Source organism: Cotesia glomerata, linkage group LG3 (genome assembly GCF_020080835.1).
Source record: "Cotesia glomerata isolate CgM1 linkage group LG3, MPM_Cglom_v2.3, whole genome shotgun sequence".
NCBI classification, from domain to species: domain Eukaryota; kingdom Metazoa; phylum Arthropoda; class Insecta; order Hymenoptera; family Braconidae; genus Cotesia; species Cotesia glomerata.
This window is the reverse complement of record NC_058160.1, coordinates 7,521,230-7,582,177: the sequence shown is the minus strand read 5'-3', so window position 1 is coordinate 7,582,177 and position 60,948 is coordinate 7,521,230. Positions and strand designations below refer to the sequence as shown.

The 60,948-nt window shown below is 28.5% G+C and overlaps 2 protein-coding genes and 1 long non-coding RNA gene across 4 annotated transcripts; 2 read left to right on the top strand and 1 right to left on the bottom strand.

The window, feature by feature from the left end:
* The first annotated feature begins 601 nt into the window (after positions 1 to 601).
* On the top strand, positions 602 to 6,420 carry LOC123261033. The gene is made up of 5 exons (XM_044722506.1): positions 602 to 747; positions 4,060 to 4,228; positions 5,731 to 5,891; positions 5,971 to 6,078; positions 6,159 to 6,420. Exons 1-5 carry the CDS (start codon positions 728 to 730, stop codon positions 6,322 to 6,324), a joined length of 624 nt encoding a protein of 207 aa, XP_044578441.1. The 5' UTR covers positions 602 to 727; the 3' UTR covers positions 6,325 to 6,420.
* A 20,427-nt stretch (positions 6,421 to 26,847) lies between these two features.
* LOC123261004 (mucin-5AC-like) lies at positions 26,848 to 42,423 on the top strand. 2 transcript variants are annotated; one of them, XM_044722438.1, is made up of 8 exons: positions 26,848 to 27,270; positions 34,526 to 34,879; positions 34,961 to 35,153; positions 37,667 to 37,974; positions 38,053 to 38,353; positions 38,444 to 38,970; positions 40,195 to 40,795; positions 41,777 to 42,423. In XM_044722438.1, the coding sequence occupies exons 1-8, from the start codon at positions 27,248 to 27,250 to the stop codon at positions 42,149 to 42,151; spliced, it is 2,682 nt and encodes an 893-aa protein (XP_044578373.1). In that variant the 5' UTR covers positions 26,848 to 27,247; the 3' UTR covers positions 42,152 to 42,423. The 2 variants fall into 2 exon arrangements, with proteins under 2 accessions (XP_044578373.1, XP_044578372.1); XM_044722437.1 differs by having other exon boundaries at positions 40,192 to 40,795; positions 41,777 to 42,420.
* Positions 42,424 to 52,731: 10,308 nt separating this feature from the next.
* LOC123261044 lies at positions 52,732 to 53,291 on the bottom strand. The gene is made up of 2 exons (XR_006508594.1): positions 53,101 to 53,291; positions 52,732 to 52,819 (listed from the first exon to the last, which is right to left on the bottom strand). It is a non-coding gene; the product is annotated as an uncharacterized LOC123261044 (long non-coding RNA).
* Positions 53,292 to 60,948: the final 7,657 nt, after the last annotated feature.

Below are 60,948 nucleotides of genomic sequence, written 5' to 3'. Positions count from 1 at the left end.
GGTATCAATTTTATTGCAAGTTTGGTGAAAAAGAATTAAATTTTTTATACATGAAAATCTGTCTGTCTAATCATCGAATCCAACGTTATTTACAGTAGCGCTCAAAAGTATTTTGACATTGTTGAAAAAAACTAACGCATAATGTTGATAAAATACTTTTGAGCGCTACTGTAATACCAATTTGTGAGTTTCTGCAGTTTTTCTGACTTCCATAATAGTAAACTCTGTTCAAAAAGTCCTTCGAAAAAAATTTCGATTAATAAACTTCAGAAATTACTTAAATAATCTTATGTAGATAGGAGAATTGAAAACTGAAAAAATTCTAGATTTAATTCAACAGTAATTAAAATGCTTTTTTAACAATCGAAAGCATACTCTCTCGTTGACATAATAAATGACACAGAATAGATAGTAAGTTCTAACTTCTATGTCATCATGGATTATTTTTACAAATTGTTTAAATTTTTATGTAAATTTATTCTATAAAATTCGACGAAGTATTGAGTATTAAATATTATAAATATGGTTATGACAAATGTGTAACAACGAAAATCGTAACAGGAGAGGGAGATTTGACTCGGCGCTTGAAAGTACACAACCTCCACATTGCAGTGGTGTGATCGGTTCTTTCTCTTTTTTCTATTCACCATTCCTCCACCTCCTCGTCAACAACTCACGAGCATCCTCGAAGAAACATTTCTAACCCAGCCGAGATCACAGGAGTACCATGAGGCCTACAATCTTCCTGTAAGTAAACAAATTTTGCTTTATTATATTTAAAATTTTAGAACTAACTTATAAATTTAACTTTTTTTATTTTTTGCATCAGTTTTCACACACATATGCTTAGATATTTAGGTAACAGCGCGTATGACAATCATAATAATTGCAAATTATTTAATAAATCTTCGCAACGCGTTTCAATTTTAGTTGTTCTATATTCTTTTTATTTTGCATAATTTAATACATTCTCTGAAATTTTGTGAATTTAAAAAAAAATATGTGATCAAAAACATATGGTCTCAGAGTATAATAATGTAAAAAACGATATTCATCAAAAGTAACAAAACATTCAATGACATTAAATTTACATTTGACAAATAGTTAAGTATTTTTATTGAATGATAGATAAAAAAAAAAAATTTTTACATTGTAAGTCGACAATGTACTCGTTGAGAAAAATTACAATATTCATCAATACGATTTAGAGATTTTCTTTTTATTTGATAAAATTTTCCATTATTTTGGAAAATAATTTGATAATTGTTAAAAAATTAAAATAGAAAATATGATTTCAATACATAAATAATAATATTTTCTAATCAAGTATCATGTACTGTATAATTTACACAAATAAAAGTGTAGACAGGAGTGTCATGCTCTATTCGATTAGTATACTTTCGCTATGCCTTATGCATAAAAAGCATCTCATTATAAATTATTTTTACGTATCATGTATTCAGTCGATAGTACACCAAATCGCACAAAAAACATTTCAGTAAAATCAAATGTTATTGAAATCATTTAATTTTTACGTAATTGCAAGAAACCGATTTTTCGTCGATGATATTCATAATTCTAGTGTATCGCAACTCAATATAGGTCAGCAATTTCGATGTATCAATGCCAAATCATTTAGTATCTTCGCATTCACTTTTATTATGAAATCTTAGTTCAGAATTTCACTAATTCAAATTAGTAAATTTTTACATTGACAAAATCAAAATCAATAGATTGATTTTTTATTTTTATCAAATTTGCAAACACACATAGATCTAATAACGAAACTTTAATTCCGTTTAAAACTTGAATAAAAACATTTAGCAAGATACTACTACTAAACAAGTGGATAATAATCTTGTTTATTTCGAATGTAAATTTCGCGATATTTATATTTAAATACTTCACGAATTCAGATTCCTAATTACTGATTGGTGTAACTGGTGTGATTATTGTCACGTGAGAAACATTCCAAGGCCGACTTCTTTACTTTTGATTTAATCCCTTTAGTTGCAAAAATTTCCGTGTTCAGAAATCAAGTTTTCATTTGTTAGTTTTTCTCGATAGTTTTCTGTCAATTAATTTTGAATTATTAAGGTAAAGAACGGCTGCTAATGCGGAAACGCATTAATATTTATTAAGTTCTTTTTCATTATTATAAGTGATTAAATGGGTAATGAATAACTTTTATTCTCATTATTTATTTTGCTAATAAATTAAAATAATAGTTTTTAATAGAAACCTATGCCATTTATTACATTACACTCTATTATAAATTAATTCTAATAAAATAACCATACTGACGAAAGGCATATTAATAAAACAAATATTGTTTCATAACTTTATTATGAGAAGTATATTTTACGTTAAATATTATAAAACATTAGTAAGAATAATAAATATTAATTTTATTAATGCATTCATTGTTTTATAGCGAGCTGATTGATCAAATTTCCAAATAAAGAATTTAAATTTTATTAATAATATTTCAATTGATTTATGATTTGTCACGATATAACCGGTTGTGTCTTCGATTGTCTACTTTCACTGCTCCACTGGCTAAACTTAAGCATTTTCATCGGCTTACGTGAAAGCAATGAAGTACAAATACTTGTATTGAGCTAAAATTAACAATTACATAAATTCATTTTTAAAGATAATTTAATTCATTCTATATATGATTGAGCTTATGAAATAACTTTTTGAATATTTTATTTTTATTTAAATGTGTAGATATAATATAAATTGAATCAAATTGCAATCTTAATACTTTTAGTTTTAGTATGTTTACGAATGAATCCATAAGAGTATTTTAAAGCATTAAATGTATTACTATATACTATATAATCACATGCCATGATCAAAAGGCCAGAGAAAGTGAGACTCCGGATACTTTAATGTCACAGGTTAAATACGAACGTTGGTAGCCGTTTGAAAGATATTGATATTAAATTCATAAGTTAAACTTGTCAGCTTGATAATTAAAAACACCGATTGTAGAAATCAGTTGAGAAAATTTTCTTATCAAAACTAAACTAAAAAAAATGGTTTTATGTTCAAGTATAATGATCAAAAAATTTTGATAAATAGTATGAAGATAATAGTATGTTTTTTTATACTAAAAGCTATATTTTGTTGATTTAATTAATGTAGGCAAATTTAATTGCAATACAGTAAGCTAGAAAAGTTGATAAATTGCACTCGAAAAAAATTGTTACCAAAAACAGTTATTTTTAATTAAAAAATCATTTATTTAAATTGTGTTGGAAGTACACTGAGAAAAAAAATACTTTGATTAAGAAAATTTTCTTGATACAAGAATTTATGTTCATGAAAATTTTTAAGAATTTATATTCTTAGCTCAAGAAATTGTTAAATTGATTGAAATAATTTTTACTTAATTTAAATAAAGCTATTCTTTTGTTTATCTATTATCCAAAGATAAATATTGATGTTCTTCTCTTCAGAAATTAATAATTAATAATAATAGAATATTTGATCGTCAGCGAGTTTCTTGAGCCAAAAAATTATTAATTGAGCAAAAGTATTTTTTTTCTCAATGTATATAGAAAATTCTTTTAAACTAAAAATTATTTGTTGAGTTGATAACCATAATTGAATAATTTTAATCACAAAAATTTTTTTTCTATGAAAAAAGTAATTTTCGTCTTTGCATAGATAGCAGGAGTACTTACTGCGACCTAAAAAAATAAATTAATTTTTAAGGAACAGTTTAATTATGGGGTTCCATGAAAGAAGCAATTTATTTTTATCTTGAGTCAGTTTAATTAAAAAAAAAAAAAGATCATAATATTTCGATTCCAAATTTTTTTCTATTATTAAATTCTCAAACTTTTAAACCTATAGAGATACTTATTTTTAGTTACATAAGTTTAAAATTTTTTAATAGAATAATTTGAGATTATAATAGATGAGATCCGTGCAATAATATTTTTTTTTATAAAAACTAAATTATAAAGTATTATTAACGGGTGTATTTTATTTATTAACGAAGATATTGATGAGCAAAAAGATGTTGAAATTTGTTTTTCTTTCAAGATTATTGGCATTTTACCTGATCAGCTGCACATTAGCTGAGGACGAATACGAGTATGAAGATGAACCAGCAGCTCCAGTAGTTACTCAAGCACCTGCAAAACCTGCAAGCAGACTAGGAAGCTTATTATCTCCGCGGGGAAGAGCTCCAATTGGTCGTAAAACTTCCTCAGTAAGGTTCTTATTATTTTATTCGAAAAAGCCAAAATAAATGTTTCTTTATAGTGTCCGCTAAATATTTTTATTATTCACTATTGATAAGTGCTATTAGTTATTAATTTTCTTTAGTTTTAGTTATTAGCAAAATTTAATCATTTATCAATTTATTATTCAGTTATTTTTTTATCAGTTCAGTAAATTATCTTAAAGAAGTTTTCCTTCTATAAGCGATAGATACGATTAAAACATTCAGTCTTTCAACATAAAACAAATTTTTCATAAATAATTTCTTTATTAGGATGATTAATTTCAGAAAAAAGTTTTTTTTTCTCAAGTCCTTAAAAACAAAATATCAATCTGCAAATAAAAAAAAAATTCTCACCAAAAGTAAGTGGGAGGGATTTGGCTCAAAGAATCTTTCTTGAAAAGAATTAAATTTCTTTCAAAAATATATATACTCTTAAATAAATAAATATACCCTTCTATATTTTGACGATTCGCAAAAAAAAAAAATGAAAAAATAATAATTTATTTAAAAAATTAAGTTGACAACTTATACAAGCGAATCAGCGTAAGTGATATCAGAAGACCCAAGAGAAATTTTATAGAACGTAAAATCCGTTACAGGATGCAACAAATTGTACCAATATATTGAAAAGCGGCTGAATGTTAAAAATTTGAACAAAAAAAAGTTATTAACATATATTTTAAATGATAAATAATCAAAATGAAATATTAAGCACAATATTAGAATTAAGGGCTCGTTTGTAGCTAAAATTTTTTGAGCTTGAGAATTTGAAAAAAAAACAAAACTTTCGTCAGAAAGGAACCCTATTCTTTACTAATCATTTTAGTAACATGCCTACATAATATTTCATTTTACATTTTGAATATAGTTAATTTATAATTTCTGACCATAGCGGTTATTGATTATTTTTAATTAGTTTTCAGTTTTTGATGAATATATGTATTTTTATTTACACTGTCAGCAGATTTTATTTTTATTAAGAAAAATTTTATCACAAAAAAACTTAATTAGATATTTCTTTTCTAATACAAGCTAAATCTATACTAAAGCAAAAATTTTAAACTAAAAATGACTAATCAAATCCGATACTTTTGTTCGGTTTGAAAAATTTTTCTTCCCAGTTCTATAAAAGTGTATTACTTTAACTCATCAAATAAGCTATAATTATTTTGAACTTTATTCTTTTTAAAAATGTAATGAAGAATGCATTATTTACATTTGTATTTTATATTATCATTATTATAACTTGTTGCTCGTAAATCATTTATTTTTTGAGATAAAAGAATTCTATTGTGCCCACGTGAGTTGAATCCCGAAAGTTATACATGGTAAGAATCTTTTGATAGTAGCAAGCTAAATTTAGGATCAGAATTTAGACTTAATAACCTCTCAAGGTTATCCACATTGTTAACTTGTTGTTATTTTTTCTTTCGAGTTTATATTCTGCAAAAGTATAACATAAATTCAAACTGTTTATTATTTTAAAGACAACAACCACCACATCTAAACCAGTTGAACAAGCTGTAGAAGAAGAGACAGAACTCGATGATGAAGTGGATGATGAAAATGCTGAGCAAGAAGATATCCCAACTACTACAACAGAGGCATCAAAAAAACTCCGAGCTGGAGGTATCATGAGATCATTCAGGTATTAATACATTTTTACTATCATTATCTTATCCATAACAATTTTTATTATAAATTATAAATAACTTTTATTTTTGCAGAACCAATGAAGATCTTTTGGCTGCTTTGAAAAGACGACGAGCTCAAGCCGGTACTCACAGAGAAACCTCCACACATTCATCCGTTGAAGCTTCTACTCCAAAATCAAAGTAAAAGTCACAAAATATAGTTTGTTTTTTTTCTTCATATATCAATTCCAATGTTTATATACAATTTATTTATTTGGTAGATCATTGAGCGGAAGAAATAAAAGTAATTCTAATAGTGAGTCCTCTACCAGACCAGGAACTCGCGGAAGATTTGGAAGTAATAGTAGAGGTAAAGTTCAAGAGCAAACCGAAGAAACACAGCAAGATGAGGTTCAAGTAAAAAGTAAACCTTACCACAGAGGATGATTATTAATGGTATCGAAATATTAATTATAAAAAAATTTAATTTTTTAATATTAGATTATTTAAATATTTTTTTATACCATACATTCATCATTTAAAGTAAAATGCTTGGTACTATAATGGCAATTATCTTTCTCATACTTCTAGAGCAATTTATTGTTTCTTTATTAGAAATTTAAACATGTGATATGCTCTTTTAAAAAAATAGCAAATGTTAATACTCATTTTTTCCATTAAATGGAGTATACTCAAATTTTTCATTATAATAAATTTAACATCTCCGATATTTTTTGTAATGTATAAATGTAAATTAATAATAAAACAAAATGAGTCGAAAATTTTTTAAGAAAATTAATTGTATATTTAAAAGTCGAATTATGACACTATTTTTCATTTCTGAATGATTCAATTATTTTCAACTATAAAAAATTGAATCATCAAAAAAATCAAATTTTTTTTTCTTAAAAATGCAATAATTTGACACTAAAAATTTTTAAATTAAAATTTTTCTTTTTAAAAAAAAAAGTTTTCAATGAAGAATCGTAAAGTTATTTTTACAGATTATTTTATTCTTGATAGTCTTTAAGAAAAAAAAATATCTTGAGCGAAAATCATTATCAATTCAATCAGCTCCTAAAAATTTTGGTAATCACAATCATAAATTACAAAAAAACTAAAAATCATTTTTTAGTCAATAAATCTGTTCATGAAAGTTAGAGCTTTTAATAAAAAGTTGTTGGTATTTTTGAATCATAACATAGATCTTATGCATAGAAAGATAAAAATTTATTATTTCTATTTTCCCATAGCTATCATTTCTAAGTTGATAGTGGAAGAATTCTTATGCTAATTAGGATATATTAATATATGAGTTATTCTAATGTTGGTCGAGGAAAACTTCTTGTAAAAATAACTATGTTCTATAGGAATAACTCCTATGGTATCATAAGTATCATACTTATGCTTATTAAAGCAAATCTGTTTTATGATTCTCAATTAAATTGATCACTGATGGATTTTTAATAGCATAATTGTAATTTCTATATCAACATATCATTTAATCTTATAATAAAACATAAATTTTACCCTTGTTTCGTATGGGAATAATTCTTAGGTATCATTGGAAATTTTCCTATGGTAACATAGGGACAGTTTTAATCAAAAGATAGGTATTTGTCCTATGTTACATTGGTATTTTAATCATACTACAATGAAAAATTTGCTATATGAAACATAATAATAATTACTATGTTCAACAGCAATTCTTACCATGTTTTATAGGAATTATTCTTATTCTAGCGTCGTAAATTTTCTCATTCTAATATTGGAAAAATAGCCATGCAATTACAGAAAAAATGCCTATTTGTTTCTCTTCTTACAGTTTTATTATTCTTTTAATTTCATTCAATCTCTAAAAAATTATTCTGAAACCATTGTCGTATACAAATGCAATGAGAGATCGCATTTAATTAAGTTTAACTTGTGAATAAAATATTATTTTACCATAAAGTTTTTCAAACTGTAATTGAAATTTTTTCTATGAATGTATAATCCGTATAAATTTATATAAAATCAAGATATACAAGGGTGGTAAAATAAAAATCATTTTCATTAGAATTTATACCAAATTAAAAGAATTTATTCTTTTCCTTATATTAATAATTTCAAATAAATTACATACTCAAAAATTAAAGATAAGTTTGTGAATCAATAACAATAATACAACGGCTAAGTTCCACCCTTATGCACTCTTGCCGTTCAGTTATCTGTGTATATTTATAAATCATCTTAACAATTGGTGCAATAAATTATTTTAAGACAGGTATTTGAAAGTGTTATTGTAAACTTTAAAGTAAAAATTTTTTGTGGCCGTATCTTTATGGGCCTTTGTTCATGTATTAGATATAGAGTAAAAGGTCAAAATAAGAAGTCATTAATTTAAGGAGTAATATCCATATCCTATGGGTGTGTAGATAATTAATAGAACCTGCCGAGCTTTAAATAAAATGTTATACAAAAATACGCAGTTTGTCGAGGTGAACGCGTTGATTTTAAAAAATGTTGATTGAGAAAAAATTTAAAAAATTCGGAAGGTTGGGTTGAAGGAGAATATCGCTGAATTTGAAAAGAAAAAGAATTAAACTCAACCAACCTTGAAGGAAGAACAAGAACCATTGCATTCATAAAAGTTATTATCGTTAAAATGTAACTCGAAAAAACTCGAGGACGTTGTTGGAAAACGTTATATAATTATGCCGGTAAAATGATAGCTTACAGTTAAAATGTTAATGTATTTTTTTTTAAATAATATATTGTGATTGTCTGCACTTTCATCAATTATAAATTCATAAAGGTGCATATTGTTTACAGCTTTTAGAATTCGTGGATTAATAATAGAAGAATAAACCAAAACTGTAGTAAAAAATACTTGAATTCATCAGACTGTTGAACTTATTGAAAATGTCACAAACGGTAAGGTCAATAATGATTATGTGCAAGTATTTAGAATAGTAAATATCAAAAGTAAATTGCATCCTCAGTTGCATAATCAACGGCGCCAATCTCAAGACGACGAATACCGCTGATACAAAAGTCACTGGTGAGTGAATCGACGAGAAACGTCGCATAAGTTTCTCTGACCTTTTATTAATGTCAGTAGGAATGGAACATTCTCGTTCAATATTCAATTGCAGTTTTGTTTAGACCTTAGGCTTCTTTTTTTTTTTTTATTTTAACAGGAAAAAGAAATAATCAAACTTATTTAATGCTATTGTATTTAGAAATGAAAAAAGCCATTTATAAATAGTTAATTTTAAAGGTTAAGTTTAAACCGATCTGATACTGATTTTTGAGGTAACATTATTTTTGATTAATTAGAAGAGAGATCATATGCTTTGAACTATTTAGTTTGTGGTAAAACTAAAAATCATCAAATATATTTGAGGTATTATTGATTTTTAAATTGTTAAAATTGGTCGCAAAAAATAACCACAGCGAAGATGATATAACAAAAGTAGTTTTGGTTAAATTAACATATACTTTATTTAATAAATCAACATATACTTATATCAACAGACTCGATAGAGTCTGGCGCCAAGTTTCGTTCTCAAGCCAGACTACCGAGTGTGTATATACCGTAATCAGAACAGTTTTTTGAGGTTACACTTTTTTTTTCAAATTTACTTTGATTTTTTTTTATATGATATTTTATAATAGTAGTTCATTTTTTTTATCACGCGTATTACTTGATTATTATCAATTATCTTCATAATTTCTATTTAAAATTATTAAAAATAATCAGCACAAACTATAGCGACCCAGATTTTTAGATTTTAACTATTTTCTTATGTAAAAAGCGGACGGCCAGAGACTAAATAATATAAAGATGCATGCTAATCTTATAATAGATGGGAAACTACAGTGAAAAAAAGATATTTGACAGCTTGCAATTACACACGCCAGGCGGTGCAAGAATAACTTTTACATGAACTATAGCTTAAAGGGGATAGTTTGCCACCGGAAATGTATTAACTTAAAATTGTCAATTTTTATTATAATTACAAAAAATACTGAAATCCGAACAAAAACAGTTTCACTGTAAAAAAATCACGTCAAGTCCACGTTCATAAGACTATTAAGAAAAAAAAATTTTATTTCTTTACAAAAAGATATAAAATAAAAAATTAAAAAATCCAAGTAACCTATTCTTTCCCGCTTCACATTATTATTTATATTTGTAAAAATGCTTGCCGTAAGATGGACGGTGTGGCTTAATGTATATAGAATAATCGAAAGGAAATTTAGTATAGACCGGATAGCTCAAATGGTAGAGTAGCCGACATGTCTTCGGAAGGTTCTGGGTTCGAATCCCAGTCCGAACTATCTAATAATCCGAACAAAAACAGTTTCACTGTAAAAAATCGCGCCAAGTCCACGTTCATAAGACTTTTAAGAAAAAAAATTTTTTTTTTCTTTACAAAAAGGTATAAAATCAAAATATTAAAAAATCCAAGTAACCGATATGATTGTATATAATTTTCGGAAATTAAAAAACATTTTGTTGTAAATTTAAAAATTAAAGAAATAATTTTGGAACGTATTTAATGTGCGTGGTTGCAAAATATTTTACTTTTTATAAAATTCGTAAAATCTATCTACTAAGACTGAAAAAAAATTTGACATACACAATGACGCACACCAAGTACGTTCCAAAATTATTTCTTTAATTTTTAAATTTACAACAAAATGTTTTTTAATTTCCGAAAATTATATACAATCATATCGGTTACTTGGATTTTTTAATATTTTGATTTTATATCTTTTTGTAAAGAAAAAAAAATTTTTTTTTCTTAAAAGTCTTATGAACGTGGACTTGGCGCGATTTTTTTACAGTGAAACTGTTTTTGTTCGGATTTTAGTATTTTTTGTAATTATAATAAAAATTGACAATTGGTATCAACTTAAATCTCGCGTTAGCTGAATTTTTTTTATAACAAACTATCCTCTTGAAGCTACAGTTTATGTAGAAATAATTCCAGCGCACCCTGGCGGGTGTAGGTTCAAGCTGTGAAATATTTTTTTCTAACTGTAGTTTCCTATCTATAGAAGGATTACCATGGATTCTCGAATTATTTAGTCTGTGGCATGTCACTTTCTCCATAAGAAAAAAGTCAGGATCTAAAAATCTGGGTCGCTATAGTTTGTGCCAGTGAATTTAATTAATTTTAAATAGAATTTATTATTTTCAAAGACCATTATTAATTAATATTGATAATATAACATATAACGTATTATTATAGAGTATCATTGAAGAAAAAAAAGGTCTGTAGAATGAATAAAATTTTGCAACCTGAAAATATCGTTCTGCTTATGGTAAACATACTCGGTAGTCTGGCGCTCCGTTTACAACGGATTTGAACGGAACTTGGCGCCAGATTCTACCGAATCTGTGGATTTTTTTCTCGCATATTCTATAAACTCACATTAAGATGATCCTCTCCACATTCCTTTCTCAATCCTTTCCTACCAATATCCTGTTACGTGAATGTGGAACGCTTCACGTAATAATTACCGTAACTCCTATTCTTTCCCGCTTCACAGCATTATTTATATTTGTAAAAATGTGGAACGCTTCACGATTTTGCGTGTCATGTATGGTTGTATTCTTCACATTGTGTACTTCAATTTTTTTTAAAAGTCCTAGTAAATAGATTTTAGGAATTTCATAAAAAGTGAAATTTTTCGTAACCACGCACTCTAAATACGTTCCAAAATTGTTTCTTTTAATTTTTAAATTTACAACAAAATTTTTTTTAATTTCCGACAATCATATACAACCATATCGGTTACTTGGATTTTTTAATTTTTTATTTTATATCTTTTTGTAAAGAAATAAAATTTTTTTTTCTTAATAGTCTTATGAACGTGGACTTGGCGTGATTTTTTTACAGTGAAACTGTTTTTGTTCGGATTTAATTAACTCAAAATCTGAAAAATAGTTACGAGCGTAACATAAAATTTTTATTCAACAAAAAATTAGTTCTATTTCTAAATTGTAGACGGATTCAATGTTCATGCGTCCTCCGTAAGAGATTTTGAACACTACTTTTGGTCAAAAAAATATATACTTAGGCATATATGATCAAATTAGGTCTGATGTAGGCATATCAACTCATACCAGAAACTATAAAGCCAGATAAGTTTATATACGTCCATATACGTCCATATACATCCAATTTCAATATTAGGCCATTTATAAGCATTTCAGGACAGATAAAAAATTATAAGTGGACATATCAGATAATACCTTGTCATATATGGACACATAAAATTTTTTGATGGCAAAAAAATTTTCTACGGGTAGTATTATGTTTGTTGCGATTAATTATCCATCAAATGTTTTTCTGCTTCAAACAGACATAAACTAAATAAACAGATACTAACCAAGTATCACATAATAAACGCTGGTACTTCCTTCGTTTTATTTCGAATAAAACTTAATGAATTTCTGTAATTTTTTCAAAATCTCATGGTCAATTTGTTCTAAAATTATTGAGAATGTACATAGATGCGAGATATTAAATTTTTATGGTTTTAACTTTGTCAAAAATCAAATTAAATTAAATTAAACTAAATAAATAAATATTCTAGTTTTTCTGGTCACACTATTTACTTGACAGTATGTTCAAAATTTAAAAGGAGTACGTTCTGTTATTTTGAATATTATTCAGGAATTTGCCTGTAATTCGTGAAGAGGAGTTGCGAAAAAGAAAGACGGAAATAATTATTGAAAACATGTTTGAGTTCTAGATAATGATATTATTCCATTTTATGTGTTACTCACTAATACAAGCCAAACTCATGTACTCGGTTATTTTTTGTAAATGTTCATATGATGTCCTTAATTGTTAAATTACCGTTTCACAACTCTTATGTCCTTCATTGCTCATGCTCACACTTTACAAAACTAAATTACAAGTATAATTGTGTAGGAAATTAATATTTTTTATTTTTTTTATGTCGAAGTTTCCTAGTCCTTCTTTTCCTATTTTCATCCAATATTGCTAATAAAAGTTCAAAAACTTAAATTTAAAAAAATTCTTAATTTTAAAAATTTTCACTGTACTTAAATTACACCTGAGTTAAAAAAATAAAAACAAATGTATTTCTCTTACATAATGTTTTACTTAGTTCTAATATTTATTCACATTGTCCTGGATCTTCTTAAATAATATCAATACTTTATCAAACATAAAAAATTAAGTTTCATTTTCGAAGTGAAATAAATGTATTCATGACAACTAATTCCGAAAAATGTGGCTATAAATAAAAATGTATAATACAATGCGGAGGTGCACAGGACTTTCTCCAGATCGTTGATCCTTATTTTGCTTTCCCTGATACATATGTATATCAGAAATGCACATCCGACACACTCGACCTAATAGCTATGCACTGAGATTGATATCGATTGCAGACACGTCTAGAAATAGTAAAAATCATACATTTTTATATTATTACAAAATAATATAATTTGTTGTATTAATATAATAATATAATATATTATTGTTTGTATAACTTTCCTATTACAAAACTTATGTTTTTATTAGACAACATTTTTTTATATAAAAAAAAAAATAATTTCCTTTCTATTAAGACTATTTGTTGCCAAAAAAATTCCAAGAATGCCATAATATCATTATATTTTTAAACAAGTTTCAATTAAACATGATGTTGAGAATGCTTGTAATGTTAAGGTCGCTATCTCCGTCGCCAGAAGGAGTAGGTCAAATTTGTTCATTTTTCTCTACTCAGGACCGAGATTAACAAAATTCATGTTTGTATATTATAATTAGTAACAGTTATTTTTTCATTTTTACTGATCCAATCATAACAGCAATAAATGCAATTAATGTAAATGTATATCTACTACAATAATTTACTCGTAACATAAGCAGATGAAGAAATTTGAATAAATTATTTCGTAAATGTTTTATTAAAGTGACATTTCAATTATAGTGAAATTGATATTTAAAATATTTCGTCCACATTTTTTATGGATCATGTCATCGATAAATATTCAGTCATACGTTTTATAAAGTATTAATATACGAGGATGTAATGTGATAGATATGTATCTTCTATTATAACTCTAATATTCACCAATATGAATTATATAGAAGGTCTTAACTTAATATACATATATATTCCGGAGAAAGCGATCGATGGATAGAAAAATGAGAAGTAAAAAGTAAAAAAAAAAAAAAGATGAAAACAAATGTGTACGTGTTAAGTGATACCAGCAGCGATGTTTGATTGGACAGTCGTGAGCAAGTTTCTTTCTCTCATTTTGGTTCGCTCAGTGTATTTTAATTCCATTCAGGACCATACCAACAAGTATTTTATTGTGACACTTTTACTCTTATTGATATTAATATAAATAATTTTTGGATTGGGATTAAATTCCGCTCAATTGTTCAACTTAATTTTATCGACATCGAATTATTTATTACTCTCGTCTATTTTGATGGTCACATTTTACTCACACCCTATTATTACTCTTCTCTTCAAGTTTAAAATTTTAGAATCCATGAGGTCCGTTGACGATTTTCATGTATTTTTATCTTAGTAATGCCAATAATAAAGATTTTGCATTAATAAAATCTTAAAAAAAAGGTGACCCCGCAAGTCAACCCTAAAGCTTTCTGATATATTCAAGCTCAAAGCAGTTGAAAATTTACCTGGTAGATGATGTTTGAGTCTACATTTTTAGTGAAAATTCTTGAGAATATAATAAAACTCAAGAAAAAAATTTCCAATACGACAGTGAACGAAAAATCTTAAATTTCATAATTTTGAAATCGGAACGTATGAAAAAATTTTTCGATATTTATTTAAAATGAACACCAATCGGCAATATACATCGTTTTGAATTTATTGGTACATATATAATTAAAAACTCTGCATCAACAAAAACAAGACGCATTTACACGTCCGTCCTCCAGCAGCAATTGATATGACCTGATTTGTCCTTGTGTAATTTTTTTTGTATCCGGATATGGTGATGTATGTCCATATATGTATAATTTTTCAATCAAAGGTAGTGTGGAAAATTCCCGACGGAGAGCGCATGATCGCTAAATTTTTTATTCTCTTAAGAAAATTATCCGCATTGGTTTTTAGTTTTATTAACTACTAAACAAATTTTTAACTTCCTGCTATGAAAATCAATGGTTTACTAAGTCTGAAGTAATATAAGAATTTGACTTTTGCATTTTTAATGAATGAAAATTTGTAAAAAATAGTTAATTTTTATTGAAACACATTAATAAATAACATAAATTGCATAAATAATAAACCGTCACACTTTGTCACCATATAGTTAGCTCTTTATAAATGATGAGATGTGCACCAACTTATCGGTTATATGGCGTAGGGGTTAGTTATATTCTCCCCAGTGACGCAATTGGTTAGCGCAATTGGTTAACCTGACATTCGCGCGGCTTAGGCAAGGTCAACTTTTTTTCAAATTTTTATTGAATACGACGTAAAATCAGATCAAACGAAAAATTAAAATTGGCAGTATCAGAAAATTTTTTTATGGTGAGAAAAGAACTGTTTTCCCGTAGTTTTTGCAGATGTAAATGCCTAAAGAAGGGTTGACTCTGCAGTCAGCCCTAAAACTTCCGATATTTTCAAGTTCGAAGCGCTTGAAATTATAATTTTTTTCTTCTATAAAAAAATTTATTCTTGAGTGATTGATGTATGTAGGTTATTAATTTTTTGAAAATTTAATTCTATTAGTTTTTTTTTAAAGACGTGAAATCCATTATAATAAAATTAAAACACATTAAAAATAAGTATTTAATTTTAGGTAAGGGTAAAAAAATCTTAACATTACACCTACCAAGAGTCTCATTATTGTTTTTCATACTAGAAAATATTCATCATTCGTAATATTACTTTTATTTAAGATAAACAATTTTATCGATTGTGACCCGATATTGGAAATGGTTCGAGTACGTGCTCAGTCTTCTTGAAATTACAGAAAATAGCAAGCATGCACAAATAAAAGAATTAAATTCAAATTATTAACATTCTAAGTGCGATTTTGTGTTCTCCGGCGAAAGTGTAATTACGGTTTTATATCTGGAAGAACTTTCGGGGTTTGAATTTTAATATTTTTGTGTTTGAATAATACTTACAATTTCACGAAATAGTTTATTTGAATAACTCACTTCACAGAAATCAATTTCATCCGTGATAAATGACTTGAAACAGCGTAGCCTTCTTCTTTCAATCTAACGAATATTATTTATAATTATTCATGTGAAATAATAATCATGCAATAATCGTTATTATCAGTATTTGCATTTAAATCGATGTATTCCATTTAATATCATGAACATCAACGGATGTTTACATTTACCGATCTTTGGATGTGATTGCCGGCTTTGAATAACCTAAATACTCAGAGCATTATCTACTTTCTATACGTTGAAGGCTAGCGCCTATTTTTCAGTAATATAAAAAAATCTACAGTCCACACGCAGAAAACATAATTGACCGCAAACATTAAATAGTCAGCGATTCAATTGAGCTAATTCTAGTAATTGGTATGAAATGATCATCAGAGTCATAATTTGAACAAACTATTGAAATTATTAACCAAAAAGATCGTATCAAAGATTACATAATGGAGGTGGCCTGTAGAATCTCTTTAAATATTAAGGTAGAACAGTCTGATAGGTGTATAAATTTGTTTACCTATAAAGAGAAAACGAGAATGACCAATACATGGATCAAAACATCCTGTTTTACTCCATGAAATGTATATATTTTTTGTACTATGACTATTTCAATAGATTAACTGATATAATTAATCGGTATATTGTAAGTGCGATACTTACTCATTGGAACTTAGGCCGTATCCGTGGAATAAACTTTGATTGACATATAAAACTATTACAATTGTCTTATAAAAATAAAAAGAAAAAAAAAATGGAAAATCCGAATTTCATGAATTTTTTTTAATGTCGTAAATGAAAATTTCAGAACATAGAGAAGGAGAGGGAGCAAAATGAGGTACCCCAAAATTTTCACAAAAAAAATTTTTCTCTTCTAAAAGCTCTCGAAATATTCAGAAATATAGTTTCACGCCATTTTTCGTTATTGAAGAGGGGAAAAAAATTTTTAACTTCCCGCAAAAAAAAATTGAAAATTTTAAAAAATCGGGAAGTTATTGGTTTTACCCCGTTTTTCGAAAATCGAGTTCTCATCATATCTTGACGTTTTGAGATCATAGGAAGCTTCCCCGAATGTTTCTGCGATGATGTCCGTATGTCTGTATGTGTGTGTGTGTGTGTGTGTGTGTGTGTGTGTGTGTGTGTGTGTGTGTGTGTGTGTAAACCTCTCATAACTTTTGAACCGCTTGACCGATTTGATCGTGGTTGGTGCCATTCAAAAGGGCTTGACTAAACTTAGATTTTCAGTATACTTTGGAACGATTCGGACCGGTAGATTTTAAGAAATCACAAAAAAACTACAAAAAAAAATTTTTTTAAATGGGGTTTTTTTGGAATAACTTTTAAACGGCTTTACCGATCAATTCCAAAAACTAATCAGCTTTTAACATCAAAAGACCACGTCGATCACTGTCAGTCCGGTCAAAATCGGTTGATTCGTTCGTGAGTTATCGTTGACGAAAGAAAACCAAAAAAAGTGTTTTTTCGCAATTACTCCGAAATTGTTCGTTCTATCAATTTAAACTTGAAAATTCTTCATGAAGCTTAAAAAACTGCGTCGAATGCCACCAACCGCGTGAAAATCGGTTTATTCATTCAAAAGTTATTTTGATTTGAAAATTCAAAAAATAGTGTTTTATCAAACGTCTATCACACTTTTGAGCTCGAAGAGCTCAAAAGCATACAAAATCTATTTTTTGAGCTCGGAGAGCTCAAAATAACACACAAATTGTATTTATGAGCTCAAATAGCTCAAAAACGTCACAAGTGCAATTTCAAGCGTTTAGGTATAGAATTGGCGGGAAGTTGCAGGGATGGCCTTCAGGGTCAACCGTTTTCCTAATTTTTTTTTTTTAATCCAGTGAAAGTAAATACAAAGTTATGAATATATAAATGAGAAAACTGTATATGATATATGCGAGAAGAAATTAGATGCATATGTGAAACGGTGAAGCTTAAAAAAACTTGAAGAGAAAATTTTCTCCTTTGACTTGGAGATAAATTTGCAAATGAGTAACTTATTACAGCCTTAAAAATATTTTATCGATAGAACACTAAATTTTTTAAGATAAAATACTTGAATAATTCACATAATAGGTCAGAATAAATATACAATTAAAAAAACTCATAAAATGATGTATATGTTGAAAATATTTATGAAAATATAAAAATTATAAAAATTTATATAATGATGTATGAGTCGAAAATATGTATTGAATATTTATTAATATATAAAAAGTAAACTGAAGAGCGTAATATAATGACTCATCAAAATTAGAAATATATTTTTAAGAAGTACATAAGATGTTTATATAGTATATTATATTAGAATAATCATTATTTTGTCAACAGATATCCATATTTAGCTTTCAAAGCAACATAAAACTTTTCTGCTGCAACGGATATGTTATAACACTCCTTGAATATTAATATGTTTAAGAAATTATTTATTCTGTATGATTGCAAGCGCAATAAAAATTGTAAGTTGTACAATAATAAACTCTTCTCCAAAATCTACGCCTGATGATATTGTCAAGTTGTGAGTGGGAAATGATTTTTCAATTAGATGTCAATGAAATAATAGTTGAGAATTGTTTTATTTTATTATACATTATAAACTTGACTAAGTAGTTTTTCTTTATACCTCGGTCAAAAGTACGCATCTTTTGCACCTATTTCGCGGCAGAAAGTTAAAGATTCGTGCATTGATTAAGCTACACATTCGCCTTCTATAACAGCAGGAGCAAATGCTTTCGCTACCGCGACTGACATTAGTCATTTGTTACTAACTATGTTTTGTTTACGCTGATCATTTACGATTGATGGTACAATACAACTTGGTTATATTTCTTTCTTTCTTCTACTTACATGAAATATTTCATATATAGATAGAGATATAGATAAAAATATAACTGTCATAAGAGTGAGTAGATCATCCGATGTAACTTTATAACTAGGTTGTACTGTACTGAGATTGAGTTTGACAGTGACGTGTGTAAAATGGATCAACTTTATTTAATTAATGAATCATTTAGAAAAATGTACGCAGTAACAACAATTTAATTTGATTTTTATTAATTATTGTTAATTTTCAGATAATATGCTCGTTTTTTCTATTTTTAACCGAGAATAATCTTTATTATGTTTGTTGAATTCAAGAAATTTCAGTTTTATTTAATCTAAAAATTAAAAACAAAAATGTTTTTTAATTATTTTTTATTTGATTGCACATTAACTTTTTTTTATTTGATGCCTGCCACCCCCCCTCCCCCCGACCAGCAGCACTCGCTTCGCTCGTGCCGCAAATGTCGGGGGCAGGCATCAATTTTTTTTCGATACAGTACATGAAATATTTTACGTACTTTCGACCGGCTATAAAGAAAAATAGTATACACTACACAGGCAGAAATTTGAGAGCTTTGAACTGCGTGCCGTGATTCTTTCGGCTACGCCTCGGGGATCATGGCGCGCAGTGCAGAAATCTCAAACTTTCTGCCCTAATAGTGTAATATACTATTCTCTCTAAGCATTATAAGAATCTTTTCCCAACAACATTTTATAAGTAGCATAATTATTCATTTTTTATCGCTGAGTAAATATATTACAACAACAATAGATCTTTAATATGAAATTTCCTTAAAAAATGACTTGTCACTGTTTTCAGGAAATTATTATTCATTTCGTTAAAAAAAGTTTAAATTTTGTTTTAATTTTTTTTTTTTTTTTTTTTTTTATTTATAATATCGAAACTGGGATTTTATAAAATTTACATGACTTTAGTTTTACACTTTAGAAGACTGGCGAAAACCTTGCAAGGTCAGGTACGGGTAAACTGGTTTTTATATCACTGATTCTGAAAAACAAAACTGGTTTTCATTAAAGTACTAAAATAATTTGATTGTTCAATTTAGTGACTGCGTTTTTTTTTGTTATTATTAGATATATAGATTACAGTTGACAGAAATAGAATAACTCTTCTTGAAATTCCTGTTTGTAAGAACGGTCTTGCAATCTTCCAAATAATAGTTATTATCAATTTAAGTTTAATTTTCGTGGTGCGTTGAATGTAACTTATTCCATGATGTGTGAAAGAGGGACTGGGAATGTTTAATTTTATTTTACTTTAACAAGAGCACAAAATTTCAACTTTTGGTTACAAATATGATGAAAAATAGTATACGCATCAACGATAGCAGTAGGATATCCTAATACGCGTGTTTATCACCATCGCCTTTGGGTTCGGAGGACAATTTTACACGCTGGTTGGAGTATCCCACTTTCCTCTCTTGGTGCGTAATATACTATTTCTGCATCCAAGAGTTTTTAACTTCCCGCTAAGAAAATCGAAGATTTTCAAAAATCGAGGTTATTGTTTTTACCTCGTTTTTCGAAAATCGATTCTCGACGTTTTGAGGTCCTAGGAAGCTTCCCAGACTATTCCCGCGATGGTGTCAGTATGTCTGTATGTATTTATGTGTATTAGGGTGTGTCATATTCAGGCGATATTTTTTTTTTTACTGCTATACCAGAAAATCTGGTAGTATATAGAAAATAAAAAATTATGCCGCTGTGCTAAAGGTTTTAAGTCCAATAGCGGCTTAGCTCATCAAAAAATTCGATTTCTCATTTAAATAACACAGGAAAAATTTTTTTTTTGTTTCAAGTGGACTTTTCGTTATTAAAAAAATTTTTTTTCGAAAAACCTTGTTATGGCTTTTGTAGGAAGTTAAATTTTCTACAAAAATATCTCTTTGAACGAAGACTGTAGAACTACTATTTTCGAAGTTATAGTTCGTTAAACGGTAACATTTAAAAAAATACACATTAAATTCCATTTAATTTTCAATTTATTACTCTTACATGAATAATTTAATTTTATTGTACATTTTTGAGCATTAAAATTTTTAATTAAAGTATTGACTCGTTTCAATATAACAATCTAAGTCAAATTATTATTAATTAATCGTTATAATTACAAAAAATTTCATTTTTTTATTTATCTAAAAATGGTAACATTAACGTCTGCTTGTTAGCATTTGGAAATTTTTTCCTGTGCATAGCTACAACTTGCAATAAGTACTGTTTCTGCTCTTCATCAGCAGTTAAGCTTTTATTGTAGGCTTCCATCAATTGGACCGCCCGTTCCGCAGTATCATTAACGTGTAAATTTTTTAAAATTTTGAGGCACGTATTGTAACTTTTGTCAGATATCCACTGATCAGGATGTAAATTTAAAAAATCAGTTGGGAGTTCCAACCTTTTCAAAATAATCATCGACTCTTCTGATGCAAATTCATACAATTCTTTGTTTAGTAAGGAATTAATATTAACATTTTTTACATTAAATCGTTTAAAGTTTTTAATTTGACTTTTTTTTTCTGAATCGATTCAATTAATTTTAATTTGATTTCTGCACTAACATTATTATCAAATAATGACAAACAAATAAGTTGTTCCGATAAATACCACAAGTGATTGCTGAATTTTTTTGACGCTACTTCTGAAATATTTTTATTTATTTTTTTATAATTCAGTAAATCTTTCATAAATTCTAAATCCTGTCGAGGAGCTTAGATTGCTGAAGGCGCACAATACCATGCTTTTATGTATACTTATACAATGAAAATACAAATGTGGCAGAGTCCCGAAGCCTCTGTCCGGCTGAATGAAAATTGTTCTTGAAACAGATAAATTTTTGAGGAATATATTGCTTTAAATAAGCGCGAAAATATGATTTCAATCCATAAGTGTTATTATTTCACAATAGTAATAACTATTTAATAATAATTTGACTTAGATTGTTATATTGAAACGAGTCAATACTTTAATTAAAAATTTTAATGCTCAAAAATGTACAATAAAATTAAATTATTCATGTAAGAGTAATAAATTGAAAATTGAATGGAATTTAACGTGTATTTTTTTAAATGTTACCGTTTAACGGGCTATAACTTCGAAAATAGTGGTTCTACAGTCTTCGTTTAGAGAGATATTTTTGTAGAAAATTTAATTTTCTACAAAAACCATAAGAAGGTTTTTCGAAAAAAAATTTTTTTAATAACGAAAAGTCCACTTGAAACAAAAAAAAAAATTTTTCCTGTGTTATTTAAATGAGAAATCGAATTTTTTGATGAGCTAAGTCACTATTGGACTTAAAACCTTTAGCTCAGTGGTATAATTTTTTATTTTCTTTATACTACCAGATTTTCTGGTATAGCAGTAAAAAAAAAATATCGCCTAAAAATGACACACCCTAATGTGTGTGTGTGTGTGTGTGTGTGTGTGTGTATGTGTGTGTGTGTGTGTGTGTATGGATGTAGGGGAACCTGGGGTATGAAGGCCCCCCTGGGGCACGACGGCCCCCCTCAAAAATTTGGTAAAAATTTTTTTTTTCAATTTCTCTCAAGTTATGACTTCTATAATGTTTTTATGATATTTTGAGCCAATATGTGATATGTGGGGCATAATGGACCACTCGAGAAAAAAATTGTAACGAAAAAAAATTTTTTTTTTTTTAAATTGTGATAAATTTGTGGTAAAATGAATTAGAAAAAATTTAATTGAACTAAAAAATTTAACAAAAAATTAAATCATACAGGAGAGAGAGGTACACGACGGTTCGTAGCATGACGGCTCCTCTCATAAATTAGGTAAAAATTTTTTTTTTCCGTTTTCCGTCAAGTTATGGCATCGTTGATGTTTTTATGATATTTTGGGCCAATATGTGATATGTGGGGCATAATGGACCACTCGAAAAAAAATGACAAATTTAAAAAATTCATTATTTTAGGCCTTTTCAGGTCAATGAATCAGAATGAATTTAATTAAACTGAAAGATTTAATGAAAAATTGAATTATATAGCTTATAAAAAATTGAAAACAGTTTTTTTAAATTAAAACAGTAATAATTTTATTATTAATTATTGATCACGGTATCCTCTGCACCAAAGAGAAACCTAATCTCAAAGTTTTATTTGAATTCGTCCGAGGATGTCTTACTCTACGCAATTCATATTTCTTATTTTGACTTGATAAAAATATAAAAAAAAAGGTCTGGTTTAAGATATTACGTATTTAAAAAGCTCAATTTGAAAACTCAACCTGTAATTTCAATCAATGTAAACTAATGTTACCAATTCATTGCTAAATACCATCTCTGTATTTTTTCTTGTATACGTAGGTTTAAAACCTCTGAGTGCAATAAAAGAAATTAATTATATTTTTAATTATTATCTATTTAAAACTAATTAACAGCTTAATAATAAAATTTATAATAATTTTTTAAGACGTTAACAAAAATTACACTTTGAATAAACCATGAAATATAAATGTTCGATGATTAGGAAATCACATCGAGATACTTTAATGAATATACGATTATTTGTGATGATCACAAACATATTCGTCAGAATAATCTTCGCCAATTCCTGCGCAAGAATCATAAGACCATTTATTACAATTTTGACATTGAATCCATGACTCTGAGAACTCTGAGGAAAGTCCATTGCAATACAGACAATGGCAATCATCATTTTTATATTTAAAATTTTTTTTTTTTTCAAATATTTTGGTTTTGATTTTATTTATTTTTTTTTTTTTGTTTAATTGAAGTCTTTCTTTTTTTTGCTTTATGTTGATTTTTTTTTCTGTGAGTTCTCGGCGATACTCAAGACTCGTAAGAATCGTGGTTTTCCCTCGATGACGTTTTCTGGGAGGAGAATCTCTAAATTTTGGTGGTAATAGCTTTAGTAAAAAAAAATTAGGAAAACGGTTGACCCTAAAGGCCATCCCTGCAACTTCCCGCTAATTCCGTTAATACCTGGCCGCTTTTTTGAGCTCTTCGAGCTCAAAAGTACAATCTGTGTGTTGTTTTAAGCTCTCCGAGCTCAAAAAGATACCTTTTCTATGCTTTTGAGCTCTTTGAGCTCAAAAGTCTGATAGAAGTTTCATGGAACACTATTTTTTGAATGTTCATACCGCAATAACTTTTGAATGAATGAACCGATTTTTACGCGGTTGGCGGCATTCTACGTAGTTTTTAAGCCTTATAAATAATTTCTAAGTTTCAATTGGTCAAACTAGAAATTTCGGAGTAACTCTGAAAACACTTTTCGGTTTTCTTTCGTTCACGATATCTCTCGAACGAATCAACCGATTTTGACCAGCTTGGTGGCAATCGACGTGGTTTTATGATGTTAAGAGCTGATTAGTTTTTGGAATCGATCGGTAGAGCTGTTTGAAAGTTATTCCAAAAAATGTCGAAGTTATGTTGAAAAATCCTTATTTCCAAATATTTCGTCGAGGATATCTCTCGAACTAATCAACCGATTTCCACGTTTTCGGCGGCAATCGACGCGGTTTTTTAACTTCTGAAATTATTCTATATCATCAAAAACGATCCGAGAAGAAATGACGAAGTTATGTGAAAAAAACACTTTTTTCGGTTTTTTTCGGTTTTCTTTCGTTCACGCTATCTCTCGAACGAATCAACCGATTTTGATCGGGTTGACGCCGATCGGCGTGGTTTTTCAAGCTTAAGGGCGGATTAGTTTTTGAAGTTGATCGATAGAGCCGTTTAAAAGATATTCCAAAAAAACTACTTTCAAAAATGATTTTTTTCTTATTTTTTTTAAGATTTTTCAAGATTTCTTAAAATCTATCGGTCCGAATCGGTTCAAATTCTCAGGAAATCTAAGTTCAGCGTAGCCCTTTCGAATGGCACCAACCGCGATGAAATCGGTTCAACCGTTCAAAAGTTATAAGCGAGTCACATAGTCACACACACACACATACATACATACAGACATAGTGACAACATCGCGGGGGTAGTCAGGGAAGCTTCCTGTGACCTTCAAACGTCGAGATCTGATGAAAACTCGATTTTTGCCAAACGGGGTAAAAACAATAACTTCCCGATTTTTGAAAATCTGAGATTTTTAGCGGGAAGTTAAAAATTTTTTTTTATATGATTTTTTGGGGAGGGGGCCGTCGTGCCCCAGAAAAGAAAAAAAATTTTTTTTCGATTTTTTGCAAAATTTCGACTGATTCTTTCGAAATAGATGGCAAATGAATAAATTTTATGGTTGAAAGCCACAAATAGGAAAAATCGGCTTAAGGGGGCCGTCGTGCCCCAGGCTCCCCTATGTAAACCTCTCGTAACTTTTAAACGGCTTGACCGATTTGATCACGGTTGGTGCCATTCGAAAGGGCTTGACCAAACTTAGATTTTGTTCATACTTTAGAATGATTCGGACCAGTAGATTTTGAGAAATCGCAAAAAAACTACAAAAAAAAATTTTTTCAAAAGTGGTTTTTTTGGAATAACTTTTAAACGGCTTTACCGATCAATTCCAAAAACTAATCAGCTCTCAACATCAAAAAACCACATCGATCGCCGCCAGTCCGGTCAAAATAGGTTGATTCGTTCGTGAGTTATCGTTGACGAAAGAAAACCGAAAAAAGTGTTTTTTTGCAATTACTCCGAAATTTTTCGTTCTGTCAATTTAAACTTGAAGATTCTTCATGAAGCTTAAAAAACTTCGTTGAATGCCACCAACCGCGTGTAAATCGGTTCATTCATTCAAAAGTTATTGCGATTTGAAAATTCAAAAAATAGTGTTTTATCAAACTTCTATCAAACTTTTGAGCTCGAAGAGCTCAAAAGCATACAAAAATTATTTTTTTTTAGCACGAAGAGCTCAAAATAACACACAAATTGTATTTATGAGCTTGAAGAGCATAAAAACGTCATAAGTGCAATTTCAAGCGTTTAGGTATAGAATTGGCGGGAAGTTGCAGGGATGGCCTTCAGGGTCAACCGTTTTCCTAATTTTTAACTTCCCGCTAAGAAAATCTCAGATTTTCAAAAATCGGGAAGTTATTGGTTTTACTCCGTTTTACAAAAATCGAGTTTTTCATCAGATCTCGACGTTTGAGGGTCACAGGAAGCTTCCCTGACTATCCCCGCGAGGGTGTCACTATGTCTGTATGTATGTATGTGTGTGCGTGCGTGCGTGTGTGTGTGTGTGTGTGTGTGTGTGTGTGTGTGTGTGTGTGTGTGTGTGTGTGTGTGTGTGTGTGTATGTAAACCTCTCATAACTTTTGAATGACTCGACCGATACAATGAAGCATATATGAGGGGTACTCTACGCCAAATTGAATAGTTTCCAGAATTTTCATTTTTTACTTTCTCAATTTTTTGACATGTTTTAGTACCCGGAAGAAAAATTCTAAAGAAAGTCTGAAGTTGATTAAAATTAAATTGATATTACATTCATTAATATCATAGTTAACTAAAGTTAGATAAAGCTGAAGCATTGAATTAAAAGGACCGATAAACAAGATCCTGAAGCTATCTCTTACAATATACTTCACAACTCATTCCCAACCATTTCCCATACATATTTCAGCATCAACTTCTTGACTCGACGACCCTCAGATTAATGAATTGTTATTGAAGATTTATTAGTTTATTTTATCAGCAGAGGGTCATTGCAACAAGTTATTATAAAAAGTCCTTTCAAATGAATATCAAATTACAGGAATGATTGGAGTGTAGTAATGAAGGAGGAGGTTTTGGAGGAAAGATGAATTTTTGAAATCAATGATACCCACAGTGATATTATGTGTTTTGAATTATTAACTTAATAATAATTTAAAAATAATCAGAATATAATATGTCTGATCTCACATAATAGTCGAATGGCTGCAACCGTCACATTTCACATGTTGGTGGGGTACTTTCTCAGTAGCAATGGTGGGTGGTGTATAAGTAGAGGTCTACCTTCGTCGACATTCTCATACCCTCACCACGTCCTTCGTCTGCCTCTTACTTTTACTTTTTTATAAACTTATTTGTCTGGTCGGCTGAATTGTGTCGTGTTTTTAAAATTTGTGTACCCGGGACACACATAACATTTACTTTTATTTCACTTTCTCAGGGAGCTTATACCAAAGAGCTCTGCTCTTATGGTTTCAAGACGATCATTTTTGTGGATAATCATTTAAATTAATAATTGTGTTAGTGCTGAATGATAAAAAAAAAAAAAAAAACAATTAACCGTGCTTCTGAAATGAATCTTTTGAGGAATTTCTGAATATTAATTTATAAAATAACTGTAGACAAATAAACAGGATATTATACGGCTGAAAGTTTAAGCAAAAAATCAGTGTGCAGTGCCGATATGTTGCTGAAGAGTGCGTTTCTGTGAGTACATATTAAAAAAAAAAAAAAAAGTTTAAAAATTTCTTTAAAAAACAAATTTTTTTAATAATCTCAGTGTAGAATAGAAAAATAAAAATAATTACCAGATTTATAAACAGTAAAAAATTGCAAAATGGTTTTTAAAATTTCCGTCCATATTTTTTTCATATTTTTTTATATTACACATCGGAGAGTTACCTTTCTCCTTAGCTCTAATCATCTTCTCTTAATCGGCATCACCGCTCCCTAATACCACTCCTCTCTAGCACCTGGAGCGGCAACTTGAGCCACTTACGTATCACCCATGTGGTACTCGGTACTTTCGCCAGCAGCGCGAATACAATCTGGGAATTTCACGTTCAGACTTATTGCACCAGATACCAGATTATTTAAAATTTTTATGTGGCAAACATAAAAGTCATTAATTAAGAAAATCATGAAATATTCATTAATCATTAACTTGGAAATTAATGTCCTCAATGACAAAACTCTTTTTTGGAGAAAATCGGGGTTTTTTATAATTTGTTAGCACGTTGATTATTCAAGCGTGAATGTACCGCTACTGTATTACGAATCCAAGGTCAAACGAATTACTAATGATCAATCGCTGATTTTATCTACACTCACTTAGCAAACGGTTTATAAATATCAAAAAACTTGAACGAAATGATAGATTATAAAATTATAATATACACGCGGTAGAAATCTTATTAATTTTTCATCTTCAATTAATTAACATTAAAAATATTATAAATATCGGATTTTAACGATTATCTAACGTTTTCTCCTTTCTCTTTGAATTTCACTGACGTCATTCACTCATCGGCATCGACTATATATAGCTTCCGATTGATCAATTCCTTTCATTCGGATCCGATCAACTGATACAACTTATCATATCTTAATAATTATTTAATATTTTTATGTCTGTTATATCATTTAGGACTTTCTTATAATAGATCAATGTTTATGGTTAAGGAATTCATTGACCGTAAAAGTTAAATTGTCTCCAGTTGAGCTATTGTATTCATATATAAAGGGATTATTGTTTCATTACAGTCATTTTATTTACGATTACATATTTTGTGGACAGTAAAAATTCATAATGAATTTTCTTCAAGATTTTTTTCGATGAATATTCATCTCAGAGACGATTATAGGTTGCATGAATTTATGATTAACTTTTTGTCAGTAAAGTGAAATTTACATAACAAAGAATGTTATTTCTGCAGTATTCGTATAAGAAAAGTCAATGACTCCTTCAGTAAATTTGTTTTGATTATATCATCTAAATATTCGTACAGAATTTTTATATTGTTAATGCATTTATGTATATAAGGTCAAGCAATTTTCATTGCATTTAATAACTATAATTGTAATTGTTGTTCATATTTATCTTTTTGTGAATAATGGAAGCTCTCAGCTTTTTAAATACCATCAGCAATAACGTTTTTATTCTGACTACACTGAAAAAAAATTAACTTGAATCAAGAGAAAAATTCTTGAACCAAGAAAATAATTTTGAAAAGTTTCATTGACTTAAATCAAGACGAAAAATTCTTGAGTCAAATAAAATTTCTTATTGCACGCCTCATAGCGCGAAGCGCGTGAGGTCGTGCTTTATACTCGACTCGTCAAGATCAAGCAATTTTGTGATCTTTAAATGCCTCTATCACAACCATATTACACTTATTCAATAATATAAGTAGATGTACACCGAAAAACACTTAAATTAAACCATCTTTTACTTTCTAAAATCATTTCATGTTGCTATTTTGAAAAAAAAAAAACGTTTTGAAAAAAATTTTACGTGGACGTCCGGATGTCACCCCATTTTGGATGTACCAACGATTACTCCCAAACAAATTGATATTTCAAGACCGGACCTTTTTTATTAGTTTAAGAATTCGATGAACTGGGTCCGTATTTCATATCAGTGGCCTAGCTTATGTATTTTTTTTTTAAATTGAATTTTTATTAAAATTCACGGATACAACCGTACAAAGCCAAACGAACTTTTCTTATTTGTCACGTGAAAACTTTGGCGCCACTTGATCAAGCTAGATTTTTTTAGACTGCGTGCGCATATGACAAGAAAAAAGGGCGCCGATATTTAAAAAAAAAATAAAAAATACTCTGTAAGAAATTACTTAATTATAATTTTTTTTTTTAATTAATTATACAATTAATTTTTTTCTTAAAAAATGACTGAGCGTTATGAGACGTGCACTTTTGGATTTTCCAAACTTTTTTAAGAATTTTTATAAAATCAAGAAGATGAAATTCTTCAAAATTATTTACTTCATTCAAGTAAATTTTTTTTTTTCTGTATACCTAATTCAATTGGCAAACAAATCTACTATTTGTAGATGTGTATATTTTAAAATAAACTAAATATTCTATATTAAGATCCTCTACTCAGAGTATAATAACTATACTATTAACGAATTATAACAATTTTTATTCATTAAAAGTAAACTTCATCTTAAAAAAATATGGGAATCGGCACCTAGCTAGAAATCGAATCCGAATCTTCTTGATTACATATCAAGAGCTCTACCATCTACGCTGGCTTAACAGGCAGGTTTTGGCTCGATTCTTAGCTTCGTAATAATCTCCACATTCTTTAACTGCCACGTGGTTCAATCGGGATGACAGCCAACAAAGGAAAAAAAATCCCTATTGCACGCCTCATAGCGTGAAGCGCGTGTTTAAAGATTATCTTCACGTTCAATAAGTGAAAATTGTCATAATTTGTCATTATTATGATCGTCAAACTCTGAATAGTAGACCATGATAAAGAATTATTTAGTTTACTTTTATGTATGTATAGACAGGGTTATCTATTGAATTAAATAGTTAAATCAAAGTACTTGGATATTTACTTCAATTATAAAACTATTAAGTCTCAAATCGTGAATAATAAGTGAGACTTTGTATTACAACCCTATTCATGTCACACAATTCTCGATGGTTTGTAAGCGTTTCAAATTTTTATAACACAATGAAATGATAAAATAATATTCAAAAATTTGATTGCTAAAAATCGAAAGTATCAATTATATTGATAAAATAACTGGTTTTAGGTATGATCTAGTTTTAAATATTGAAATAGTGTTAATAAAATAATTTGTGGGGCTCAGAAAGCTAGTAGAGTAGTTAAAAGATAACAGTAAAGAAAACTGAAAAAAATAACAAAGATAAGGACCAACTAAAATAGATAACCAATAATAGGAAAAGAAGTAAAAACGGGAGTAAAAGTACAATATCATGACATTTTTTGTTTGAGAAAATACATCTAAAGAAATTTCTGTACTAAGCAATTGTAATGGGGAGAAATTATGGCTTGAAAGATTAATGCTGAGAAATTTTAACACAGGAAAATCTTAAATGAGAGAAAGAGACGGTCATCTATTTGCGGAATTTATAAAAATACTACGGTTTTTTTTGCATCAAAAAATACGTTGGCCTTAAAGAAATTTTTGTAAATTAGCAGAGAAATCGTGAACTTGCTAAAAATTTGTAAGTTTGTTAGGTAAGGATCTACAATTATTAAAAAAATATGCAACAATGATCATAACAAAATTCGAGAGTAAGTATTGCGGCTGATATTACGAATTATTCGCACATAGACACACGCAAACGGACGTGGGTAAATAGTCGGAGTACCTTCCTAGGACCTCAAAACATGGAAATTTAATAAAAACTTTACTTCTCAAAATCAGACCAAAATCAATAACTTCTTACTTTTGAAATTTATTAATTTTCAAAGCGGAAAATTAATTATGACATTATATGTCATAAGAATTTACTGATGTGGTTACAAAAAACTTTTAAAGTAAAATAATTTATATTTTCCTAGATAGAAAAATAACATACATATTTTCTGAATAATGAGTTTCATTGTATGAAATCGATACTTAAGATTGATCAGAACTTCGTCATATCCCAAAACGTCAAAGTTTGATGAAAATGATTTGATATTTTAATTCAATTTGGTAATTATAAATCATATTGAGTCCGCTAATATACTTTTATTCTAAAATTTTTTATAAAAAATCTAATTTTATCACTTACAATAATACTACGATAAACGCAACATTCAGAGCTTTATTTAATATAGTACTTTCCTTATTCAGAGATAATTACACTTATGAACATTCAAAGAAATTAACTATAATAACTAGTGCGTAGAAATATAAACAGTTATTATTTTCATATCTGTTGATTTATCAGTTTTGAAAAGCAATGTAATAAACATTATTTCGAAATTATTGCTGCATTTTTAATGCTAGTGTCTATAAATATAAAAATCAATAAATTATCATTAATTTAAAATTAATACTTCCTAATTGTCATAACAAAAATTTACAAAACACAATTGAATGGCCTATAAATAATTTTATTCAATTATAAAAATAATGGAAAATTAAAATAGTTTGAATGTGTATAATATTTTTTTATGAGCCATAAAATTGTAATTTATTAATAAAAATTATAAATTCGTTTCATTTTCTATGATTCGTGAGTTACGGCAATATCATGCGCGTGAAGAACTGTATACTGATTAATTATTTGTAATGATTATACATTTTTTTTTCTTTTCGAATAATTATAATTTAAAATGTAGATTTTTCCACCTACTGTCCTGATGGTATGATTTAAGTTAACAGCTGCTAAATTTTCAAATATTTTTATTAAGTTTTTTTTTATTATATATAAGTTATGAATATTTATTCATTGACATGAAATTTAATGAAAGTATTGAAATATTTTTTATTCTCTATCCTATAGGTAATATAAAATTGATGATGGAGTGAAATTAGTTTAGTATCGAAATTATATCGATACTAATCGAAAAAGTGGGCCGTGATTCCTTATAGGTTCAGAATTAGAGCGCAATTTGAATTTCTAGCATTATTTAAAATCACTTTTAACCGTCAGGGTCATTGTCGGCTATGGCGAATATGAGACGTGGAGAGTTGGAGACAGGAAATTTTTGTGGTCGATGGTCAGCAGACCCTCAGAGAATTAAAAACCAAGGTTATAAAATGCTGTGGAATGATATAAAGTTTCATGAAATTATTATTTTGATAATTTAATTTTTACAAAATTCAATCAAATAAAGAAAAAAAATTTTTTTTACGTAACTTTACTTGGTTCCATATTTTTTTTCTTAAGCTTTTAAGAACTTGTTCTTAAAGGGTTCTAATTTAAAATTATCATAATTTATAATTTGTTCCCTAAAACAATGCTAACTTTTACTGATTAAAATAATTTTTAGATTTTATTTTTAGTTACAAAATACCAAATTTATTCTTGTTCTTCTTCTGGTGAAAGTGAGCAATTTTGTCAACTTTTTAAGCTGATTATAAATTAATTGACAACAGCTCATTATGAGCAATTATTTACTGTGGAAGATTAGAAGATCGGGTAGTTGTATAGTGTAAGCAATCCAGAATTTTATATAAAATCTAATAATATACATGTTTTATGAAACGTGTGTGTTCAGAAATTTTTACAATTTTCATAGTCATTATACGTCGATTTTATTGTTTATATTAATAATAATAACGATAACAATTATAATAATAATTACATTTAAAAAAAAAATTAAGTTAATTCCAGTCCACCTACTTTTACAAATTTTTACCACCTAAAAATGCCATTGAATAATTTAACACGTTATCTGAAGAATCAGATAGAAATCGAAAGTTTTTAAGTTTTACTTTCAATTTACCAGCTTTCGAAATGTCAACAATTTGATTTAAAATGTAAAATCTTTGCATTATTATTTTCTCACCTCAACTTTTTGCTGACAATTAACTTTCTATAAATTTTTGACTAAAATTAGCTAAGAGTTATTGAGAAATAAATATTACGATTATTATCGAGGTTTGAGAAATTTTGATTATATAAAGATACAGAGTACAAAATTTTGTGTAAAATCAACACAATTTCTGTGTTAAATACGGTCGACACAAAATTTGTGTTGAAATTTAACACATTTTATGTTATTTTAACACAAAAAATTTTTAACACAGACCGGAATTTAACACAAATACACAATATTTTTTACTGGGTAAAAAATGTTTGTTCTTTGATTTTTATCAAGAATTCTTTTCATAACTTTCTGCCAAATCACAACAAATTAATAATAAATTCAACTAAATATTTTTCGAACTATTGACATTTTTAATTAGTATTGATCTAAATTTTTATTCATTTCATATTCAAAACTCTTTAAAATTAGTCGAAATATTTCAAGTGTAATAAATGTGTAGTAGTTTTATAAAAAGAATATCAGGAACGAAAATTTGAGTACCTGTCATAACTCTCATTATAATTCATACTGAATTTCAGAATATTTTTACTAATTACAGTTCCTTATAGCAATCGCACAAGCGTAACATCTCGAAAAATCCCACAATCATTAATGATTTTTTTTTACATGGCTAGTTAAGGCTATTAATTACTTTGCAGTAAATAATAAACAATTAAATTATAATGTCGAGATATTATTTTATTAAAAAACTTTTCGTGATTACTCTGCTTATATTAACGTTTTATAAATATTTTATAAAGAGACTGAGTATTGCTTCCGTTTGCTAGAAAACACCGATTAACATAATAGATAATAGACTGTGAGCATCGCAGAGTTTCACTCGACAACTGAACACTAGAAATTGAAAGACCGATAGTTAGAAAATAAGACTCCGATATTGTAAATAATTTCATGTATCTTATTTGTTTTTTATTTTAACAATTGAATTATTTCTCATCTTTTGTCTTCATAGTTGCTTGAAATGTTAATTATATAACATCGTTAATTGATTTTAATCAGTTCTAATAAGTTTAAAGCTATTCATGCAAGATTGAAGAGATAAAATCAATAATTTATTAGAAAATCACTCATACTAATAGAATAAAATGACTTAACTTTAACGATAAGTTATTTGGTCTACAGTCAACGCTCTCTATATTGGACCTCTCTGTATTTGACCACATTCTTCCTCTGTATTTGACGATTTTACACAGCTCTTATGGACAAGGACGAGTCAAATACAGAGAATGGTCCTGTACAGGCGAGTCAAATACAGAGAGCGTTGACTGTAGAGAATTACGGTCATTTGAAAATTTCTTTTCTCGTAATCAGAATTTCACTCCACTGACTTGCGTGTTAACAATATAAATTTCCATTATTGTTCTCGTTTATCGCTAAATTCTCAATTATAATGACTATAATGTTTCACTTTAGGATATGCTGCGCCATTGCCGCTGTATTAGGCAATAAAAATGTCAATTTGGAAAATGGAAGTTATGACAATCATGAAAAACACTCCAGAGTCAATGATTTTGCTCAAAGAATTCAGAAAACAGGATCCAAAGTTCAGGAAATTGGGGTTGTGAATCAGGACTTGGATCCTAATCACTCCTATAGCAATGATAATGACAATAAACAGTTCAATTTGAGTCCAAAAAGACAAGCACGAGTAGAGTTGGAAAACTTCAGTAATACTGGAGTGATTCAAGAGGATGCGAAAAAAAAAATTGATACTTTCAAAAATAAAAATGAAAAAACAGATATCAATATTGAAGGAGTTCAAGTGAGGTGAGTATATAATTTTACTTTTTATCAAAAAAAGGAAAAAAATTAATTGATTGAACGATAACAAAAAATTAAACTTTTCAGCTCCGAATATCCAACAACAATGAGGCCAATTTTAACTACCGAACGTTCGTATTCCCAGTCTTCGTATGATTTCGTTCCAGTTAATTTAATTCCAAAAGATTACAAGGAATCGTGGTCTCCATACTCAAATCGTAACTTTGATTATCTCAGTGACGTTAGTTTGGTCCCAGCTGGTTCAAATTCTCGAATTCAGGTAAAGTAATTTAATGAGATTCAAAATATAAATTTATTGTGAAGATGATGCTTAGTTTAATTTAATTTTTGAAAGTTATTATAACTTAACAAATGAACAAGAGCAATTAGAAACATTTAATTATTTTCATAAAATAACCGTGTATTGTGATAATTAACGGAGGGAACCCAAATAAATGAAGCTGACTTAATAGATATATTGCATACAAAAAAATTAAAAATTTTTCTTCTTAACGCACGAATGATTTTACACACGCACAACCTAGCTTACAATATGGCATTGCAAATTCATAACTGCACTCTTATCTGTAGAAGGTTAAAATCTCCTTCTCCTCAATAACTTTTACTTTACAACTTACAACTATTAATAGATAAAAGTTATAGCATACTCAATCTGCCATTTGAATTCTAATTGCGTTGAACTTATCATTTATTTGAACTTCAAAGAATGTTTTACCTTGACTTTTTTCTCCTGTTTTTTTTTTTTTTTTTTTGTAGAACGGAAAACTTTATTTAATATAATTTATCATGACTATCTCCGTGTTAATTTTTTTAAGTTTATTTTTCTAAGAATTAAACTGTGAAAATTTGTTGAAGAATAATTTTAAATGTAAGAAAATAATTCATTAAATTATTTTATTTACTAAAATTAGATCAACGCACGTATGTTAAAATGAAAATTTAAACAATTAAAATAATAACTTCTCTTATTAGGTAAGATTATTATTTCAATTATATGACATTAAATGACATTCACTTTCTATGCGCTGTGAAAAAAGCGTAGCTAGAATTATTACAATTTAAAGTTTAACCAAGTTTATTTCACATACCAGGTGTTAACTGGGAAGGAACTGTACGGCTCATTGAGAATGCATTGTTATTCTGTTGATTTATTAAACTGATGACAAGTTTATGCATCACTTGTTAATAATTTAATGAAACATATTTTCCACTATGATAGACATATTATGGAAGTCCATTTATTAAATCACAATATTTTCTTAGTTCGATTGAATACCCACATGGAATATGAAATAGATTTCTTTTACTGTTAGCTACCAAATCATCAATGAAATTAAATTGTTAATATTTACTTGAAAATTGTTTAAACATTTTTGCATATTTCAACTGTAATTATAATTAACAAATCTTGAATAATGTATTGTCATTTTTTTCTGAGAAGAAAAATTATTTTCAAAAACTTTATTTTTCTGATGTAAAAAAATTTTGTTTTAAGATTTCTATATTACACGGAAAAAAAAATATTGTTAAAATGACTATCCAACGTATCCTCAAATGACGTTTCCTTAAAATAACGATCCGGATTTCTGATTGAAGGATTCATTTGTTTGACTTAAAAACATACAGAGAATAGCTCTTGTAAATATATGTAGTTTCGTCAAAACAGGCAACTGTTTCGTTAACGTGAGGATCTGTATAGTTGAATTAACTAAATGTAACGCTAAAATAATGATATGGATCGTCATTTTGATGATCCGCTGTATAGCTGAAATGGCTATACAGCGTATATCTATAAAAAAAATGACTATACGGCGTATAGTCAGAATAACGATACGTATCCTTATTCTAACGATATTTTTTTCTCCGTGTATTTTAAAATTCAAAACTGTAAAGTTATTTATAAAAGAAAAAAGTTTTTACCCAGCAATGAATAAAAATAGTCAATATTAAAAAAGGCTGGCAATAGCCTGGTCGGCTCGGTGCTCGCTTCTCGAAAGAGTGAGGTTCGATCCCAGCACGCACCAATATTTTTCAGTGATTACAATTAAGAATATGTGCGTTACGTTGCCAGCCTCTGGAAGTGGCAGAGATAGCCGGGCAGCACACGTCTGACTTGGGTGATTAGACATTTAAGCAACAACTTGAATGGGTGACCACTCTAGTCGGCGTTGGCTAGCGCGAGGGATCTCTGCACACTAGGAGAGGGGCCTAATGCTCCAGTGGTCGATAAAGAAGAGTTTCTTATCAATCACTATAGGCTTAACCCAGCTCCGACTGTACTAACATAGGTTTTCTCTGTGGTTTTCCCATGTTACTGTTCCAATAGCCGAGTGGTGAGGATCAGGGTGAATACGGTACAGAAGGCACAAGTCGGTCCACAGCCGCAATAAAGAGTGGAGATATAGTTGATTCCCCAAAAAAGAGTGGGGATATCAGCCTTGTAAAAACCAGATAACGATATACAAGTAAAACTCAAAATAATAATAGTCAATATTATTTAATTTTAGCAATTATTTATGTTCTTTGTTAGATTTTTGTATACACCGACAAAAAAATACAATAGGTCTCAATTTAAAAAATTTTCTTAAAATTTGTAATTTAAATTCTTTTCGAAAATAGACCCTGAATTTTATTTTGATGTCTTTCCATATTAATGCTTTTCGATTTTTTCGACACGATGATTAAGCATAGCAACATTTTTTTCTATATTAATTTTTTCTATTTTCCACTGATTAAAAAAAAATAAATGTATAATTTTATCCTTATTTTTAGATAAAGAAAGGTCCTAATGGAAAAGATTACGAATATGAATACGTATATTATTATTATGATGAAGAAGATGAATCATCAAAAGGAAGCGCTTCGAATAATAAACAGGAAAGTATTAGAACAGCACCGCCATCAAGACGTGGAAGTAGTAATAGTAATAGAAGCAAATATAGTTCAGTTGAACGAACGTCGACAGCAGAACCAGTTGGTAATGAGATCATTCCTAAAAATGGTAATCGAGGAAGAAACCTCGCCGAGAATGAAGAAATCTCTGAAGAACGATTACCCACAAATACACGATTTCCCCCAAGGTAATGATTTATTTAAAAAATATACAAATCACTTAATCTTGTTGATCATAAAAATATTTTAATCCATTTTGAACCTAGGTCTAGATCTAATCACAATACGGGAACAACAGAGACCACTCGCAGCCGCGGAAACCGTCCAAGACCAAACTTAGACCTTGTAGATTCAAGCAGCTTCAGAACTCATCAAGAAGGTCCAGAATTCCCTCAAACGTTACCGAAAGGACCTGTAAGGTTTTTGGGTGTTACTCCAAATGAAAACAATGAAGCCAAATATGTTCCGACGCGGGAAAATTCTCAAAAAGCTCATGAACCAGCTCCCGTCGTTGAATCCATCAATGACACGCCATCTCACAGACGAAGACCTGTCAGTGAACCAGCGGTAATTATCACTTTTTGATTCTCAAAATAAAAATATTATGTTTTTTGATGAAAACCTAATATTTAATCATAATAAAATCTCAATTCATAGCTTGAAGCAGTATATAACAGTGAAAAACTCTCTCGACCACTTTCAAAAAGTGTTGAAGAGAAATCAGAATCATCATCATTGCCAGCTCCCAAAGATGAGAGATATAGTTACATTAACGGCCGATACAACTCGGAGCCACCATCAGAAATTACGACAACTGATGCTACAACAACAATGTATCCAACTGCAATGGACAAAGTGGCCCTCGATCTGTATGTGTTCCTTCAACAAGGTCAAAGCAACGCGATCGATGCTGCCACGGAAGATGCCAACGAAAGCACTACCGTCATTGATGAAGAATTTACTACAGATACACCTACCACCACGGAAAATGTTAATCCACCCACAACAACTGAAGTAGTAACTTCTACAACTACCGAAGCTACAACTACAACAACCACTACAACAACGACTACCACAACACCCGCACCTACAACAGAAGCTACGACAACAACGACCCAAGCACCAGCCGGAAAAGGAAAATTCAGAAGACCTGGCATTCTTGGGAGCACGGGGACTAGAAATCGGTAATTATTTGAGTTTACACTGATAGAAAAGCTATTTTGATTGAAAAGTATCAATTGGCTTCAGAAACCAATATCTTCAATCGAAAACTATTGGAACTTGAATTAAGAGTACACAGAAAAAAAATGTTCTTGGTTCAAGAATTTTCCTCTCGAATCAAGTTAATTTCTTTTTCAGTTTATATTATTTTGAATCAATATATCAAATTCTTCTTTAAATAATAACTAAAAATTTGAATAGCCTTGTAATATATGTAATAATACTAATTAATTGTTGTTCTTATATTAAGATACCTCACCCATATTCAAAGACATTTCAAGCCTTTATTTTAACCAATTTTGAATCGTATCCCCTTTTTTGCAAGTTTTGACCAATGACTAACTTCAAGTCTTTTATGTATTTTTATTTAGAGGATTCTTTTCAACTATACTGAGAAAAAAAAATACTACTCTTGAAAAAATTTTCTTGTCACAAGAATATATTTTCTTGTCTCAAGAATTGATCGAATTAATCGAATTATTTTTTGTTTAATTCAAGTGAACCTATTCGTTTGTTAATCTATCAAAATTAATGCCAACATTTTATTATCATGATAGATATTGATATTCTTTTATCAAAAAACCAAAATTTATTTTAAACGATTCTTAAGTCAAGAAATTTTTTTCTGGACAAAAAATTTTTTTTTTCTCAGTGTAACATTAATTTTGTTTTCTTTTAAGAACTTTATATTTTTGATTCAAAAACTAGTTTCATCATTTAAACTAGTAAACACAACTTTATAAAAACGAAATTTTTACTAAAACATATTCTAAAACGTATTCAGGAATTTTTTTTTGATGAAATAAAAGAAGCATAAATCCGATATTTTTTAGTTTTATCGGTAATTTTGAAATGAATTGATAGTAGATTGAACCAATATTTCCGTGTATCTGAATTTAAGAAAAATAAATTCTAGAATTAAGCATATGATCTTGCTTGAAAACAATAAAGTTCTTCGTTGAAGAGTAAAATTCTTAAATGTAGAACTTCTGCTCTTCGTCTAACAATTTTAATTTATTAATTGAAGCGTTAATTTTTTGAATAAAAAAAGCTGAATACTTTGAACCAAGAGTGAAATTTTTAAGAAAATATTTTTCTTGAATCAAGTATGTTTTTTCTTAGTGTATTCTTTTTACTAAATATGTTTTTTGTAAAACTTATCTAATGAAAAATATTTTTGACAGAAGCAAGAGCAATGGAGTTAGTAGTACACCAGCAACTGAGCCTTCTCTTGTAGAAACAACCCAAAAAACTCGAGGCCGCTTTGGATCCACAAATGGAGGAGGTAAAAGACCTAAGTCAGGTTCTAAGCAACAAGAAGAGAAAATTCAAAAAGATAACATCAATGCTGTAAATTCTGAAAAGGCACCACCTGGCCGTAACAGATTCCGCAGCACCGTTTCCAAACCTACTGCCTCTACGACATCCAGCCCCGTAACTACTTCGAGTTCGAGTGGTATTCCATCAGGTGTATCGCGTCCTTCCTTTAATAAAATAAATCTAAATCGTCGTCGTAGTAGACCAACTACTCCAACGTCTACGACAAACGAAGAAACTAAGAACAACTCTGAATCTCCGGCACCTGATGATACTCAAGAGTCAACCACACCTACAACAAAAGCGCCTTTGCGTCAAAAATTTCCAGGTCTTAATAACAGACCAGGAGGGTCTGCTCCTAGAGTTAATCTTAGACGGCCTGGACGACCCACTACCACTACAACAACAGAAGAACCTAAGGCTATTATTGAAGAACCTGCTGGCGAAGGAACTGAAGAAGAAACACAAGAGGTATTTATTTTGTATAAATTTTTCCTCGCTATCTTTCACAAAAATTACTACTCATCGAAGTGACTATACAGTACAGTGAAACTTTGATATAAATTAATTTACTCGATTTTACTTTAGTTATAAATAAAAAGTAACTTTCGTGATGTTCAATTAATAAATTAGTATTGAATATTGACCGAGTGTTAAATGACCTACTAATAGCACTTTTTCTTAGTTTTATTGAATATTAAGCACTAATATAGTAACAAAAATTAAAGAACAGAATAAAACACAATATTTTATAAAACTTACAGTGGTAAAAAAATTAACTTGATTGAAAAGAAGAAATTGTGAACCACCATAGTAATTTTGGAAAATATTGTTATCTTGAATCAAACAGGAAAATTATTGAACCAGAAATTTTATTTGTTTGGATAAATTTTACTTGGTTCAAAAAACTTCGCTGCTTAATTCAAGGCAAAGTATTTCTTCGAAATAATTTTCTTGATTTAAGATTTTTTCTCTTAACCAATTTCATTTTTTTATCATTATAAGATAATTTACAATTGCTTGAAACTACAAGATAATTTTCATTAAAAAATGATTAGCGTGCAAACACTTTCCATTTATGAAATTATAATCAATATAAGGTAAAAGTCCCAATAGATGATCACGTACCAGTATATGATCACTCCATGTATTTGTATATCTATATTCACAAATATAGGTATACAAATACATGGAGTGATCATATACTGGTACATGATCATCTATTGGGGCTTTTACCTTACGCACGATAGTTTTTGTGCAATAGAATAACATCTCAATAATTAAAAATTTCTTTGTCACTTTCTCATGTATCTTACACTATCTTTAATAACCAAGTTATCACATTGCTATTATCATTTATCAGTTTTTGTATTTTTAGGGTGACGTGTACTAGTCTCTAATATACTCAAGTTAATATAAAATAATAATAACAATAATAATAAATATTTCCAGACTCCTGCAGAAACCAGTCCACTTGCTCGTCTCACCACAGCCAATCCATTAAATAAATTGCGTTCAAAAAATCGACTCCAAGTACAACCAAAATCAACCACTCGTGCTCCAATAAATTCACCGAGACGATCTCCCCTTCTTCCCCGTCGTAAAATAACAGAAGCACCGATTGTTGAAACCAGCCAAGAAAACTTGATATTAACGAATAGCAGTGAACCAGCTATTGTTGATGCGGAGGTGACTGAACCGGTATTGATTGAAACTAGTACGGCGGCTAGCACAAAGCACGAAGAAACGAGAAGTTTTAATGGACTACTGGCACCACGACGTAGGCTAACACCTCGACGACCTGGCCAAATACTAAGTCGTGAATAAACAGCAAATTTATTGTTAATGCAATAGATAATATTATTTTTATTAATAATTAGAATTAATAATTGATATCAGAGACAATAACTGCATAAAAAAAAGATGAATAAAAAATTGCTTAAGCAGTAAGCTAGTCTTCATGTAAGTGCACTTCCGAGATATTTGAAAGTGCCATGTAGGGACATGACGTATGATAACATAAATAATCAAGTGATTTAATCCAATAATAAATTCATTGAACAATATAAATAGAAAATGAAGTAAAAGTTATCTATTTTAGTCATTTTCTCTGTAAAAACTAGAGAAAAATAAAAATACAAGTGGACAACTTTGTGTGATGAAAATAAAAATAAAATTATTCATAATAATTATTAAATAATATTTTATTTAGTTTTGTAACTATATCTTTAATAATAATATATATCTTTAAGTGAAATTTTTAGCTTTTAGTTTTTGTATCAATTAAAATTATAATTAGATGTAAATTAAATGTATATTTATGTACCGACTATCTAAAGTTCAGTTTATCTGTAAACATTCCTGTTTCTTATTATATAATTTATAACTTTCATTATTTTAGCTATTTTTTTTAATCGTTGTATATTACTGACATCGATATTAAAATATACTACTTATATCAAAAGCTCAAAATTTCACATTTATTACGTAAATATAAACTAATGATTAATGACATTTAAATATATTAGGTTGAAAATAAATAGAAATAATCTTTATTTTTAATGCTAATAAGGAAGACCCCCAAATTAATTGCTAAAAATATTCATTTCAATATTATATTATGAGATACAATATTCCTAAAATCGATTTATTTTAATCCAAGTACAGTCAAAACCGTTTTAATTAAAACGCCGAATGGGATATAACGATGAAACTTTCAGGCCCCGTCTCGATCCTATCAGAAATCTTCAAGTAGAAAACCATATGTAGCAACATCGCATGTAACAGCAATGATTAAAAAATATTTTCAGAAAAATGTATCGCCTATAACGTCCAAAAAATACTTTTATTTTTTTTATCAACAATTATATTTTAATCAAAATACAGAATTGAGGCAGAGTTGTGAGTGTTGAAAATTTATTAACGTTTAAAAATTAACTTAAATCACTTTTTGGTTGAAACACTGTAATTTTTAGTTTTGATGAAGGTATTTATGAGGCTCGTTAAAGTCCGGTCGTCCCTGTCATAAACCTTTTTTTCAAAGAAGTATCCCTCATTTTTTTGACCTGCAAACCGGCGTAACTGCATCGGTGTAGACATGGTAATTTTCATCTTTTAACAAATTTTGAAGAGCTGGGTTGGAACCATACCAATTCTTACAGTACATTGAGAACATGTATCAACAAAATTTTTAAATTTACTAGGAACGATTTTTCGATTAACTGACACATGGCGAAAAATTGGTAAATTAAAAAAAAATTCATAAAGTTGTCCAATTTGGAATTAAATGCTTCATGAAGCATAGTAAAGCATTCCACCGTAAATTTGGCTGAAAAAATTCGATTTCTCATTATTTTAAAAAAATCAACCCTTTTAAATTTGATTTATTGCTTCACACTTTCGTTGTAATTGTTTATTCTATTGTTCGTAAACTATAAATCAAATTCAAAAATTAAGCGAAAAAAGTTTCCTTTATACCTGACGCTTTATACTTATTTTCTCTAATTTGGTACTTAAGTACAACCAATCACGTAGGCTTCTCCCCACTTTTTAACAGTCCTAGCAGTCACAAGAATTAGTACTAAGATGAGTCATGGGACGGTCACAGAAAAAACTTTTTCAAATCTAAGTCTTTCAAGTGTGAACTATCGTTGAAATTTTTGTGTCTACAAATTTCTGTATGCTCCATATTAGTAGTGTTAGTGTTCGTAATTTTCGATTATCTATTCAATTTTTCATGAAAGATTAAAGCTTTGTGGTGGTTTTAATACGAAAATTTTTTCGATAAATTTATCATCTCAAGCAACCAACAAGTAAGTACTCTTATTCATAGGTTATTCATATTCATCTACTGAAAAAAAAGTATAAGTCGACATCGGTACACGGAAAAAAGTAAACTATAATAAATAACAGTCGATTTATAATAAGTAATGATCAACTGCTAAAAATTACCATTTCAAACAGTAAAATCGTGATTTTACTATTTACTTTATAATATTTACCATTTAAACGTTACAATTTACTCTTTACATGGAAGAAAATACTATTTCAAACAGTAATATTCGCTATGTAAATGTCTAAAATATTAAAGTATAATAATTAAGAATTTTGACTTTGATATTTATCATTTCGTACCTAAAAAATGATCTTATGATATGTAAAAAGTATAAAATAAAGTTAGTAAATTTCTAATACAAGCAACGTCAATATTTACAAAGTAAAATGGTAAATTTTAAACGCAACGCTAAAAATCAAACTGTAATTATTGACTTGCTTGGACTGTTAAAATGTATATTTTAAAAGTATAATTTTTACTGTTTCAAATGTTAAATTCTCCCAGAGTGAGACCCCCTTCTCTTTCATCTAAGTTCCCCTTCTCCTCATAATATGGATTATATATTGAAATGGCAATTTTTACTGTTTGTAACTGTAATTTTTAAAGATGAAAGAGTCGTTATTTACTATAGTGACAGCTACTAATCACTTATTTTGGACATTAAATTATAAATTGTGGCTTTTATACTTTTCTACACTAAGTTCTGTAATATTTATAATTTTGCCACCCCGATGTCCGCTTTACTGTTTGAAACTATAAAAATTAACCGAAATCCGAGTGAATATTACAGTTTACTTTTTTGCGTGTACATTTTGGTACTATAGCGATATTTGTATAAGCACGAAACATAGAAAATTTAGGTCCCACTACATTACATATGAGGTCCATTTTTCAACAGATTTCTTAAAATTGAAAAACGGAATTTCACGATAGAAGACATTTTTAAAGGTTATTACAAAAGAAAATCATAATATAACCTTTTTTAATTATTAATACTATTTGCTTCTTAAAATATTGTCATTAATTTTTTAACAGTCAGTTAGTGAAATACATTTTTTAACATATTACAATTTATAAAACAATTTAAACCTCGCTTGTCAAAGTTTATTCTTTAAAAAAAATTTTTTTATGTACTATGCATTTGGGACACTCTAACCCAGCAAACGGGGTCGGATTGGGTCGGATTCAATTTCTGAAATCTTCGTTTTTCAATCCGTCTTAATACGATTCAATTCGATCCGTCAGTGTTCGATAACTATAGTAAAAATTTTACCAACTTCTAAAAGTTCTTCTATACCGGCAACTAAATTAACATTTTCTACTTTATTCAACGACACTGATAATACAGTTAGATGTTATTATTATTGAAAAGTAAATTTTCTTATAAATAATATATATTAATTATGTATTTAAATATTAAAAAATAATTTTAAATATTTAAAAATTTTATGATACTAAAATTAGCCGACGTTTATAATTTTTTTGTCTATTTTTGGTTCATTAAATTAGAACAAAAAAAATTTTTTTTTACATTGCATTTACAGTTTTTCTAATTTTTATGAATGAAAATTAAAAAAAATTTTTTCAATAATTTTTCAATAAAAAAAAATTGCAAAAATTTGTAGATGTCAAATAATTAAATTTTAATAAATGTTTTTATTCAGGGTCCTATTTAAATCATTACAGTAAAATGTTATTTAAAATATTTAATTTATTAATAGATAATTTTTATTAATAATAATACACACTTTGTTCATAACTATACAATTAAAAGTAACTTATTATAAATATAAACTAGACAAAAAATGTCTGCGGCAAGTAAATAAATAAATACAATCATTTCATTATATTCTACAGTTATAATTATGTTACATTTTTACTATACAATTTAAATAATTAATTAACGTTATTTTAAACTTTGAAATAATTAATTTCAACACCAACGAAAAAATTGAAAAATGAGGCGAACAAAGTGGAGCAAAAAAATAGTACTCAAGTTATTCGTAGTAATACTAAAGAAGGAAACAACGAACATGAAATTATCAACTCGACCGAAAAGCGATTCAACATCGATGAATTGGAATTGGAAGATACTATGATAATAGAGTGCGATTTTCCAATAGATGAATAAAATAAATTTTTCAAATTATGAAGAATGAATTGATTTTTTTGTTCACTTTTAGAATTTTATTTTTTCTAATAAGTTTTTTTAAGAATTTTTATAGAAATTTGAAAATTAAATTATAAACATATTAAATTTAAATTTTAAAGATAAATATTTTTTATTTTAATTTTTGCCTCGAACGTAATTAGAAAAGTATAATTATGTAATTTATTAACTATGGTCCAATCATATAGACATAAATTTCTTAATATAAATAAAATATAGAAATGTAACATTTTAGTTGCATGCGTTGAGCTTACACCTTTAGAGAATATAATACTTTTATTTCCATTATTTAAAAAAATTTTTTTTCCATAAATTATGATTTCATTTCTGCTATCTCCAAATGCATAATTGTCTAATATGAATCTATATATATGAAATACACAATACCCCCATGAAAAAAAAATTTTGTAAATATATGTTCCGAAATATATAAAAATATTTTTTTAATATATTATAAATCTATAAAAAATATATAAATTATGTATAGTAAATATATTTTTAATAACTAACTTTTGGCCGATTTACATATATATTTTATACATTTAAAATATATTTTAGATACGTTAAAAATATATTTTTTTATATTTCAGCTATATTTTTTTTATGTATTTTAAAATATATCTAAAATATATGTAAAAATCGGCGAAAAATTAGTTAGTATAAAAAAATTTTTTTTGCATATTTTTTATATATTTATATATTGTTTATACATTTCATTTTTAATATATTTTAAATATGTTTTTTACATATTTCGAAACATATATATATTTTTTATAGGGGGGAAAAACTGCAGCTCCGATTATCATTTAAATTCTACTTTAACCACGGATGATAAATGAGCCGACCAAGTCGGTAAATTGAACTCTGCCTCGAATTTATTCTATCCGATTCAATGCGTTTTAGCACGAAACACTGTGTTCAAAAATCGCATTAAATCGGGTTAGTTCGCATTGAATTTCAATCCGATTTCGATTGCTGGGAAGCTAAATCGACCACTTGTAACCCCGGCCTTTTTCAATTTTGCTAAAAATTTTTTATCTTTTCCTATACCATATAAAAAACTTTTTTCATCATTTTTTCGATTCTTTTTAACCAACCCAAAACAAATGTTATTATCAATATTTTAATCTATTATTTTTTTCTCCAATTTATGCATTTTTCACTCAATATAATCAGAAAATAATGTAAATTCATTTTTGCAGATTGATCAAGTGATACAAAATAAAAATGGCTTCTTTAACAACAGGCGTAAGTGAACCAACAATAATTTCACCGACGGAATTTGAACCCAAGTCTCGTTTCAATTTCGAATTAAAACTGACAGAAGAACAAAAATGGGTTGACAAACATCTCTTCGACATGCCTCATAATGCTCCTGGAGTTGAATTCACAATCAAAGCAGAATTCAATAAGGAAACTTCTAAACTAGATTTAAAAATATCAAAAAATATTACCGAAATCGCTATCGCTATTGTTGAGATAACCATGCCCGGAATGGAATCTTTAATCAAAGATGTATCTAAATGGAAAAATAACATTTGTTTCGACGATATTCCGATACCCTTTTACTTCGATATATGTTCTAAAGTTAATAATTTTTGTGACTTAAACGAATCAAGTGAGCATAAATATTGTGTACCAATCGGTTGTTCAGTAATATGGTACGGGTTTCTGTACGAATTCAGAGATTCAGATTCATACTATACGGAATTGAGAGAAGAATACAACAAAGATTCCAGTGACATCACAATTAAAGTCGAAGATATTAAATTTTGTTCCCACCAATTTCTTCTAAGCAAAACGAGTCCGGTATTCAAAGAGTTACTTTTGAGCGATATTAATACAGAAGATAACTTTCTACACATTCAAAACATTGACGCTGAAGTCATGAGAGAATTGTTATCTTTTTTGTATTACGGTAGGCTAAAAAATGCTGTTAAAAATCGAAATTTGACATTGAAAGTGTTCAAGGCAGCATCACTCTATAAATTATCAAAACTAGAAAATGTATGTGCGCTGTTATTGACCAATGATTTGACAAAAGACAATGTAATTATGATGCTAGAAATGGGTATAAAATATCAGTCACAAATACTGCGACAACGATCCATTACTTTTATTACAAACAATCAAATTTAAAGTTTCGATATTCGTAATACAAGATATATTTGTTATTTATTTAAATTAAATAGTTAGAAAATATATTTGTAATAAATCACGAACACGAAGGTTTTCTTATTTCGAAGTTTAAGAATATCTTTAACGCTACTCAGAAAATACATCTCGTGACCATGATGAAAAATTTTGAAAAAATTCAAGTAACAGCTGTGAGAGAGAAATCATCTTTTATGAGCAACAAGTAACGTAAGCAGAAACGCAGGTCAACATTGACTTATTGTTAAGACCCAAGAAAATGGTATACAGCATTAAGGGGTCTAAGGGTCTAAAAACTCTAAAGCAAGACAATACTAACGAAACGAATCACACTAATGGAATCCAAGATAAACGAGAAAAACTAACCAACAGTGAACATTGTACTTCAGAGGACAGTGTTGAGTGAACTAATCATAACGCGGTTTTTCTATTTCATCATAAATTGAAAATTATTTCAATAAAACTGTAAAAAAATATTATAATACCGGAAAAAGTTTGAAAAGTATTTTTTTCTTATAAATCAGAAGAAATCCTCATCAATTATTTAAATAAGGTAAGAAAAAATATTTTAATTTTTTGATCATCCACAGTAGTTAACATTTTTAATTACCAATCTGTTTTGAGCAAATAAATTTCTATACTATATTTCAGCATTATATATTACAAAAGTATTAATTAAGTAAATCGTGTTGGCATTTATAAAACTGTAGTATCTTAGCACATTTTCTGATTAGACAATTTTTTAGAGTTTCTAGTTTGCTGAGCTGAAATTAATTTTCATTCGAATTAAAAAAAATTTTTAATTTGTTTCTGTAATTAATTTAATTTTTTCATCTCTAAAATGTTGTTCGATTAAGTTAATAAAAAGCCTAACTTTTAAGCATACGAGATATTCCACGCTAAATCGATCACTTTTAATCCCGACCTCTTCCGATTTGGCTAAAAAAAAGATATGAATTAAAAAAAAATGGCTTTCTTTTTTTTAATGAGCTATAACTTTCTCAAAAATTTACTCATAAGAAAGTTTTGTTTTTATTTTTTATTTTGGAATTTATTTCCGAAAAAAATTTCGATATTAAAATCTATGACATTTTTTAATTTTTCAAGAAAAATCTATTTTATCTCGAAGTTCGCCGATTTTCTATTTTTTCGGTTAAAAAAAACATTAATCCCGGAAAAAATGACGCGGATCATGGAGTGAGTCTACTATTTTTTTTTATCAAAAAAATTAAAAAAAAGAAATTAGGAAAACGGTTGACCCGGAAGGCCATCCCTGCAACTTCCCGCTACTTTCGTAATTAAGCGCTCAAAATTGCACTTATTACATTTTTGAGCTCGAAGAGCTCAAAATATAATTTACGTGTCCTTTTGAGCTCAAAAGTCTGATAGAAGTTTAATAAAACACTATTTTTTGAATTTTCAAACCGCAATAACTTTTGAATGAATGAACAGATGTTAACGCAGTTGGCGGCATTCGACGTAGTTTTTTAAATTCTATGATACATTTTTAAACACAAATTGATAAGACCGGAAGTTTCAGTGTAATTCGAAAAAAACACTTTTTTTCGATTTCTTTCGTCAACGATAACTCACGAACGAATCAACCGATTTTGACCAGATTGGTGGCGATCGACGTGGTTTTTTGATGTTAGAATTGATCAGTTTTTTGGAATTGATCGATCAAGCCGTTTGAAAGTTATCAAAAAAAAACCATATTTGGAAAAATGTTTTTTCGCAGTTTTTTTAAGATTTCTCAATATCTATGGGTGCGAATCGGTCCAACTTGTATTCAAAATCTAAGTTTAGTCGAATCCCTTCGAATGGCATCAATCGCGATCAAATCGATCAAGCGGTTCAAAAGTTATGAGAGGCTTACACACACACACACACACACACACACACACACACACACACACACATACATACATACCATCGCGGGAATAGTAAGGGAAGCTTCCTAGGACCTCAAAACGTTGAGTTATGATGAAAATTCGATCTTCGGAAAACGGGGTGAAAACAATAACTTCCCGATTTTTGAAAATTTTCAATTTTCTTAGCGGGAAGTTAAAAAAACGTTCCCATAAGGCAATTTTTGAGAAAGTTATAGTTGATTGACAAAAAAGCCATTCTTTTGAAAAATTTACAGCTTTCTTGGGTAAGTTAAAAAAATTAGAAAATTTTCTAAAAAATGTTTTCAATGGAATACAAGGAAAAAAACATTTCAGCAAAATCAAAAGGGGTCAAGGTTAAAAGTGCTCGATTTGACTTGGAATGACCCATACACATTGTAATATTTTTTTTTAAATATTGTTCGCAGATAGTTTAACTTTCGGAGCTGCAGCTGCCATTGCTGAAATGACGATCTCCGATATGCCGCCTATACTTCGTGACATCACGGGATGGACGGACACATATCATTTCAATGAGCTTCCACTAGCTATTCATTCGGATAAATGTCCAAAAAAAGATACGCACTGTGATCCATCTAGCTTAGGTGAGCATAAGTATAGTGCTAAAATTAACTGCTCAATAACGTGGCTTGGATTTACCGACGACGATCATTACTCATGCTCCGTATATAATGACGTGATAAAATTTTGTCGTATGGAATCCAGTGATATAATTTTAAAAGTCGATGAAATCGACTTTTTAGCACATAAAATACTTTTGCGGACAGAAAGTGAAGTCTTCCAAAAAATGTTAGATGCGGATCTTGAAGAGAATTGTATCTCTTTATCTGATCTTGAAATCGATGTTATTCAAGAGTTATTAACGTTCTTATATTATGGAAAACTCATTAAAGCATCTACAAATGAAGAATTAGCAGTAAGGCTTTTTAAAACCGCTTGTGTATATAAATTTTCAAAATTAAAAAATGTATGCGCACTAATTTTAAGTAACAAACTTACTCTTGAGAATGTTTTAATGATGGTAAAGATAGGAACTCTTTACAGTTCATCATTATTGAGAGAAAGAGCTATCACTTTTCTAAAGACTCATAAAATAGAAATATTAAATTCAAATGATATTTTAACTTAATTAACACTCGAATATAATGTTGTATATAAAAAAAAATTTAATAAATTTTTATAATAGAAATAAAGACTTAAATTACTTTATGAACTAATAACATGATTAATCCGAAATTCCACATAAAAATATAGAAAAAAAGTGTATAGTTTTAAGTAAATTTACTTCACTCTAAGATGTTTTCTCAGGTAAGTTTTATTTTCACAAACCGGTAAGTAATAAAAAATCTAATTACCGGTAATAAAAAATCTAATTTCTTCATATCAAATTAAAATTTAAAAAGATTTAATATATAGCTTGAAATAATTGTACCTTTGAATAGTACTTCATAATTCATCTTATCGTTCTACTTGAAAAAATTTAAAAAAAGAGTGTTCTCCACCTATCTGCTGTTGCGGAACTAATTACTGTATATGAGGCATTGCACGCCAAATCGACCATTTTTAATCTCGACCCCTTTCGATTTGTCTGAAAAATTTTTATGCAAAGCGTTTTTCAAACTTTTTTATCGAATCGAAAAAAATGTATAAATTAAAAAAAAAATAGTTTTTTTTCCAGACAGCCATAACTTTTTCAAAGTTTTTTTTTGGATTTTTATTTTTAATATAATAAATGTAATTTTTGACAGCAAATTATTCAAACCTACCTTTATTTTTTTTTATTTGTCAAAAAAATCAAAAATTTCTCAGTGATTACTATTTTCGATTATTTTTCTTTTACTATATTAAATTTTGACATTTTCAGCGAATCTTTAAATTTTTTCAGTGGTATTTTTCGACTATTTTTTTCAGTTGGTTGAGCAAACAAATTTAAAAAAATTCTAAAAAAAATTTTTCATAGGATAAAAAAAATGAAAAATTTTAAATAGAATCAAAAGGGATGGAGGTTAAAAATGGTCGATTTGACTCGGAATACTTCGTATAAATTTAGATTCACTAAAATTATAAAAACCTAAAATAAAGTCAAGAATACTATAAGAATTATTAATTTTTCATAAGTTGGTATAAATTCAATCAGGTAAGGATTGAATAAAATTTTCACACATAATAAAGAATCAGTAAGCTTAATTGTGTGTCAATAAAAATATTTTATTAATTTGAGATAATTAGGATTACACCAATAATTTAGTAAGTAATTAAATTATTTTATGATACTATGAGTCTCGTGTAGGTCGTATTGAAGAATCTTGATGTTGCAATAATGGCGCTCTTTCTTGTCTTACTTCAGATAATGTAGACAGTTCTTGAACTGGGCTCCGTTGCCATAAACTTCTTGTAGCCATTTCTTGGTAACCTCTTCTTCTTATCTACAAACAAGAAATTTTACTTATGTTTAGTCTAATCGAATATAAATATATAAAAAAATAAGTAACCATTCACACATTAAAAAACCCTGATAAATCCACGTCGCGTGAACCATAAGGACCTTTAAATTTACGCGGTATGGATTTAGGACCCTTACATTCACGCAGTGTAGATTTATCAGGACTTTTTTACGCATGAATAGACATGTCCAAAAAAAAGCAGTTATTATAATGTTGAAATTTTTACAGAATATAAAATATCTTTGAACGCAGATTAAACTCACTTGTTTTTGATGAAGCTCATGCAGGTACAAAGTGGATAAGGACATATCAGCTGCAGTAAATTTGATAGGAACTGAAAAATCAGGTGTTAACTTTTGGCTGGATCCGAATACAGAAGCGCCAAGAGATCGATTAGATATTCCTTGCTGCAAATCATAAAAAAGACCTCGTTCGTTGTGCAGTGGACTTTCAGCTTTAGTCATGCCTCTTTTTACAAGACTTTTTACAATCTTAAAATAATTCTTCGACAAAGTAACTGATTATTTTCAAAAATAATTATGTTATTAAATATATATTATTAAATGTAGTATTGAAATTTATACGTCGTTTTATTAAAAACCATTTTATTAAAATGTTTAATAAATTAATTTATGTGTAGTTTAATAAATGTTAAATAAACTTTCATCAAGTATTATTTTTTAATTTAATCCGTGCATTTTTGTTTTCGAATATAGGTCATTCCATCAAATAAGAACATTTTTACGGGGTGACCCTCGCGGATTATGTTTAAAATTTATGGAGGTGTTCTCTATAATAAGAAATAAATTTCCTAGAAGTTTCAGCCCTTAACATGCAGTGGTTCTGGAGTTATGATTTTTTGAAATTTTGAAAAAAAATTTTTTATAACTTTTTTATTAATTTTTCTAAAGAAGGAAGCTTTTTTATTAAAATCCACGAAAAATCTTATCTCTTGGGAAAAAAGCTCAGCTTTTGAATGAAAATATCCATTTTATTATAAACACATCAGAAGACCCTTTAAAATCCAATTAAAGTGGAAAAATTGATTTTTCTCGGTGTGCGGTGCAAGGTACATCCAATTTGACTTTTTTTTCTGAAAAATCAGAGTTTTTTACACAAAATATATGGTTTTCACGATGTGCATATTTTTTGTTCAATCGCAATTAAATTAAACGTAAAATCTTTATAATTAAAATACTTTTATTTTTGAACTTTTTTCAGATGTTGATACAGTTTTAATAAGAGCATATCCAATTTCATCATTTATCGGTAAAAGTGTTACTAATGTCTGTGTACCCTTTACCGTTTTTGATAAAGAATATCGTACGTCTAACACATTTTTTTTGTCTAAATAATCATTATTCGTTATGAAAGTAAAATCAACGCCTGTAAAATTCTTGATTGCCCAGGAATTCAAATCTTGTGGTGCCAGTATATGTTTTTTATTTTCCATTTGTAATGAAGCTCTAGCAGCATGTCGTTTTACTGGACCTACAAGCCCATCGCATGGTCCTTTGCCATGGGCAGTCGCAAAAAAATGCCACTCAACGATGATCTAAAGTCAGCATAATATTAACATAAATTAGTAAATGTTTTTTTATTTTTAAATTGCTGAGGTGCTCCATCTGAGAAGTAAAAAATCCTTTCAATAACAGTAAATTTTTCTCTTAAAAAAGAAATCAATTGTTCTTGAAATAAATAAATCAAAACTGTGTCATGTTTAAGGCAATCTGAGATACCAACTAAGCCTAAATGCTTAATAGTATCATTTTCGTTTTAGTAAACCACCATTTGAAGTATAGTAGCTTGGTCATTATTTCAGTGATAGCCTTGAGCAGCTTCCTGCACAACAAACGCAATTTTCTACCAAGTTAAAAACTACCGCTAATTCACCACTCTTCAAATTTAATTTCGCATTAGGAAAAAACAGACTTTGTATTTTTACTATAAAGTCATGTTTTAAAAGTTTCTCAAGTTGCGTCGCTAAAGTATCAATAAAGTCATCGGAATCCGAAATAACGTTTACAATGGTACATCGATCGGTTGATGTCCACATTTTAAATTCGATTTCATTTACATCAAATTCTTTAAACGATGGATGAAAATAATTAATGATTTCTTCATTGTTTGGACATCTATTACAACTTCTGAAGAAGCACGATTCCGTTGGATTATTACAAATCAATTTATTCAATAAATTTTTATAAATTGATTAAGTTTCCATTATCCAATCAGTATTTCTCGCAAATTTTGGAAAATTACATCTTAAATAAGAAAATGGAATCATAGTTGTGAGCGCCATCTGCATTGTATAAACTCAATTTTTTAACGAGCCGTTTGAAATTTTAAATATTTAACAGAAAATTATTTTACTATCCCGAATAATCGTATAACGCTTAGCCGATATAACGTTTAATTTAATTGTGATTGAACAAAAAATATGCACATTGTGGAAACCATATATTTTGTGTAAAAAACTCTGATTTTTCAGAAAAAAAAAGTCAAATTGGATGTACCTTGCACCGCACACCGAGAAAAATCAATTTTTCCACTTTAATTGGATTTCAAAGGGCCTTCTGATGTGTTTATGATAAAATGGATATTTTCATTCAAAAGCTGAGAATTTTTCCGACAAGATAAGATTTTTCGTGGATTTTAATAAAAAAGTTTTCCTCATCAGAAAAATTAATAAAAAAGTTAAAAAAAATTTTTTTTCAAAATTTCAAAAAATCATAACTCCAGAACCGCTGCATATTAAGGGCTGAAACTTGTAGGGAATTTATTTCTTATTATAGAAAACACCTCCATAAATTTTAAACATAATCCGCGAGGGTCACCCCGTAAAAATGTTCTTATTTGGTGGAATGACCCATATATTCCATGCATTGCTAATTTTTACTTATAACGACTGTCGGCTATAACGACCATTAACAGGAGGTACCTTCAATGTCGTTATAAATGGTTTTCACTGTATTATCAACATCTGAATCTATTATTTTTTCTCAAGTTTATGCATTTTTCACTCAATAAAATCAGAAAATAATGTAAATTCATTTGTGCAGATTGATCAAGTGATACAAAATAAAAATGGCTTCTTTAACAACAGGCGTAAGTGAACCAACAATAATTTCACCGACGGAATTTGAACCCAAGTCTCGTTTCAATTTTGAATGAAAACTGACAGAAGAACAAAAATGGGTTGACAAACATCTTTTCGAAATGCTTCATAATGATCCTGGAGTTGAATTCACAATCATAGCAGAATTCAATAAGAAAACTTCTAAACAAGATTTAAAAATATCAAAAAATATTACCGAAATCGCTATCGCTATTGTTGAGATAACCATACTCGGAATGGAATCTTTAATCAAAGATGTATCTAAATGGAAAAATAACATTTGTTTCGATGATATTCCGATACCCTTTTACTTCGATATATGTTCTAAAGTTAATAATTTTTGTGACTTAAACGAATCAAGTAAGCATAAATATTGTGTACCAATCAGTTGCTCAGTATTATGGTACGGGTTTCTGTACGAATTCAGAGATTCAGATTCATACTATACGGAATTGAGAGAAGAATACAACAAAAATTCCAGTGACATCACAATTAAAGTCGAAGATACTAAATTTTGTTCCCACCAATTTCTTCTAAGCAAAACGAGTCCGGTATTCAAAGAGTTACTTTTGAGCGATATTAATACAGAAGATAACTCTCTACACATTCAAAACATTGACGCTGAAGTCATGAGAGAATTGTTATCTTTTTTGTATTACGGTAGGCGAAAAAATGCTGTTAAAAATCGAAATTTGACATTGAAAGTGTTCAAGGCAGCATCACTCTATAAATTATCAAAACTAGAAAATGTATGTGCGCTGTTATTGACCAATGATTTGACAAAAGACAATGTAATTATGATGCTAGAAATGGGTATAAAATATCAGTCACAAATACTGCGACAACGATCCATTACTTTTATTACAAACAATCAAATTTAAAGTTTCGATATTCGTAATATAAGATATATTTGTTATTTATTTATTTAAATTAAATAGTTAGAAAATATATTTGTAAAATCATCTTTTATGAGCAACAAGTAACGTAAGCAGAAACGCAGGTCAACATTGACTTATTGTTAAGACCCAAGAAAATGGTATACAGCTTTAAGGGGTCTAAGGGTCTAAAAACTCTAAAGCAAGACAAAGTCTAACGAAACGATTCACACTAATGGAACCCAAGATAAACGAGAAAAACTAACCAACAGTGAACATTTTACTTCAGAGGACAGTGTTGACTGAACTAGTCACAACGTGGTTTTTCTATTTCATCATAAATTGAAAATTATTTCAATAAAACTGTAAAAAAATATTATAATTCCGGAAAAAGTTTGAAAAGTATTTTTTTCTTATAAATCAGAAGAAATCCTCATCAATTAATTAAATAAGGTAAGAAAAAATATTTTGATTTTTTTGATAATCCACAGTAATTAACATTTTTAATTATCAATCTGTTCTGAGCAAATAAATTTTTGTACTAAATTTCAGCATTATATATTACAAAAGTATTAATTAAATAAATCTTGTTGGCATTTATCAAACTGTAATATCTTAGCTCATTTTCTGATTAGACACGTTTTTAGAGTTTCTAGTTGGTTGAGCTGAAATTAATTTTCATTTGAATTATAAAAAATTTGTAATTTGTTTCTGCAATTAATTTAATGTTTTCATCTCTAAAATGTTCGATTAAATAAATAAAAAGCCTAACTTTTAAGTATACGAAGTATTCCACGCTAAATCGATTACTTTTAATCCCGACATCTTTCGATTTGGCTAAAAAAAAAGATATGAATTAAAAAAAAATGGCTTTTTTTAATGGGCTCTAACTTTCTCAAAAATTTACTCATCAGAAAATTTTGTTTTTATTTTTTATTTTGGAATTTACTTTCCGAAAAAAATTTTTAAAAATATTAAAATCTATGACATTTTTCACTTCTTAAAGAAAAATCTATTTTATCTCGAAGCTTGCCGTTTTTATATTTTTCGGTTTAAAAAAAACTTTTATTAATCCCGAAAAAATGCCGCGGATCATGGAGTGAGACGACTATTTTATTTTATCAAAAAAATTAAAAAAAAAAAAAGTGTGTGTGTACTTATGTACGCACGTTAGAAGTTATACTTCTTTGACGTAACAAGATAAAAATCTTTCTAAATATTTAATCTATCGCGTTATCCTACGTTTGTAGAAAAAACGACACTAATAATAGAAAAAAAGGTATTTAATACATTGAAAGTTTTATTATAACACATTGTCTGGTTAAATAATGTTTATTTAAATATCATAAAAAAATTATTTCTACATAATCAAAAAAATCTGGAAATCGGTTGATCGTGCAGGCCAACCCTAGAACTTCCTGCTAAGTTTGCATTTCAAGCACCTTAAAATGTGTTTTTTGATTAATATTTGAGCTTTTCAAGCTCAAAGCGCAGTTTTTCACATTTTGAGCTCCTCGAGCTCCAAATGTATTTATTAAACAACTGTAACTTTTGAATGCGTCGTTCGATTTTGTTTTTTGAAAAAGCATTCGGTACAGTTTTTAAAGCACAAAAAGAAAATGTACAAGTTTTTATTGATCAGTTGAAGAAACTGGAAAATATCTTAAAAAAATAACGAAAAAAAAAATTTTGTGAATTTCTAAACAACTATAACTTTTAAATGCGTCGTTCGATTTTCATTTTAAAAAAAGCATTGGACGCAGTTTTTAAGTAAAAAAATGTATACATGGTTTCATTATGATTTTTTCGTACGCTTTATTTTTAAAAAACATAAAAATTGAAATTTTTGGAGTTTACTACTTAAGAATCGATTTTAATATAAGGCGCCCCGGTATGAGAAAAATATGGAGAGTAAAACCTACTCATCAAATGGGATAGTAACGTTTTTGGTGCGCATCATTTCTCGCGCACCTTTCACTTTTCAGTTGTGTGTGTGTGTATATACTTGTATGTAGCCAGCATACACATTATACTGCGTGATAGCTTATAGTCTTGTCAACCAGTGCCTTTTTGGTCAGCTTTTTTCTGCAGTCATCGAAAATTATAATTGAGGTGTCATTCGATTCGAAATGGGATCTAAATGATTTTTGAAAAAAATGAAGTTCCGCTTGCAAAAATTGCAAAGGTTATTAAGAATTAATTGAAAAAAAGGGGGTTTAGTTTTTTACAAATATCTTAAAAACTAATAAAGATTTAAAAAATTCAAAAAGAAGAGGAAATTTCCTAGAAAAAGGTCTGGATTCCGGAACTGTAGGACCAATATTAATAATTTTCCCAGAGGGATGAAAATACGGCTGAAAATGGGTGCTCTGGCTTGCGTAAGCCATGCCTACTTTGAACACGATTAATAAAAATTATTTTAACATATTAAATATAAAATTTAAGAAATGAAAAAAATCAGGGGCTTACTGGATAGATAAATGAACAATAATCCGCTTGAAAAAATTCTTATCACAATTTTTCAATTAGTTATGCAATTGTTAATTAATAATTTTTTTTCTGCTTGAACATGTACATTGCAAGTGTGTGATAATTGTTAAATTATCCCCGTTCAAATAATTAAAAAATTGTTATTTTTTATTAATAATTTTCGTTGTTGCAAAATTAAAAACTTAAATTAATCATCAAAAAAATTTATTTTTTCAAAATATTATTAATGATCCGTTTTTATGTTGTCAAAAGCTGCACGGAAATAACTTTTTTAAATTTTTACCATTTACTGTTTAAAAAATTGTTATAAACCAATGCGTTGTTCATAAGATGATTGAAAATTTTTTCATGAAATTTCAATCTTTGATACAAATAATGATTTTTAAAAGAAAAATTGTTCCTTAACCAATTTTTTGGAGTTTACTGGAGTTTACACATAATTTTTTTATTTATATCTATCGATATCAATTTGAGATTTAAAAATATTAACAAGTTAATAGAGTTAGCTATTTTGACGAATTAATTGCATAATTAATGAAAATAAATGTATCATGTATGCTTCGAGTAATATAATAGTTAATTCCATTTACCATCATTTACTAATCTATATATTTGATATAATCGTTCGTAAGGAGTAAACTCCAGCCGTGCGTCGGAGCTGACACACACGATTTTTTTTTTTTTTTATTTTTTCGGAATGGCTTCATGAATTAACTCTTAAATCTAATCAGATCTACGTTTTGATAGACCCTTTCGAATGACGTATCGTAAAACTCAATCGGTTGATTCGTTTTTGAGAAACCGTACGACAAAAATTTATTGACACACACAGACACGGCCGGACACCTCGGTGGGAATAATCAGAATGGCTTTCTGGGACCTTAAAACGTGGACATCCGATGAAAACTCGACTTTTAAAAATCGGACCGAAATCAATAACTTCCAATTAATAAAAATTTTCAATTTTCTTAGCGGGAAGTTAAAAATATATATTTACATGAAATATCGTGAATACAGTAGCCAGTTCTCACGCATACATACGTAGATGTACTTATTTTTATTTTGTTGGTAACTTTTTTTTAAAAAACTAAAATGTTCAGTAGCTAACTTCAGGGTGTCGATTTTTCGTGACGGTATGCACGCGCATCGTAAAAATGTACCCTCATCCTTTTTGCCTAACGAGCCAAAAGAAGTATAACTTCAAAAACGTTCCAATAAGGCAATTTTTGAGAAAGTTATAGTTGATTGACTAAAAAGCCATTCTTTTGATAAATTGATAACTTTTTTGGGTAAGTTAAGAAAATTAGAAAATTTTCTAAAAAATGTTTTCAATGGAATACAAAGAAAAAAAAACATTTCAGCAAAATCAAAAGGAGTTAAGATTGAAAGTGATCGATCTGGCTTAGAATGATCCATATACATTGTAATATTTTTATTAAATATTGTTCGCAGATAGTTTAACTTTCATAATTAGAATCTACAAAATGGAATCATCTACAGTGACGGAAGTAACAGAAGGAGCATCTGTAATAACTAAGTTTTACTTCAATTGTGAATTAGAGTTAACTAAACAGGACGGATGGGTAGATTCTGAAATTTTTCATACTGACAGCGTTCCCGGAGTAGAC

Bases quoted from the DNA above. Each gene is read 5' to 3' on its own strand.
- LOC123261033 (XM_044722506.1), top strand. From the start codon at position 728: ATGAGGCCTACAATCTTCCT. The intron at 4,229-5,730 runs GTAAGGTTCTTA...ATTATTTTAAAG, and splicing joins TTGGTCGTAAAACTTCCTCA to ACAACAACCACCACATCTAA. The intron at 6,079-6,158 runs GTAAAAGTCACA...TTTATTTGGTAG, and splicing joins GCTTCTACTCCAAAATCAAA to ATCATTGAGCGGAAGAAATA.
- LOC123261004 (XM_044722437.1), top strand. From the start codon at position 27,248: ATGTTGCTGAAGAGTGCGTTTCT. The intron at 27,271-34,525 runs GTGAGTACATAT...GTTTCACTTTAG, and splicing joins TTGCTGAAGAGTGCGTTTCT to GATATGCTGCGCCATTGCCG. The intron at 40,796-41,776 runs GTATTTATTTTG...AAATATTTCCAG, and splicing joins CTGAAGAAGAAACACAAGAG to ACTCCTGCAGAAACCAGTCC.